This window comes from Pinus tabuliformis, chromosome X (genome assembly GCF_031772625.1).
Source record: "Pinus tabuliformis cultivar Carrire ecotype Pingquan chromosome X, CPIR1, whole genome shotgun sequence".
NCBI classification, from domain to species: domain Eukaryota; kingdom Viridiplantae; phylum Streptophyta; class Pinopsida; order Pinales; family Pinaceae; genus Pinus; species Pinus tabuliformis.
In genome coordinates, this window is record NC_142308.1 from 914,107,945 (window position 1) to 914,180,033 (window position 72,089).

Here is a 72,089-nt window from a genome sequence, read left to right on the forward strand (position 1 = left end):
AACATCGTTTAGCACCAATGATGAATATACAATACCGAAATAAATAACTCACACACCATACAAAGATATTAAGAGGAACAATAATCTAAGTCTGATATCACAAATATTAATCTCAGTTAGAAAGGATAACGATCACAATTCATAATGGAACGACAATGTCAATTTAATAGCAATCGTATGAAGTATAAACCATAGACGAATACAATAATACCAACTTAAGAATATTACAGCTCGGTTACTCTGCAATTGAACATCAATAGCTTTCTGTAAAGAACAGTAATGTTACATTAATGACTTAAAGGAACAACAATACATTATAAGGTTAGAATGTGCAATATGACTTTCCTGTTGCAGAGAATGATATTGTAAATATAATAGAGATGTGATATAAAATAAAAACACACCAGATTACCAATCAAAGCTGATAATGCAAACCACACACGAACTAAAGGTAATGGTACAGGAGCAAGTGTTCCACCAGGGCCAAGCCCTTAGCCTCCAGGGACACACCGCTTGAGATTATTCCAGAATCACAGATGGAACAACAACCAGATTTATATTAAAGCATTAAAACAGAGTTACAGTGGATCACCTCTCAATGAGAGTTGATGATCAAAGTTTCAAATATAGAGCAAAGTTACGTAAAAATTAACAGTCTCCCCCCGGCTAGCAGTGCTACCCCTACTTATAACAGCTAAAGCAGAGATATCAAAGATGCGAAAATAGTTAAAGCAGCGATCCCTCAGGATCAAAGGATCCTGAGGGATTCGCCAAGCTGTTAATCCTCAGTTATCCGGTCGTTTTCTTGCACCGAGTCGATATCTCCTTTTCCTTTCCTTGGCTGAGATGTTTTAATTTAGATCGTCTTGTTTGCATATGGTTCCCCGCCAAAGGGACAGTGGTTAGCTTGGCCTTGTCTTTTTCTTTGGAGCGACAATATTTAGTTTTTCCCTTTTTCTGCATAAGAAATGACAATTATTAGTGTTTTCATGTTGCATATAAATATTATAGATTTGTCATGATTTCCCATTATCTACCTAGTTCATGATGCGAAGATGTTACGAGTTCTAAAGAAAAGATGACAAAATAATCAATAAAAACATACCTTCTTCAGTACTCCACAGCATGAAACCTAGCTTTCGAAATCGGTCAAAATTGTAGCCTTGTTAATTTGCCCAATATCCCTTATTTTCTAAAGTTTTGAAAATCTCCTCCTATTTTAAATAACAATTAAAAAAATATATGAATGAGGTGGCGGGCCACCACCACTGCCACCCCCAAAAACCATACTATACAAAAAAAATTATTTAAGATTAGGCTGACAAGGCATGACCCTTGTAAGCCCACCCAACCATAAACTAAACAATGTTTAATTATGTGTCGATGGCCATGACCCCGCTGGACCCTCCTCCCGACCTCCATTAAACATAATGTATTGATGGGGTGGGCACGGACCACCTCCGATGGACCCAACCCACACCTCGAAACCCCATACAATGCACCATATAACATTTAGTTTGCGACCGGCAGGGGTTGAACCCTTCCAACCCACATGGCTGGCCCCCAAATGGGCAGCCCCATATAATACGCAACCACCAAATAAAAACAAACATTCCCCATTAATGCAATAGTCCAAAGCTTAATGCGCCCAAAAATAAATCCGTTGGTGCGGGGAGCATGGGGAGGGCCACCCAATGCTGACCCGACCCAATTTAAAAATAGAATTTGTTTACAGCCAAAACCATAATATGTGAAGAAAAAGGGAGGGGCGGGGTTTGACAACCCGACCCCTCCTCAACCAATTCCTAATTCTGCCATTGTGCCACAACCAATTTATTGAATAATCCACCCAATCTTTTTTATAAAAACCTCATTTTTCAATGCACCAGGGGGCATGGAGGAACCAGGAGTGGGCAAAAATTTCAAGACAGAGGAGGCAGTGCATGTGGTTCAAGGCAGAATTTTGCAGGAGGGGCGAAATTTCACTTTGTCAGAATTTGACAAAATTTATATGGTTTCAGCACTTCTCGATGCCACAAACGCAATGGCATTGTTTGTTTCTTGACTAGAGTTATGCATTTTTTGGCAATTTTTCAGTATGTAGGTGGAACCATGATCGCTGCAAAAATAGGGAGCGGAACCATGATCCTTGAAATTTTCCCGAGGAGGTAATTTTTCTCCATGTCGGAATATAGCCAAGTTTATAATTGTTTTTCATGGTTTTCTGCAAGGATCGCAATGGCGAGGGAAAATTCACCTTTCAAGTTGCATATTTCTAATCCACCCATGGAGCAGAATCTTTGAGGAATCTAAGGGGAATCTAAAAGATTCCTTGAGCTCCAGATTCTCAATTTCTCAGAATTGAAAAATTGGATAGTCGATTTTGCACTATTTGATGCCACAAATTTGATTGTGCATTTAGATTTCTAATTTTCTCAATCTATTCTTTAGCCACTTTTATAAGTGGAATGCAGGTGTCAACATTCATGTGCGAACAACCATTTCCATGTTATTGATGCTGTGAGATTGATGGTACGAGTAGCTTTAGCAGTTTGACATCCTCTTCTTTAGATGGCCCCTGGTTGTGAGGTATATGCAGTGTGTTCATGTACTTCTTTTTATATGCATTGTGCTGCATGGATCCCTATTGATGCTTGATGTGGGATCTTGTTTATTACTTGTTTTCATGATTCCTGCTTGATGTGAAGCGGAATCATCTTTGTGATGTACTTGTTGCCATGATTTTTCATGTTGTGTTTTGAGATCCTTTATTGTATGTTGATGGGATACTCATGTTTTCATCATGTATGTTTGCATTGAGATCCCTTTTATGCCATGTTGGCGGGATGTTCATCATGCATGAGTCTGTGTCATATTAATAGGAGTCTTTTGAATGAGAGTTCCTATAATGGAACATATCTTGGAGCCACTCCTATGTGAGGGCATTTTCCTTGTATGATAATGACATCACCTCTATGTACATCATCACTATTGAAAACACTTAATGCAGCGGCCTATGCCATATTGACACCAGGGCTTGGAGAGGTAGTCCTTCCCTGATGAACTCCGTTGTCAACGGCTTATGTTTTTATGTTGCTGATGATTGTCATGTTCCTATTCTTTACAGCATGCAGATGTATTCATTTATGTTCTTTAAAAAAAAATGCAATTGAACACCTCACGAAAGTAAAAGGTCTTGGAAGGGTCCTTCGTCACACCCAGATCTGGATCAAAGACACACCTATTTATAACTCTTTTCATACAATCCCATGGTCTACAGACCATGGGTGGGTCTCAAATCTGACTCAAACTTTACATAAACAGGGGACTAAAACCCCTTTGACTCCTAATCATCTACACGCTTCACATCTACAAATCGCAGGGACTTTACATCATTTATAGAAAATACATCAAAACTTAGGTTTTTAACCCCAAAACTAACCTAAGGGACCCCATCCCAATAGGCCCCCAACACAAATATCATGAATCACCCTTGAGTCACTCAGATGGCACTACGATCTTGTTGTGAAGATCCCCCATCTCCACTTGAACTACTGCAACCTTGGCAACACTCTTCGTGGCTTCCTGCTTGACCTCTTCGACTAATTTCTCTGTAGATGGTCCTTGTGCAGCCAACTTCATTGTCTGTTACATCTGCTGCAACCCAATTAGCTTCTCTTGAATGTTAGTCGTGACCTAGTAAGCCTCGTCTAACTAGGACTATAGTCTAGCCGTCAGCAAGGCATCCTTTTTCTGTGCTTCCTCTACCCATGTGAGGAGTTGCTTCCCCTCCTACAATTTGGTTAGGTGTTGCACTGGTGCAATGGAGTGCTCCGTTGCCCTGACTTCATCATATTGCTTCTGTAGCTCCTAGACCTCTGTATTCAGTATCTACAAGTTTGGGTCTTCTTGCGAAGTTGTCACCAAATCCATTGCCTACTCAAATAATGTTGAGCAGTCAGCGACTACGACATCCAAGGTGTCCATCCCTTCTTTTATGGCAGCTCTGTGCTGCTTCCTGACTTTGGGCATAGTTGCGGACTGAAACTTTAATTGCAGCTCAGTTATTTTCGTGTTGAGTTCGAATTGAACTCGGCCAACCTCTACCTTTGCCTCATGCACACCAACGACTAACTTCCTAATCTTCGCTTCTGGTTGTGTGTCCTTGGGAATGCGAAGCTTAGGCGCTATTCTGTATGCCTATGCAACTGTGGACTCCAGTTGCGAACTCTATGTCTGCAGCGTCTCTTTTTATTTTAAAGCTGACATCTTCTCGGCAAACATCTATTTATTGTTCACCCTGTATTTGCTGATGAGGGTGAGAGTGTGTTGCTCCTGATGTCTCAATTCCCCCATCAATTCTGCATGCAGTGTGTAAAGAATCTCATTGGGGAGCACTGCGATTTTCAGGCCAGTGTTCTTAAGTGTGCTTAGGATGATGTGAACATCGGCTAACTCCGAGCGAAGAGACCCTTCTGGTAATGCAATAGTCCTGAGATCTAGGATCCTTACCAATTTTGCTGCTTAACTCATCCCCAAGGCCAGGCTCACTTGTATTGTGCTCGCTTGACCAGCGCCCACCTATATCATGTTGGCTTGGATCTGTTGCTCTCGCAGATCCTTTTGGATGCTCCCAAGTGTCTGCATATATTGCTACTAAAGCTATTGTAGCACTTCAGTCGTAGTGTCCCTTATTTTATCCCCAATCTCATCAATATCGCCCTCTGTCAATACCATGGGATCACCTTGTGACTTGTCCGATTTTTATTTTTTTTATTTTTTATTTATTTTTTTATTTTTTTTCCAAGGACATTCCTACTGCCCCTTTCCGTTCTTCTTTAGACAAAATGGGGTGCTCTACCCCTCATCTCCTCCGCCGCCTTGTTCAAATAGTTCTTCCTCCTTAGTCTCTCGTGAAGGGGTTTTTCCACTTATTTCTTACTGACGCTGCTCCTATTCATCCTTCTCCTTAGCAGCATGCTCTTTCTCCATTTGAGCCCCCTCTGCAGCTTGCTTATTCCTCTGCGCGGCCTGACTGGATGCTTCCTTTCTTTTCTATGTTGTCGAACTTCCCACGCCCTTACTAGTTCCATCATCTAAGTCTAAGGAAGTGCAACAATCTACTAGCCATCGTGCGATCACCTCCTGCACATCTGTCTCTATTACCAAATATGGAAAGTCATGCCATTTTTGTAATGGATCCTTCCACACCTGAATGTATACACGGTGGAAGTTAGCCTTGAATGTTGCATAGGCTGAAAACTACATGTACAAGGTTGGGGACAACCTTGGCCGTTGGTTAATGGCCATGCAGAGGCTTACTTCCATTAGGACCGAAAATATTTTTGTTTCGGTTATTTGCGCGGGGTCCTTTGTAGCCCAGAGGGAGGGAACTGTGCTACCTCCAATAAACCTTCTTCTAACAGAGGAAACTAGCTATTCTTCAGTAGCTCCCACACAACCAAAACAATAGAGAGCAACAACCAAGCGTAATGGAATGACTTGGTCTCATCCTGTGCATTGTAGGAATTCATGAGGAATTTCTGGCACAAGTACCTAGACCAGTTGAACTACATGCCCTTCGTGCATTATGCAGCTAGGGAGACCACAGGCACCAGAACTTCGTCTGCGTGACACTTTCCCATTACCTTCCTCGCTAAGATCTGCATGGAAATTTGCATTGCAGGGTCATTTATGGAGGTGATTGAATATCCTCGTGCCTCCTTCACAGGGTCAAATTCCTTCTTCATTCTTTCTGCTAGATCCTTTTCTCCTTTCTTTTCATAAAATTCCTTGGCCGGATTCAAACCCTCATATGGAAAATGCATGATTCTATGGATAAGCATGTCAGTGATGGGGATAGGCCCTCCTAGCCATAAGAACCCATTATGCACCAGAGTGATAAGTTGGTTCACACAAATTGTGTTGATAGGGGTGCGGTGATAATGGGGCACCCATAACAGATTCAGTGATCCAAAATTCTCCACACCATGGATCCATTCCACCGTCATTAGCACGGTCACACCTAACTCTGTGTAGTATACATGCTTCATATAGTTATTTGTTGCTATGTGAGGAAACCTAGCATGATCTTTGAGGTCCCAATCTTCCATCTTCAGTAGTGGGATCTGCACAAGCCACAGACCTTCAATGGGAACCTGCTTAGGTAGCAGGGGCGTAGAAATGGAAAATTTGTCTGAGTCTAGGTCCTTTGTGACCTTCGCCTTCCCCTTTCATGGAGGGTTATAGTTAGGCAAGTTCTTTATGGGCTCAACTCCCTCAACATCTATGTATTCTATGCCCTAGCCTTCCTCCGCCTCCTGGTCAACTACCTTCTCAAGCTATTTGTATTTATTTTGCTTCTACGTTGCATAATGCTTTCAGGGAGACTCGCACACTCGTAGTAGATTTTTCTACTTATCCTTCTTTGGTTTAACTGTTTGGGTTTCTCTTGCAGGGGTAGGCTTCGACTTAGACAACCTTGGTGTCATAGGCACAGGAGCCAGAGCTTCCATAGTCACCACTTATGGGGCGGCTCCCTTAGAGGCAACATCTCCACCAGTGCTCATGGTTTCTATAAGGCTTGGTCCAAGCATTTTCTCAAGAATGAATTTATGATTCAACTTCGATAGCTTAGAAAATGTGGGGCTTGCAACTAAACCCTCCCAATACGATTGTTTCATGGACGAAAAACAACAAAGTTCAAAAAGAACTCTAAGGGCACAAAGTGTTCTCTATTGGACCGACATGCATAATTTATAGGGAATTTTGAATTTGAATCTGACCGTTCCCCCCAAATTCTAAAAATTAATGTTATTTTGGTGGTATATCATCCAAGATTTTTGCCTTAAATGCCACCGGCCTACTCCCCTTAAATGTCTTCTGGATGTCAAATCATGAATAGTGACTCCAATAGTCACTTTTCTGATATGCTAAGTGACACCTCCCCGCATAGTGCAACTTCCTGCACGCAGCTCGCTTGCTACTTAGTCCTCCTCCTTTGGTAGTGTAGTTTATAACCCCACTCTCCCTTACAACTACCTGGAGCACTAAGACTATCCTTCTGTCATATAATCATTGTGCAAGATCCCCTCTATATAGCTTCAATTGGATTCCATTCACTCTTCCGCGAAAAGGTTCTCCATTCATCTTCACAAGATGAACTACACCTCCGTCTGTAGTTTCTTTGATAATATATGGCCCCAGCCAATACATCTGAAATTTCCCTAGAAACTTAGTGAATTTACTATCGTATAATAAAACTAGATCATTTACCTTGAACATGCGAAGCTTGATGTGTCGATTGTGCCATGATTTTTCACGTTCCTTCTGTACTTGTTGATGAAATCCAGCCCAAAATCTATCCTCTTTGAGCTTCATCAGATACACGAGGCATTTCTCCAAGGCCTCGCGATCTACCATATTCGTTAGTGTTGCTATTGCATAGGCTAGGAACAATATATTCCATCGGCATTACAACTTATACACCATATACCAATCTAAAAGGTGTCTGCCTTGTCAACTTTACAAGTAGTCCTATAAGCCCATAGAGCTGTGAGTATGCACATATCCCAGTCCTTCTGTTGCACATTGCAAATCTTCGTCAGCACATTCTCCAAAATCTTATTAAAGGCCTCAACTATTCCATTATCATCTGGATGATACAGACTGCTCTTTTGATGGTAGACTTGGAATTCTTACGTTAACGCACTAATCGTCCCGTTCAAGAAGTTCGTACCTCGATAACTCATCAACACCTTCGAGAAGTCGAATCTAGTTAAGACATACTCAAGCAAAAAATTCGCTACTTTAGCCCTTGTACAAATCCTTAACTAGCTATGCCTTTGCCCATATGGTTAGATATTTCATCATGGTGATGATGTAGCGTGCACCAATTTTCTTTCCTAGGGGCTGAATTAGCCCAACGAAATCAATTGCTCGTTTTTCAAAGTGTTGTAAGGATATTTGGGGATTTAGTGGTAACTCATCCCTTCATGATGGTCTACTGGTTCATTGACATCCATCGCATGCCCTACAATACACTTTGGAGTCTTTGTGCAACGTTTGCCACCATAGACCGATGCGTAAAATCTTCTGCACGGTCGCCTTTCCTGCATAATGTCCTCCCGCAGCCCCTCTGTGAGCCTCGATGTAAATTATATCCCTCTCAAAATTGGCACATATCTTCGAAATATCTCATCTACACCCATCCTATACAGATGTCTCGCAATCACTGAAAAGTCAACCACGCGCACTACTAATTCCTTATTTTTCTGACTCGTATACTCTTCTAGAGCCATCTCCGTAGTCAAAAAGTGAATAATATCTAAAAAATGGTTATCCGCTAGGTGCACTGTGAAGATCTGTGCATCTGGCAACCCTTCCTCCAAATTATTAGGCTCCTCTCCTATTTTGATCTGCGACAGATGGTCAGGTCCTACATTCAACCTCCCTGGCTTCACAATTACCTCAAAGTCATACTCCTGGAATAGCCGCAACCATCAACAGATCTTCCTCCCCAACACAGGCTTATTGAATAGTTATTTCAAAGTAGAATGATCTGTGTACATTTTGAAATGTCTGCCCAATAGATAGTGCTTGAACTTTTGAAGCACGTACACCATAGCCAACCCTTCGCACTCCATCGTTGAGTAATTCTTCTCAATCTTCGATAATTTCCTACTTGCGAAGGATATAGGATGGTCCATTTCCCCGTCACTAGCCTGTGTTAGCATTGCTCCCAATGCAATGCACAAGGCATCAACATGTACATGAAATTCCTTTTTCCAATCAGGGAAGACCAAGATCGATGCGATGACCATTTTCTCTTTCAATACATCCAAACTGTACTGACATTCTTCATTCCAACATAATGTAGCATCCTTCTTTAGCAGTTTATCCATGGGTGCGGTAATCTGAGCATAAGCCTTAATGAACTTCCTGTAATATCCAGTATGTCCCAGTGTCACGTGTAGCTGCTTAACGCTCCTTGGGGCCTCCAAATTTACTATCACCACAATCTTTGCAAGGTTCACCATAAATCCTTGCTTGCATACTACGTGACCCAGCAAAATCCCAAAGGGAACACAAAATAAGAATTTCTTCAGATTTAGCATGATTTGGTATCTGTGAAACATATCCAACATCAAGCACAGACTTTCTACATGGCACTTCACTAACCCAAACACTATTGAGTCATCAAAGTATACTTCCAAGAACATATGAATGAATTCCTTAAACGCTACTATAACTACATGAGAGAATATCACAAGCGTATTCTTGAGTCCAAACGGCATCAAAGTATACTGGAAACAACCCCATTCCGTTGCGAAGGTTGTTTTGCTCCTATCCTCTAGCGCGATCTTGACCTGATGGTACCCAAAAAATCCATCAATGAATCAATAGGCCTCCTTCCCTCCAACGTTGTCTAATACTTCATGTATAAATGGCATCGGGAATGGGTCATGGACACAAGCATCATTAAGCTTCCTAAAATATATGAAAATCCTTATTTCACCCTTCTATTTCTTCTCCTAAACCACCATCGGGCTCACCCAATCAGATTCTTTGACACGTTCTATGATGCCCGCCTCCAGCATCTTATCCAGCTCCTCATGAACCTTTTCCTTGTATTTGGGATTAAGATGATACAACCTTTGCTTAATAGGCTTTGTGTCCGGCTTTAGAGTAATCTTCATAACGCCGAAGTCACCTATTATGCCCTTCAGGTTCGAAAACTTGGTAGGAAAAATATCCTCACACTCGTGGAGTAACTCAACAACTTTATCCACTGTGGCATCATCCCAATAATCCCCAATTTTTGCAAACTTTGGTTCTGCTTCAATCCCAATGTTTACCTACTTTGTCTTCAATGATGTAGTGATGTCCAGGTTCTCTATTTCGCGGACCTTCGGCTTCACGATGCCCCTCTGCTTCTAGCATATTAATGTTCCTTGGATCCTCATCATCCTCTTCAGCAGTCACATTATATCATTACAACGCATGGTGCAACTGGGTGCTCCAATCTGGTTGAACCCATTCCAAAAGTTCTTGCGGTGTTCTGAAGATAACCGCCTTGATTTCCTCAGCCGTTCATTAAATTCTCACGGAGCCATCCTCAAAGCTGAAGGTCAACAAGAATCCTTCTCTCAATATATCCCACTTTGTGGTGCCATGGCAGAGCTCTGTTTCCAAATACTAGTTGTTAGGGATTGTGTCCAAAGTATGTCAGAATAAGTGTACCCACTTCGGTTGTGGATTTGTTCCATAAGCTTTAGTCCATTTCGCTAGGTGATCACGCAGATCATCCCTTCCATCATATTCCCCAGTCATTCTAGTATTAGGATGCCCAAATTGTAACCTCATCATTCTTCTATAATCCCGCCATCCATCAAAGCTATCCTTGTGTGTACCCCACCATCATGTAGGCATAGCGTGAATTGCCAAATCTAATGCTTGGAAATGGTGCTGCTCAGGGACCACGGTCAAATGCATCCAAAAATTTATCCACATCAGTTAAACCATCATAATAAGGTAAGTTCCTTACCTCCGATGAAAAGAAGTGCAGTGATTTAGTCATCATGTTACACTACAGTGTAGATACTTCATGTAGCCGATTCTACCAATGCTCCAACTCTTCATCTGAATCAGAGGTGCAGGAACTCTCCTCATCCCATGAAATCCATCCATTTTCCATTGGATTGACTAGTACTTGTCGTGCGTTGTTATTTTGTAGATCTGATATAGTTCATCCTCACTTTCTTCATAGTCACAGACTAGTTCAGTGTAGCACGGCCCTTCTATAGGGTTCAACGGTACTACAACTCGAAGTGATTTTCTCTCAAATGAAATTGTCCTCTCCTTCAAATTGATGACCCCATTCATGTCAACGACTCAACCAATTCCTAGGAGCACAAGGTATGGATTACTATCATCAATGATTTTTGTCACCTCAAAATCAACCATCATGCTCGCACCTTCGATATCAACAGTTACTTCATATAATCATCCCATAGGGATGATCTGTTACTGGTTCACCATTCTAAGATGAATCAAATACCACTGCAACATAGGTCTCCCCATTCTTTCCCATGCTTTCTTTGGCAAAATGTTTGCATCAGACCCTAGATCCAAAATGAATTGGTCCATCTCATAATCTCCTATCTGCGTAGTGAGCCTCATCTCACACCCCGTTCTTGCCTTATGTTTACGAATTTTTCTGATTACGCGGTGTCCATCAGGGGAATTTTCTTTACCGATGCATTTATTTATTAACTCTTGCATGCCTTTCACACCTTTGCTATTGCGAAGAAGTTTCATGTAGGTCTCCAAGAACATGGTAAGGACAGAGGGACCAACCTTTGCAGGAGCATTGGTTTCTTGCACTTTGTTCTAGCTTCCTGAGGTGGATGCCTCATCGAAGTTTTTCTTGGCCTCCATAAATGTTTCCTTCACATGCTTCAGATCCAAACTGACTTCCTTTTTTGGGGCCTTACAAACCCATCCATCCTCTTCAGGCTATTTTCCCTTATCATTGCCAGTCCTTATTCAGCTCCTCGGCACTATATTCACATTATGATCTTCCTCACATGGCTCAACTCTCATCATTTGTAAGTTCTCCGTAGGCTGCACCTTCTTCTCCTGCATCTTAGCTATCAACACCAGGCATTCTTCTATAGTGTGGTCAAACTGGCTGCAGTATTGACATGATAGGCGTGTCTGATTCTGACACTCCTGCACATAGTGCCCTGGTGTTCCATAGTTGTAACAAATAACCTATCCGTGGCCTCTACTAGGTCCTCCTCCTTCACGGCCTCATCCTCTTCCTTGATAGCCTCCATGCGCTCCTCCTACGTCCTAACCTAGAGGCTGAGTTTCTGCTTTCATTGCATATGTAGGTGTTCTTTCCATCATCATTTCATAGCTGCAACAATGGTGCTCATCATGGCTAATGGATTTAGAGAAGTCACAGAACAACTACTAGGGTGTTTGAACGAACTTTTGAAGCAAATGACAATTATCCGTTGAGTGTTTTCCAGCAACCTGATAAATAGTGCATAGCACAGCCCCTATACTCGGTCCTGCTGGGGCTTCTGGCTTCCTGGGAATTGGTACCCCTCCTATAATATAATTTGCGAAGATAGGGTAGTGGGCTTTATCATGTCCTTGTCTCTTGCACTTCAGACACCAGAATCCCACGTGCACCTCTGGTTTAGTCTCCTTCTCTTTCTTCAAGCTTTGCAATTCTAAACAAAGGCTCTATAACTGGGAGTGAATATATTGTACCCCCAAGGCTGGATCTTGAATGGGTGTTGCATGCAATCTCATCATGATTTCCAGGGCTCCTACCTGACTTCCTATGTTTTGTTGTGACAAATTATTTCTTAGGTGAGGCAGAAGTGAAGCTATAAACCATTCACGATGTTTTCCATCTATGAGTTGCATGTTAGCTTCTTGAATCACACATTTCAACCTTTGATCTAACTCCCAAGGCATCTCATCAACCCTCATCATGATTTCCTTAAATCCAATTACTAACTATGAGTCAAACTTAGGATTATTGAACTCTTTGTTTAAAGCAACCTTAGTATTTTCTAGCGAAACTAGAGGATTATCATAATAGTACTTAATAGACCAGGTTAGCACGCGATCCTACAAAGCGATAACCAACTGTGCCTTCTTTATATTGTCATCCATAATTTGTTGCGTTTTCCACACAACATTCACAACAAACCAAAATTGATCTATATCCTCACTCCCTATTCCTTTGAAGATCGATAGCTTCATCGTGTTTACCATGGAAAATGGTGGTGGTGGAGGTGGAGGTGTGGGCAAAGGTGTATGTGGTGGAGGTGGAGGTGGAGTGGATGGGTGATGTATTTGAGGAAACCCCTGAGTGATTAGCTGAACATTACTTTGTGGCGGGGTTTGTTCCACCCCTTCATCGTCACTCACAAGGGGGTCCAATCAAAGGACTATACTCTGGTCCTAGTCCTTCACGATTTCTAAAGATTCATCCACTTCATGTAGATCCAAACATCAAGGCAATGTCATAACCTGTTTTTCACTCAACAACATTTTAATCCAAGTATTCAAAGGTCTTAAATACTTACCTCGTGGTTGCTTGAAAAATCTCCACTCTGCTTCGCTGTAGTTGACTGAGGTATATACTGCAAATTCTATAACAAATCCTCCTACAATTCAATCGAGCCAGTGATCGATAGCCCACGCGATCTTATCTTTAGAAGCTTCCAATCTTTGCACTAGCTCTGGGGTCCACAATATTGGACCGTCAAGCTTCCACCTCCCTTAGTTGTCTGCCAACTTAGCTAACCACTCATATAATCCGATCGGGAAGGTGCAGAATAAAATTTCCTATATCTCTGTATACAAATACATGTCCAAACATTGTTCCTTTGATAGGCGTGGATTCATGTTTTCTTGCACCGTGAATTCATGAATTTTTCTATCCAACCACTTTTCAATTTCCTTCTTGGTTGGATTCTAGTGATGTGACATCACACATCTCCTTCAAGAAGATCCCAGTCCCGGCAGTGAACCATTTGTTGGCTTAGGGGGTCCTTACCTAGGTTCAGAGTTAGTTGTGCCAACCAACAAAACCCTACATTACTAGCCTTTTCGGGAGCAACCCACATAGCGCAGGATACAATTTCACCCGAAGCAGTATGGGGGGATGCTTGAACCAAGTTTCTATCTCCATAGATAATTGTGATGTCTTTTAATTCCCTAGATATACCTCCATGCAGATCTATAAGACCCTAGGGCTAGGTATTGCAACTCTATCCCAACAGCCTTTAGACCTTCGCGAAGGTCTACGATGGGTCTTTGCGGACCCTTAGTAGTCTATTCATCCACTTATGCGCACCAAAAAACAAAGCTAGACCAGAGCTCGCACATATCTACTTAAGTATTTAATAAACGTAACAGAATTCATCGCATTCTTTGCAAAAGTACTTAACATTCATTGCATACATCTATTAAGGATTATTCAAGTGAATCATGCATCATTAGATCAATATTTCATAAATACATTATTCATCCACAACATATATTGTAAGAAAAAGGTAAACATGAATAAGTAGATATACAAAATATTTCTTTGGTAATCTTCTTTATTGATATTCAATATGGTATTACAGACTGAAAACTACCATGCCCACTCAGTTGCAGGGGTTTGTGCACTTAGCTGCGGACTCTACCTAGGCTTTTGTGCACTCAGCTGCAGAGCCTTTCTCTCCTATCTGACCCACTTATCTACGATAATAATTCTCTTCTATTGACCCATTAAATTCTCTATTATCTTCTATCATGCCTTAGATTCTCCAAGACACACCTATTTATACCTCTTTTCATACAATCCCATGGTCCGAGGACCATGCGTGGGTCTCAAAGCTGACTCAAACTTTACATAAACAGGGGGCTAAAACCCCTTTGACTCCTAATCATCTACGCACTGTGCATCCACAAATCGCAGAGACTTTACATCATTTACATAAAATACATAAAAACTTGGGCTTTTAACCCCAAAACTAACCCAAGGGACCCCATCCCAACAATAGTCAATAGGACTAGTTCAACTCTTAAGGTGTTGAAATTAAAGGCATTCAAAAACCTTGGATGAAAATTTTAGTTATATTCAATAGCTTTATAATATAGTGGCTCACACTTATATTAGTAAATTCCCTTTCATAATTTTCTTTATGTATTTTCCACCTTCACTCTTGGATGTTGTATATGGACATCAAGGAGGAGTCATAGAAGATATCATAACAAATGCATTGAAAGTAGAAAAATTTGAATGTGTAGATTTTCCACAGTTGGATTTCATATTGTGACAAATTTCTTTTGGAAATACTATGAAGGGAATAGGAAGTGTTTGATGTTTCAATTGGATGGTCCTATTATCTACGTAGTATTTTTGGAAGAAATTTGTCACAATAGAATTTTTTTTTGAAAAGGTTAAGTAAATCAATTTTAGAATACAAGAGATAATGAATAAGTAATTAGAAAAGTACAAGGCTCGACATGATCACCATAGAATTGGAAAAAATTTAAGGTGGGAAATAGAGTTTGATTACATCTAAATGAAAAAGGGTTTTAGGGTTCTTGTAATTAGATTGAGGATTGAAGACATGGTTTGTAGAGTTCCATAACTATTTTGTTTTGACACCCTTTTTCCTCCATTTTTTCCTTTCCATCATCACTATCAACTCAATAAAGGCAGTAAATCATAGATTTTGATAAGGTAATGACTCTTCCATGTATTATTTTTCATATTCGTTAATGTTCCCTATTGTTATGTTAAAGATTGCATTAGCTATGGAATTAACATGATTCTGTAGCTATTTTATAAATCTACATCTACCTCCATGGTTCACGGGGTTTTGGTGCACCAATGAAGCAACTAAGCACATGGGTAGTTGAGGATTGATCCCCTCATGGATCTCCTCCTATTCACTCGAACCAATTCGTCGAAGGAATCACATAGTGGCGCGGTCAAAGACACAGTTCAAACATGCAGCATCAAAATTCCAAGTGAATCACGTTTTATCGATTTTCTTTCCAAATAGAAAATCGACGAAACAACACTTTTTTCATCTAGTTTCATATTTGAATTAGGATTGAATAACAAACCTGTAGGTGTAGAAGTCTCAAACCGTTGAGCACTCATTTTATATAAGTATGTATCCTCTGTAAACGATAGGAGGGGGGACGTAATAGTTAATTGTGGAAGAATTGTGAAACAAACCTTTGTTCATATTAATTTGAAGTTACCTTTATGTGATTCGATTCGTATCTGAGTGTGAATTATACCTACTGGATGCGGAGGGCCCCTACAGACAGTCAAGATTTTTAGTTTATTTTCATTTCATTTCTTTATGATTATTTTCACTCAATTTCTTTCTGTTATCACTGCATTCTAGTTTAGTTTCCTTATTTCGCTATTTTCATTATTTCATATAACTTAGTTATTTAGTTTACTATGTCGTATTTCGTTTATGCTTACAGTTGTTTAATAGTTTAGTCCTTTAACGTTTTTCGCTTCATTAAAGTTAGTCTTTTCATGTTTTTTATAATTAGAATTTACATCACTCTGCAATTTGTAATTAAAGATTTCTTTCATGCTCTTTAAGATTAGAATTGTATATATATATATATATATATATATATATATGTAGTTTGTTTGAATTCCACTACTTTGTTTCATAGCAGCAAGGTGTTTATATAGATTCATAATTTTAGGATGAATAAATTAAGACATTTTAGAATGATACTCAATTAGATATGATTTGGTAGATTAATATAACAATAGCTTAACTCCCATTTATTCTAACAGTAGCTTAACTTCCATGTATTAATTTGTAGAAATCTAACTCTAATAAAAATCTAGATAACAACGAAAATCTCAAAACAAACATAACCATCATCTTACTAAATGAAAGAATAGGCTTCTAGTATATATATTGCACCTGCACTTTATAAGTTTACCAACTCTGGTCGATAATTTATGCTTGCAATTTAAGAACATTAAATTGACCAAACATTTGGCATCGTTGCCAGGGAAGTGTAAATAGAATCCTTAAAAAATTCAAATAAAAACATGGCATGCACAGGGAAAGAGACTCTATAGGTAGGTTTGTAGGTCGAGGAAGTGCCACACCATCCACACAAACTCTAATTCCATTCATAGCAGGCCAATATAGACTTCCTAAAGTCTTAAGATCCAAAATCCAATCTAAAGGTTCACCAACTTCATCAACATAGGTTGTGATAGAAGTAGATCCTACATATCCAATGACTGGAATAATTTTTCTATCTTCAACTAGAGAACAACTTCTAGCTCAAGAGTTGGAATTTCCTTCTAAAGAAGAAGAGGAAGAAACTTACTACAAGCCATTCATAGAAGAACCAGAAGAAAAACTAGATAATCTTGTTGTAGAACCAAATATCTCTTCTGAGGAATCCACAATGGCTGAAGAAGGAGAAGGAGAAGTACACAATGTCAATGGTGAACAACATAGGATTGGAGGAGGAGGAGGAGGAAACAAAGGAGGTGGAAGAGGGGGTGGTAGAGGTCGAGGAAGAGGAGATCCAAAACCTTTTGGATTCCCTATCCTCGATGAAGATACAACATTAACAATGAAAAGAATCTCGCCTTTTATTCTCCCCAATTTTCATGGAATAAGAAGTCAAGACCTAGAGACATTTCTCTTCAAATTTGAAGTATTATGTAGATCATATGATTATTTGCATGATGCTCAAAAACTAAAATTGTTCCCTTCCACCTTAAAGGATGCAGCATTAAGATGGTTCATGAGTTTAGAAATGAATTCTATAAGGACATGGGCACAAATGAAAGACGAATTCTTAGAGAAATATAAGTATTATTATATGCATCATAGCATCAAAGATGTAGTCTTCAAAATGGTACAAAAAGAAGATGAGAATCTTGAATACTTTGTTGAAATATTTGTTTATAATATCAAAAGGGAAAAAATGAATAATCTGGATGAGGAAATTTGAAAGCTCTCTTACTCAAATCCATTAAAGATGAGCAGATTGATATTTTCAATCTAATGGGAAAAAGATATATTTCACAGTTACCATTTGCAGATATTTGTGATCTATGTGTACATATTTCAAGAGGTAAAGCAAGAACAGGAAAAAGTTCAAGGGATCCTCTTTTATCAAGAGTAAATAAATTTGCAGTTGGGACAGTAAGTAGGGCAGAAAAAGATAGTTTGCTTGATAACTTTAAAACATATATTTTAGGGAGTCTCAGTGAAAAAATTGACACCCTTAAAATACAAAACAAGCAGAAAGCCAAAAATTCTACATTATCCATGTTTTGTCCTAGGTGTAGAAAGAAGCATTCTCCGAGGGAATGTCCTTTAGATTTGAAAAGCATAGAAACCTGTGTTATATGTGCAGAAAATTACGATACGAAAGAATGTCCCTCTATACGAAATCTTAAGGCTATTTTTAGTGGAGAAGGAATTCTAAATCAAGTAGAACCCCTTTACTTTATTTCCAAAAGGCCATGGAAAAATCCTCAAACAAATCAAACTCAAGGTTTTAATCCTCAACAATTTGCACAATATTCACAAAATAATTGGAATCCACCTATTCCATGGAAACCTTGGGCTCAACCACCAAAATCTTGGAATCAAGGATGGAAAAATCCTTATGGAAGACATTCTCAATATCAATAATATCTACCACATTATCCAAATTTTCCACCACAATACTTCCCTCAAACCAACTAGTTGCCTCAAACTCAACCTCAAAATGCAAATCCACAACTTTCTTTGCCATTTTCACAAAGACCAAATCAGTTACCCGTTCAAGCACTTCCAAATCCAAACAATAAAACTTCACAACTTGCTAACAACTTACAAGGACAAAATCCTTAAACTTATATGATAACTCCATTCAATCTAAATAATGTTCAATTAAGGTCTGGTAGAGTATTAGAAAGGAAGAAACCATTTGTTGTTATTCAGGAAACATAAAAGAATTCTAAAAAAGATAATAATGACTCTGAAGAAGAAATTTCCCTTCCTCATAAAGAGAATATTGAAACAGAACAAAATCCCACACATTCTAATAACACTCCTATTATAGAACAACCTTAAATATCTATCTCAAGACCACCTTTTCCTGAAAGGTTGAAAATAGATAAAGGAGTAGAAAAAAAAATCATATTGCCTGATTATGATATGTTAGATGAATTGAAAAATGTCTGTATAAAAATTCCTTTATTACAAGAAATAAAAGGAATAGAGATTTTTGCAAAAACAATTAAGGAATTGAGTACTAAAGGATTAGGAAGAAAAATAAAAGAATTACAAAGAATTCAACTAGTCGGGAAATTTGCAGATATTATGATGGTGAAGACAATAATTCAGAAATATTTAGATCCAGGAAGCCCCATTTTCAAAACACACATCAATGGAACTAAAATACCAAACACTATGATTGATATAGGAGAAACCATAAACATAATGAGCAAACAAACCATGGATAAATCGAATCTTCCTAATATTTAGTACATACCAACATTGTTACAATTAGCAGACACGTTTGTAATTAATTCCGATAGTGTGTTAGAAGATATATATGTATCCTTAGATTATTGGGAATATCCTGTTTATTTCATGATTCTAACATCCAAGAATAATTTAGGACATCCATTAATTTTAGGAAGACAATGGCTAGCTACAGTTGCAGTTGTAGATCAGAAGACATGTTTATGTCAAATGGAAGATCAACAAAGAAATTTACATTGTACCCATCTACAAAAACAATGATAGAAGTAGAAAATGAAGAATGGATAGATGATGATAATGATATACAACCAGTTTTCACTATTGCACAAATAAATGAGGAGGATCAAATTTTAAATTCAATAGAAAATAATGAACCCTCTTTATATTGTGATGATAGTCAAAATTTTCAAGAAAAATGTAACATTGAATATCTATCATTTAGACAAAAGTCTTTACATTCTATGGAAAATTTTGGAAATTCTCCAATAGAAATTTTTCCAGGAAAAATCTTGAACATCAACGAAAACCTGGAAGAATTACAGAAAACAAAAATGGTAGAAATATTACAAAACAACTCTTCTACACAAACTCTTCTACACATGCATGAGAAGACATTGATATGAAGGGAATTGATCCTAAAACCTACATGCATCATATATATATTGAGGAAAAAGTTAGACCAATTCGACAACCACAAAGAAGAATGTATCCAAACTTAAAAAAAAAAATGTTAAAGAAGAATTGCAGAAACAGTTAAATGTAAATTTCATCTATCCAATATTAGACAAGTAATGGGTTTCACCCCTAGTAACCGTTCCTAAGAAAAATGGAAAATGGAGAGTATGCATTGATTACAGGGAATTGAATAAAGCAACTTTGAAAGATCACTTTCCACTTCCTTTCATAGATCAAGTTTTAGATACATTAGCAGGGAAAAAAATATTTCTCATTTTTGGATGGTTTTAGTGGGTATAATCAAATTTAGGTAAGACCTGAAGATCAAGACAAAACCACATTCACCTGTCCATGAGGAACTTATGCTTACCGAGTACTTCCTTTTGGATTATTCAATGCTCCAACAACATTCCAAAGAGCAGTAATAGGAATTTTCTTTGATCTTATTCATGATTGTGTGGAAGTGTATATGGAATATTTTACAGTATATAGAAATTCATTTGAAGAAGCACTTGAAAATTTAGAAAAGGTTCTCATAAGATGTAAAGAAGAAAATCTTTCATTAAGTCATGAAAAATGTTTTATGATGTTTAATGAAGGAATTGTTTTAGCTCACCATATTTTAGGGAATGGAATTAAGGTAGACTCATCTAAGGTAGAAGTTATTCCCAAATTATCAATACCAAGTTGTCAATGAGATGTTAGGAGTTTTCTTGGTTTTACTAGATATTATAGAAGATTCATAGAAAACTTTACAAATATTGCATCTTCACTCTTCAAATTACTCACTAATGATTGTGAATTTAGTTGGAACACTGATTGTCAAAAGGATTTTGAAACTTTTAAAAAGAAGATCTTTGAAGCACCCATCTTAAAAGGACCTAATTGGAAATTTCCTTTTCATATCAACTAATGCTTCAGATAGAGATCTAGGGGATATGTTAGGACAAAAAGAACTAACTCCTTATGCCATTTATTATACCAATAAAAATTTAACTCCTGCAAAGCTAAATTATACTGTAACTGAGAAGGCGTTTTTAGCTGTTATTCATGTCATTAATAAATTTAAACATTACATTACTGGTTATGAAAATTCGTTCATACAGACCATTCTGTGATTAGATATTTAATGAATAAACCAATTACTAATGGTAGAGTAACAAGATGGCTATTACTATTACAAGAATTCAATATCACGATTCTAGACTGACCTGGAAAACAAAACACAATCGCTGAATTTTTATGTAGAATTCAAAATGATAACAATGATACACATGTAGAGGATAATTTTCCTAATGAATACCTTTTTGCAGTATTTACTAAATCGCCTTGGTTTTCAAATATTACCAATTATTTATTTTCAGGAAAGTTATCCTTCTATTTGTTTCCTAGAGAAAAGAGAAGAATAATCCAAACAAGTGCATCTTATTCATGGATAAATGAAGAATTATACAAGACAGGACTAGATCTCATCATCTGAAGGTGTGTAAGAGAAGATGCAATACCTAAAATTCTTAAAGCATGCCACGATGAACCATGTGGAGGCCATTTTGCTAACAAAAGAATTTCTTATAAAGTCCTTCTCTTAGGATATTATTGGCCTTCCCTTTTTAAGGATGCCAGGGAATATGTTAAGAGGTGTGATAGTTGTCAAAGAATGGGGAAACATGTTCCTTCAGATGAAATGCCACTACAGCCTCAGGTACTCATTGAACCCTTTGAAAAATGGGCTTTGGATTTTGTTGGACCAATTAATCCATCTTCAAAACAAAAAACAAAAATTATTGTATACACTGATTATGTTACTAAATGGGTAGAAGCTAAAGCACTTCCTTTTTCTATTGAAAATGTTGTAGTTTCATTTATATTTGAGGATATTTTTACTTGTTTTGGTGTCCCAAGAGAAATTGTAACAGATCAAGGAAAGCAATTTACATCCAGAGAAGTGCAAAAGATAGTGGAATAATATGAAATCAAGCATCAGAAATCTACTCCATACCATCCACAAGCAAATGGACAAGTAGGGTCTACCAACAAAGTGATTGAAGAAATACTCACTAAGACAATTCACTTGCACAGAAGGGACTGGGAAGAAAAGCTTCTAGAAGCTTTATGGGAGTATGTTACCACATGGAGAAACACTATAGGACATACTCCCTATGAACTTGTTTATGGGAAGTAAGTCCTATTTCCAATTGAGTTCCAGATTCAGACCTACAAGACAACAATCAAGTTGGGACTTGACTTCTCAGAAACACAAAAGTAAAGGATGTGACAACTGAATGAGCTTGATACAGAAGGGACTGGGCAGAAAAGCTTCTAGAAGCTTTATGGGAGTATGTTACCACATGGAGAAACACTATAGGACATACTCCCTATGAACTTGTTTATGGGAAGTAAGTCCTATTTCCAATTGAGTTTCAGATTCAGACTTACAAGACAACAGTCAAGTTGGGACTTGACTTCTCAGAAGCACAAAAGCAAAGGATGTGACAACTGAATGAGCTTGATGAAATAAGGCAAGATGATATGCAAAAGACTAGTTTAGTCTAGCGACAAAGATCCAGATGGCATGATAAATACGTCAAAGAAAGAAAATTTTAGCCAAGAGACTGGGCATTACTCTTTGATTCAAAGTTCAAAAATTTCCAAGGAAAATTTCAAACTCACTCGCTTGGGCCTTATGAGATTGAAAATGTTTTTGATAATGGAGCAGTCAGAATTAGGACTATTGATGAAGAAAAAGTTCCTTTCTTAGTGAATGGACATCGAATGAGGATCTATCACAAGCTAATGACAAAAGAGGAATTTGCAAATATTTTCTAGGACAACTCTGATTTGAAGTTGGTTAAGAATCATTCTTCTTCTTCTCCACCTTAAAATTTTACTTTTCATATAAAAAAATAGAGATAAAAATAAAAAATAAAATAAAATATGTATAAACATAAAAGCCAACAATCGTTGGCATGTTTATGTAGAAAATTCAAGATGAAAACCAAGAATTCTTGGCATCTTAAATTTTCTTTGTATCCCATTTTCTAGAAATCCATATTCTTTTATCCCTTTCTTTTCAAAAAGAATAAATAGACACAAAATTATTAATTTTCTGTAGCTCTGATGACTTTCTGCAGCCAATTTGGCAGACATCTCTGATCATACGATTGAAGGAATGATTGACTTCCTCCACTGTAAAGTACCCGGAGACAGCATAAAAGGAACCAAAGGTTAGCAAGAAAATAAATCAAAGGTATGCATTCCTTTAATTTAATAATAGGTATCAAAACATTACATATATGAATGGTAAGACATAGTACTACCGAAAAATAAAAAATCGTTATTGCAAAGAGTTGATCATGTCATATCAAATATTGCATAATCCACCATTCACTTCTAGTCATCATAGCTCATATCCCGATCCATTGAATTGGCCACCCAAAACATAAGCATGAATGATCTTAACCGTTAGATTTTGCCTCATTCCATTATACCCTCATTACCTATCCCCTCATTGTTCCATCACTCACACTCTCAACCTCTCCACTCTAAAAACCCTACCAAGACGTCCTTCCCTGTCAAACAAAACAATTTTGAAACAAAGATCTTGGCCATGGGTGTAAATTTTTCTATCATATTCGGCTGCTAATGAATTTTCTTGAATAAAATGAAATAAACCTTCTGTATTTCTTACTTAATATTCTTAGAAAGAAGTCAGGAAATGTTCAGAGGAGAATTTAGTTTATAGATAATACAATGTATTATCATGGTCTAGTCAAAATAGTTGTTGAATTTCATCTCCAAAACATAGGTGATAATTGGAAAATATTTTTAGTAAGAAATCACTTTCAAGAAGAAACTCATGAGCAGCCAAATAGAAGCAAACCTAAGACGGGAAGGAAAATAAAAATTGATAAGATAAAGGAACAAGAACCACAGTAGCCATAGAAACTATCAGAAGATGACATTCCTCTTGCAGAAGTTTTAGAGAAAATAAACAAAAGAAATGTTAGAAGAAAGAAATCCAGAAAAGAAATAGAGATTTCACCACAAGCAGAGAACCCTAAAACAAAAAGGAAGAAAACTCAAGACCCTTGTCATAGGTTTTAGAAGGAGTACCAGACTCAACTCAATAAAAGGACTACCCTCAAGGAGCGCAAAGCATGTCAGTATAGAAGTAGAATAAAACTCAGAGGCAGACGAAGAAGATTTAGGAACTGCTCCAAGGGTTTCATCTCCAATGCTTTCATCACCAAGAGTTTCACCATGAGGGTTTCATCATCAACTATCACCTTGCCTCCTCAGTGTCCAAGACAAAGAACGCCAGAGATTGATCTAGTGCAACAAGAGATCTATGATTATATTGAGTCCGTAGAGAAAAGGGACACAACAAGAACATCAATTCCAATTCAAGAGGAAGAATAAATTTAGTTTAATGAGCCACAAGAACCTCCAGTAGTCAATATATTGAAATAGAAAATCTTCGAACTAGAGATATTAAATAGGTACATTAAAAATTAAAATCAAGCCTTGAAAGCACAAAACAATATTCAAATAGCTAAGAGTGACAAACCCCTCTTACATCTAAGTATGTGCTTTAATAAGAACAAGAAAATGAAGAAGAAAAACAAGGCTTTACAGAAACATGTTATAAATTTGAAATACAAGATCCTCATGAGGAAACTATGGATGGAAATTACTGGAAAGAAAGTGAAAAAGATGAAGTTAGATGTACTATCAGAAGTGTCCAAGAAAATGCAGTAATTAAAGATATCAAATTTGTGGTTTATATGAGGACATACAAAATCTTCAGTGTGGGGGAATGTAGAGTTCCATAACTATTTTGTTTTGACACCCTTTTTCATCCATTTTCCCCTTTTTCATCATCACTATCAACTCCACAAAGGCAGTAAATCATAGATTTTGATAAGGTAACAACTCTTACATGTCTTATTTTTCATATTCTTTAATGTTCATTATTGTTATGTTAAATTTTGCATTAGCTATGAAATTAACATGATTTTGGAGCTATTTTATAAATCTACAGCTACCTCCATGGTTCGTGAGGTTTTGGTGCACCAATGAAGCAACTAAGAACATGGGTAGTTGAGGATTTATCCCCTCATGGATCTCCTCCTATTCACTCGAACCAATTCACTGAAGGAGTCATACAGTGGCACGGTCAAAGACATAGGTCAAACACATAGCAACATCATGTTTTCTCGATTTGATTTCCAAATAGAAAATATATGAAATAACGCTTTTCTTATCTAATTTCATATTTGAATTAGGATTGAATAATAGACCTATAGGTGTAGAAGTCTCAAAATGTTGATCATTCATTTTATATAAGTATGTATCCTCTGTAAACAATAGGAGGGGGGACGTAATAGTTAATTATGGAAAAATTGTGAAACAAACCTTTGTTCATATTAATTTGAAGTTACCTTTCTATGATTTGATGCGTATGTGAGTGTGAATTATACCTACTGGATACAGAGGGCCCCTACAGACAGTCAAGGTTTTTAGTTTATTTTCATTTCATTTCTTTATGATTGTTTTCATTCAATTTATTTCAGTTATCACTACATTCTATTTTAGTTTCATTATTTCGCTATTTTCATTATTTCGTATAACTCATTTATTTCGTTTACCATTTCATATTTCATTTATGCTTACAATTGTTTAATAGTTTAGTCTTTCAACATTTTTCGCTTCATTACTGTTAGTCTTTTCATGCTTTTTAGAATTAGAATTTTTATCATTCTACAGTTTGTAATTAGAGATTTCTTTCATGCTCTTTAAGATTAGAATTGTATATATATTTTGTAGACAAGCTTTTGTTTGAATTCCAATACTCTGTTTCATAGCAGCAGGATGTTTATATAGATTCATAATTTTAGGATGAATAACTGAAGGCATTTCAGAATGATACTCAATTATATATGATTTGGTAGATTAATTTAATAATAGCTTAACTCCCATTTATTCTAATAGTAGCTTCACTTCCACCTATTAATTTGTAGAAATCTAACTCTAATAAAAATCTAGATAATAATGAAAATATCAAAACAAACATAACCATCATATTACTAAACGAAAGAATAGGCTTCTAGCATATATAGTGAACTTTAACTTCATAAGTGTACCAACTCCGGACGATAATTTATGCTTGCAATTTAAGAACATTAAATTGACCAAACATGGTTTTTTTGAATAATTGGAGAAGCTAGAGGAAACGTTTCCTCACCTAATTTTGTTAAAGGCATTAAATATTGACAACCCCCCTAAATAGGGAAGTAGGATATGTTGATGCCTCTAAAATCCTAGCACCAACATTGGGGATAACCACTCGGTCCGGAACCTTAGTACAACTCCTTTTCTGTTTGGTATGGTGGCTCTGACTGGATATTATGGGACCAGTTTCCCAGTAATGTATGGTTTGATGGATGATTGTTTTATACTGTATAATAAAGATGATAAGTTCTTTAACCTATAACTCGAAAATATACAAATATAATTATCTAACCCGGCTGATGTATTAACAATGAAATTTCTGATTATTCCTAACAGATAAATAATCATATAGGTGGCTTACTTATCAATAGAAAGATGCATTCATATATAATGATTACTTTGTTTAAGAAGATAAACAAAGTAATTATAAAAACATATCGCATTCATAACAATGTATATGCTGACATATATCTTTGAAGTATAACAATTCTAAATCTTTAGAAATGACATGATAAAGAATTTTTTGAAGAGAACACATATATCAACAATAGCAACTTTTAAAAGGAATGCTTCATCACATAAGGAAAAAAGACAAAAGAACAGTGATAGAAGTACTGTATGCATTTGAGTCTTTCACTCTGATTCCACTTTCTTATTTGAGAAAACTTCCAGGAGATACAAAAGTGCAGGTCTTGAAAAAGATTCTTCACAAAAATGTAGAACCTTGATCCACTACTGATAAAAATATATTTAGAAGTACAAAAGTGTAACTTCTCAAGTCAAGTTTTATAAAAATTGAGGACCCTTTCTTAAAAGACATGAAAGGGTTTAAATAATAAAATAAAAACTAACTGTCAATAAAAATCGCTTTGAGTTGTTGAAACTGCAAACATGAAAATCTGGGATTTGATTTACGAAAATAATAGTGCGATAGCCTTTGAACTGATTCATTGTAACTACTTCTTCTCTTGCACTCGCAACTGACAAATTGAGAGCATTTATTGAATTTCTGGAGGATGACTTAGCCTAGAATGTGGTTGACCTATGCATGTGGCATCTGAAAGCTCGAGAACCATGCGATTGACAATGTCGACAAGGCATTGGGTGGCCATCTGCTGGCTGCACGGCTTGACTAGGAAGAACCAAAATTCATCCCAAGTCAAGTTTTACACTTTGCTGATTTGTTCTACTCTGCTGGCCAAATCCTGTCTCCATTAATTTTCTAGTGCTTTTGCCTTCAGGAGCTTTCCTGGGGAGCAATCGAAGATAAATTTATCTCCATATAAGCTGTCACTTACCAACTCAATCACACTGTTCATTGTAGCCTTGGCTCTCGAAGTAGCTCTTTCACCCTTTATTAACTGTGATTCCCACTCCAAAAACAAGACTTCTTTGTGCGATTCTTGTATTTTTGGTAGATTAACAGCCATGCCTTTTTCTGTACTTTGCGAAGAGAGAAATCTTGTGACCTTATCATCTGCATTTTCAAATTCTAACTTGGTGTCAACTGCCTATTCAATGAGTGATGCAGTGATGATGCACAATGCGTCAACCAATGATATTTTATGGCAAAGGATATTTAGTTGTTGAGATAAGGCTTTAGTCACTTCCGAGGCTTCTTTCTTAAATTCATCAATCTTCAGATAACCTTTGAATTTCTGTTGTGCGATTTGTTCTTCTTTGGCCTTCTTTTCCTTCTGAAGTGCCACTTGAAGTTCCTGAGTTCTTGAGACAACTTTTGTTGTTTCTGGAGAGCGTGCTAATCGATCTTTTGTTTCTCCAAATTTAACTGTTATTTCAGTTGCTCACTTTGTTGTTTTTTCTCTGCTAGTTGTTGCTCAAGCTAACCAATCTTCTGTTGTTCCACTTTCATTTTCTCTTCAAGTTGGGTGATCCTTAGATCCTTTTCTTTGATCAGTTGGCTAACTTCGGAGGCCTTGTCCATTGTAGCAGCTGTATAGGCACCTGCATATTGAGATAAATTATTTAAATCCTTAGAACGATTGACTTCTAAGTCTTTCCATACCACATTCATAAGTTCAGCTTGAGGAGTTGAGAATGGTCCCTAGTCAATTTTCCTCTTTTTCCTCTGTCTTTTGACCACAACCCTATGCTTTGGACTGTAAAATACATCCAGGGGTGGTATTTCCTCAACCTTCAATACAATCTCTTCGGAAGGATTCTCTAGAATTATTTCAATATCATGCTGAGTGTTAACTATGCTGACTGCCCCTTCAATTGTAATACTAGTAACAATAGGCTCCTGTGTTGCGGGCGATTTTGGTATAATGATGTTTTGGGAGTCATTCTGGTTCTTGATCTGATGATCAAATTGATCCCATTCCTTGATTAAGTTGGCATCAATATGCACAATGGTATCTAGGAGCTCGTTGGTCTTTTCATTTGTCTGCTCCTTTTTGGGAATATTCTCAACAATGTGTTCTTCACTGTGGCCTTCTTGCTGCACCATAGGGGTAGTGTTCAATAAATCCATAGGTAGTGTTTGTAACATCTGTGTCCTGAACTGCATAAACTTATCTATCTCCCCTGCTTCCAATTTGATCCCTTCTAGATGTTCTACCTATGCAAATGACTCAGCTGAAGCAAACAAGTCATCATAGTCATCTTTCTCATGTTCAAATTTGGCAAGTTTCACCTAAGGGGTAAACTTGTAAGCCACTTCGTTTGGGTCATACTGTCTCTTAAGGATGACTGCTAACTTTAGAATTTTTATCTTCTTTGCTTCTTTCTCAACATGTTTGAAATCATGCAGTGAGTAAGTACCACAGCAGAGGGTAAATGTAGGCCACATTTGTTTCTTGGACTCTGAGATTCTTGGACATTCCTTTCTCCATTATCTAGTAAGCTATTTCTCTGGCTAATGGCTTATCAGGAATGTACAATGGGAGAACATGTGGATTTGTGGTGCTGGAAAAAAGTTTGACATAGGTGAACTTTTCTTCACCAAACTAACTTCCGATTGATGTTAGGTCAATGCTGGCCTCATCGGCTAACCAAGGAGCAGGTCTGTTGAATATGGCCCGATGGATGAGTAAAACAAAACCATGGCAAATTATATATATATGATCTTTATAATGGGCCTTCCACAAATACTTATGATAAATGTGAACAGGAGTTGGGTCTTGAGGAGTCCATTTCCAACCTAAAATGGGGAAGTCGGAATTGAAACAGATGGTATCCATAATGTAGACGCTCATATAGAATGGGGGTACTATCGGGGTAGTTACATACCTATTTCTTCTATAATAAAGGCTTTAGTTGGCCATTTTATCTAATAAAATGGTTGCTCAATCCATGATAAAAGAGTTAATTTCTGCTTCCATTAAAGGCACCATTTCTATGGAAAGTATAGCTGAATGAGAGGCTCCAAAGAGTCTACATATCATAGCACCAGCATAGCAATAGGGAGATGCTAGGCTGTAAAGAATGATCTGTCGGTTATGTTGATACTCTCTATTACCCATCTCACCAGGTCATTGTATGATAACACTTTTGCACGGGCTACTATTTTGTGGAGGAAGGAGCTGGCTAAATCCTTAAGAGTATTTTCTAATTTATTACTTGAATCAGTCGTTCCTCCTCCTTATTCAATTTTGGTTGAATCCTCGGCTTTGAGTAGATTATATATGCCCTCCCATGAAGTCTTGCTAAGGCCTAGATAGGGATTATCAACACCAACTTTGTTGGTTCATCTTTCACTATGACGGGGAACTTTACTTTCCGAGATTTCTTAGACATTTTTGTGCTGGACTAATGATTTTAGATTGGCTCTGCAAAATGAAACATAAGGATGTAACAGTAGAAAAAACTTGTTAAATGCTAATACGCAACGCACAAGACTAACAACAATTAAGCGTAATAAATGCTACAGATCTATGATATATTAAGCGACCACAGATGAAATCCTTGAAGGATTCAACCATAACTACTTCTTAATGATTTACCTATAACTTCCAACATGAAACTTTAATGTCATGATTGCATGTCGCACCGCAAATTTATAACGGTCCTTTTTAGAATGGGTATCATGACTTCCCGATCGGCGATTACCGATAATCACATATCGAATATGAGGAGTTACAAGTGCCATGCTTAAATGGTTCCTCTGCATGGTTGCTATTGTGATCAGTGGTGAGCTGGCATGAGGAGGTGGCATGCTTTAAAATTGATAAATTGTTTAAATTTTCTTTATAATTGACTTATAACTTTAAACTGCACATGTTCACAATACTTCATATTTTACCTTTATCGAAAGCGCGATATACGATAATGAAATTGCATCGGAAGATTTCAAAGGAGATTTTGGGATGTGTCTTATGATTTTAGTGATGCGCGATTGCGATCGGCTTATCGGATTAGAGGTTTTCCATGGAACATTGGGACGTTTTTTTAACGAGTAGCGATATACGATTTCCGATAGAGTTATCACATCGGCGGATCTCAATGGAACACTTTAACTCCACCGTTGAGATAAAGGATATGCGCGATGCGACAATTCACTTTTATAATTATTTCCTTTGATAAAGATTTTTACGATAAGGTTTTATTATGACTCAAATCGGATCGGATTTTCTTAAAAGGACTTCCATGATTTCAAAAGTTTTGCAAATTGTGATTGCGATCTAACCTACCCTAAAAGAAAAATTTTATATGACCTATTATAAAAATTTATTTTCAAACGTTTAATTGATTTTATTTATGTTCCAAAGGGGACCCCTTTCTTATTAAAGTCTTATATGAAAAATTTTGAAATGGGGAGGGTACATTGTATAGCACAACAATCAGCGATTCACTGGGAGAAGCAGTTATCTCTGAGAAATAATGCAATATCTAAAACTTTCTTAGTTTGGAAACAATTGAGGATAAAGAAAACCATCTAAGAATAGCTAAATAAAAATTAACTCTGAATAAAATAACAATTTTTTGCAATTTCTTTTACAATCTCTTAAAAATAAAAACATTTTTGGTTTCTTCAAGCTTTGATTGGTTGATAAAGATAAAGTAGGGGGCTCCTCCAACTTATATTTTAAATTTACTCTTTTGTCACAGGTAGTGCCTCTGCTGCCAGCAAACATCTATAGTCTCGACAGGGTTATCTTTTGACCATCAATCATTCATTGTCCCATCCATCTAAGAGTATAACTTTTGAAAGATAAATTCATAAAGATATGTTTATATATATATATATATATATATATATATATATATATATATATATATATATATATATATATATATATATATATATATATATATATTTATATATATATATATATATATATATTTATATATATATATATATATTTGATTTTATATTATTTTAACTTTTTAAGATAAAAATCCATTGTCCTGGTTTGGGAGCCAGCTTATGACAATGCCATTCACTGGTTGTAATTGAACTAAACAAGCTAGCTCGTAATGAGACCCCTTGTCTTATGATTATAAGCCATTACCCTATTTTGATATGCAGTATTGGTAATGGCAGTTTAATTAGTTCACTATGATCATGGTAAGCAGACTCATGATGAGACCTCTTATCTTTTATATCAAACATATTTTAGAATTACACTGAAAAATCATAAACTTAGTGGATGGGGTGAATGACTTTCTTCTTAAGAGTTTATGGATTACATTTTTAGAGTTATGGATGCTAGACTTGGAAAATAATTTACTTTTTATGAATAACCTTTCTCGACTTCATAAAACTTAGAATGATTTACAGTATTTTCAAGGTTTTGGAAGATTTTACAAACTTTAAAGAGGTTCTCAAAGCTTCATGTTTTATCCAACTTTCCAAAACTGTAATAATTTCCTTAAAAGTTTCGAACTATTGAAATAAAGTATTCACAATATTATCTCAAAGAGCTTTTCAATAGTAAAAAGGCCAATGGAAGACTATTTACAACATCATTTTCTAAAATAAACAAACTTGCATAAATAATATATACAGGTAAGAATGGGTTACCTCCTTAAGAAAATAATTTCTTTAAGATAAGCCCATTAACAGGAAGAAAATCTTTCTTTCCTGATAAATCTTGTAGTATGAACGTTGATGAGCCTATCTTTTCAATGATTTGAAATGGTCCAAGCCACATCTTTTGAAATTTGGTATGTTTACCTTTGTCTTCATGTGCTTTGTCCCATTTCAACACGAGATCACCAATTTGTAATATTTTTGAGCCAGTAGAACTTACATCAAAAGAAGATTTAATGACTTGTTGATGTTTATCATGAGTGATTTTGTCCTTTTCTCTTTCTTCATCTAATTTCAGGATTTGATAAAATCTTAATTGGATAGAGGAAGAAGGATTTTCTTCAATAAATTGTACTAAGGCTAGAGATCGGAGTGCTAAGTTTGAAGGTATTACAACCTCTTTCCCATACACTAAGTTAAAAGGAGAAGTACCTATTGAGGCCTTTTGAGTTATGCGATTTGCCCATAATGCCAATATTAAAGATTTATGCCAATTCGTTTGATTTTTATCAACAGTTCTTTTAATAATCTTAATGAGATTCTTATTAGTTGACTCTACCAAACCATTACCTTGAGGATAGTAATTTGAAAAATATTTTAATTTAAAGCCTCTCTTAAGAGCAAATTCCACTATACTACTCCCAAAAAAATAAGGGCATTAGGTACACCAAACCTGGTAATGATGAATTAATCAATGAATTCAATGATTGCATCAGAATTGGCTACCTTTAATGGAATTTGTTCTATCCACTTTGTGAAGTAGATTGTGGCTGTAAGGATGTATTTGTGTTGCTTGGAAGAATGTGAAACAATCTCTCCTATGATATCAAGCCCCCACTGTTCACATGGTTGCTCAATGTTTACTGGCTGTAAAGGAAAGGTTGGTTTCCTTTGTCTCCCACTAGCAGTTTGGCATATCTTGCATTTCCTGACATAATCATGGGCATATTTAAACAAAGTGGGCCAATAATATCTAGCATGTATTATCTTGTGTGTTGTAGTATCTCCTCCAAAATGTTCACCTGCTAGACCATCATATAATTCCTGCAAAACCTTCTGTGTTTCAGTTTTTTCAAGGCATCTTTATAAAATTGAATCATAATTTCTTCTAAATAACACATCATCAATGATTTCAAAGTGTGTTTCTTTTAATCTTAAAGCACATTTGTTTTTTTAACTAAAATCAGGGGTAGCATATCCATTTTTCAAGTAAAAGATCATATCAGCATACTGAGATTCAGAATTTATGATACTTATCTCGTTCACTTGAAAAGCATTATCTGAATTTTCATGTTCTGGAATATTAGAATCTCCTGCTAATAACCTGCAAAAACCTTGCCCTCTCACAATTTTCACTGGTTTAATATCAATATCATACTCTTGTAAAGTTGTTACCCAGTTAGCTCTATTTTCTCCTACTTCCCTTTGCACTAGCAATTGCCTCACTGCGGAGAATGGGACTATTACTTTTGTGTGTGTTTTTAGAAGAAATGGTCTAAAGTGTTTGATAGATTTAAACACAGCACAAGCTTGTTTTTCTACTTCAAAATAGTTGAGTTCAACACCCTGCAAATTGGAACTAAAGAAGGATATAGGTACTTCTACATGCTGATCATTGATTTGTGTTAAAACAACATCATAAGATGTTTCAGTGCCCAAATTATACAAAATAAAATGATTAGAAAAATTGGGAGTATTCAATGTAGGAGCATTAATGATTGCCTGTTTGATTGTGTCAAAGGCTTATTTTTCGTTATGTCCCCAGTTGAAAACTGAATTTTTCTTAATCATAGTTTGCAAAGGCAAGACTATATGAGAAAAATCAGGAACAAATATTTTTACAAAATTTATCTGTCCCAAAAATGATTGCATTGATTTCTTTTTATGTGGAAAAGGAATATCATAAATCTCTTTTATCCTATCAGGATAAATATGTATGCCATATTTGGATAGAATAAACCCTAAGAGTTTTCCTTCATTAGGAGCAAAGAATTATTTCTTGGGATTTAGAGAAATCCCATACCTTTTACATCGTTCAAAGATCTGTTTTAAATCATGTAGATGATTGGCCATTTTTTTGGAAAAGACAATTATGTCATCTAAGTAAACAACAACTGACCTATTGATCAAACCTTTGAAGGCTATATCCATGGCTCGTTGGAAAGTAGCTCCAGCATTTATCAAACCAAAAGGCATTTTCTGATAAGCATATGTTCCCCATTTAGCTCTGAATGTAGTTTTTTGTCTATCATCTGGATGCACCAGTATCTGATTGTATCCTTAAAAACCATCAAGAAAGGACATTAACTCTGAACCAGCTACTAATTGAGCTATTTGTTCCATTTTTTATAATGGGAAATTACCTTTTTGGCATGCCTTGTCAAGATTTCTAAAATCTATGCAAATCCTAATATCACCATCCTTTTTTCTTACAGGTACCAAGTTTGAAGCCCATTTAGAATGTCTGACCAGGAAAATTATTTTAGCATTCAAAATTTTATTCAACTTTGCTTTGATTTGAATTTCCAGATTTAGGTGAATTTTCCTTAACTTTTGTTGTAAAAGTTTCTCATCGGAAATCATTGGAATTGTGTGTTGAATGATAGAAGTATCATAACTTCTCAGATCAGCGTAATTCCAAGCAAAAAAAAAAATTTATTTGTTTAAGAATCTGATGAAAGAAAATATTTCTTTTGATGTGAGTTCAAGTCCTAGATTGACATTTTGTGGTTTGGCCTCAGTGCCAAGATTTACTAATTCAAACCTTAAAGTAGAACTTTGAAGTTTTGCATTAGTGTCCTTTTTGAATCTACCTTTGATATCATAGAGATATTCTAGCTTGACCACAGATTTAGGAATAGAATTCTCATTTAGTCTTTGTTTCAGTTGAAGATTGTGATCACTTTCATCGATAATCTAATCATCATAAGATTTTTCAGAAGTCAATAAATTTAAGATTGCTTCATCATGATTAAATACCCGCCAATTGGTGACATTGTCTGGGACAGATGACCAAAAAATTAATTCAATTGAAAAGCTATCTGGACTACAATCATTGGATGGAAGGAGCTTAGAAGCAACATTAGCCAATAAATCAGTTGCTGCATTCTAAGATCTAGGAATAGGAGAAATGTTGAATGCCAATAAATGAGTTATGAGATATTGAACAAGGGATTGATAATGTTTGAGATGACCTAAGAGACAATGAATAGTATTCCTTACTTGTTTGATGACAATTTCAGAATCACCAAATACTTTCAGATATTGAATATTTAGGCCTATTGCTTTATAGATCCCTTGAATCAATGCCTCATATTCCGCAATGTTATTGGTACAATCAAATTCTAGTCTACATGATAGCATAGTTTTTCCCCTTCTGGACTAACTAAAATACACCTTCCTCCTACGCCATCATTGGATTTTGATCCATCAAAATATAAATACCAAAATAAAGGTTTATATATAGATTTATTTACAAGTTCATCAGCAATACTAACACATCTTGAGGTATCAGTATGAGAGAAATTTCCAATTTGTGATGCGATACTATTAACAGGAAAAGGTGATTATTGTGCATTAAAATTTCCAAAGAATGACTCAGCTGAGTAATTTCTGATAATGTTGTTATTGAAAGCTACAAGTTGGTTTTCTTGTTCAAACTCCGTTACTGTATGAGTCATGTGTTTTTCCTGATCTATTTTGATTTGATTTGGTTTCCCTTTATAGGGAAGCCACATGTGAGATCACTCAGTGGAAATGTAACCATGGAGTTTCTAAGACCAATCCCTACTTAGAATTAAACCATAAAACTCAGGGATGTTAGCAATCAATATATCAATTCTTTGAACTATTCTGAGATCAACTAATAAACTAATAGTAACTGAATTAATCTCTCCTAAAACTTGCACTTTAGTCTGATCTAATTGAACAATATGAACTGCAGATTTCTGGGGCTCAATGTTTAATTTGGAGCAAACTAAGACTGGAATTATGTTTGATGAAGCCCCTGAATCTATCAGGCAGTTATGCAAATTTATATTATAGATCTCATAAGCCAAGGGAAAAGGAGGAGTATGAGAATTAGACCTATCTCCAATCAAAACAACATCAGTAGCATCTACCTTATCCGATGGTGGTTTACCTGATCCTTTAGCCACCTTGCATAATACATCGGTTGGAAGAGAAGAAGAAGGTACTGCATTTAACTCTTTAAGTAACAACTTCTATTGATGTTTGAGCTTGCTAAGTTCATGTAAAGAAATATTTGCTCGAGTCTTCTTCATGTCTTCCACAATGTTGTAATCCATAGAGTCATAGACTACTAATGTTTTAGATAATGAGGGAGGATTAGAGGATGATGGTTGATTTTGGATAGGCACAACTAGAGTTTTCTTCATAGGAGCTTTGTCTTTAGTAACAGGGCTTGAATTTTTCTTATTTGGATTTGATTGAATAGATTCTGCTATGATTTTACTTTTGGTATTTACCGGGAGAGCTTCTTGTTCCCTTTCATTATCAGAGTTGGGCAAGATAAAGTCCCACATTCCATGACATTCAACTGTTTCATCTTCTTCTGTTTTCTCTAATGATAAAACTGTGTCATCATCTTCATTGTCATCTAGATCTGATTCCGCATTAGATATAGCATTAGGTGGTTTAGGGTCAGTTGAATGATTTCTTCTAAAGTTTCTAAATGGTTGTTAAGTAGAAGTTTCAGATACCTTCTTTTTTATTTCCACCATTTCATTGGACATAGTTTTCAAAACCCTTTGTAAAACTTCCATGTCATAAGGGTCTTTAACTTCTTTCTTTTCTGAATCATCTTTTAAAGTAACCTTTTTGGATTTTCTTTCTTCAAGAGCGTTTTTCTTTTCCAAAGCAATGATATGTTTTTCAACAACGATTGCTTCCTTCATATTTTCTGCTAATGTGGGTTTAGTAGCCCTATCAACGAAGATGGTTGTGTTTGAAGGCAAGGTAGAGATATACCATTCACTTCAGACTTCTTCACTAGGCTTAGATGTTGCAGGAATTTTATTCAACAGTTTATCAAATTGGGAGTTGAAGTCTTTGATGGGTTCCTTTGATTTAGATTTAAAATTCGAGAGATCATTAATCAAATTCACTGTGGACCTATTGTCTCCAAACTTGGTTAAAAATTGCTCCTAAAAAGCATCCCAGCTATTGATGGATCTTGGTGGTAATGAAAAATACCAAGATCTAGCTACTCCTTGTAAGGTGTATGGAAATAGTCTAACAACAACATCTTCTTGTGTTACTCCATTCAAGTTTATTACTAACATAAAATTCTTTATATGTTCTTCTGCTAGTATGCCAATGTCCAGATTAAACTTTGGTAACCATTTTTCAAGATGAGCTGGTAATTGACTCAAGGGTGTAGGCATTGCGATAGCTCCTAGATTGGTCCCTGGCCTTGGTTGAGGTTGTGCCATTGTTGTGCTAACGGTAGAAGAAGGTGAGGAGCCAGTTGAAAGTGACTAGGTAGAGGATGTTGGAGTACTTGTACCCTTTTGGACGATGATTTAAAGTTGTGAAATAGATGGATGACTTTGCAATGGTTTATATGGAATGGATGATGATGAGGAAAGAGTCTCACTGTCAAACTCTAAAGGTGTCTTCCTAGCTCTTTTTCGACTTGGAAGAGGAAATTCAGTTGGTGGAATACAAAGCTTTTCAATCTATGCTATAGTAAGAGGCTAGGATGGAATATATTGTGAAGTTACACTACCTTGGGATAACTCAGACTGTTCTTGGGATATCGAAAACCATTGTAGTTTATGAATCATGTACTGTACTTTAGGGGGTTCAATAGAATAACTATCAGGTGTGTTTAAGGTTTCAACAGTGGGTGTTGTATTTTCCTTTTCAACTTCTCGCTTAAAAATAGGATATTAAGAATGCGAAGGAGAAGTTGGAGGAGGTGATGAGGGATTTTTACTCTTAGAATGTCCTATGGATTTGGATTCGCTCACCATTCACCTTTCAAGCCCTCCTTCTAGCGCAAAAAATATTGATGTCTCTAAAATCCTAGCACCAACATTGGGGATAACCACCCGGTCTAGACCTTAGTACAACTCCTTTTCTGTTTGGTATGGCAGCTCCGAGTGGATATTATGGGACCGGTTTCCTAGTAATGTATGGTTTGATGGATGATTGCTTTATAACGTATAATAAAGATGATAAGTGCTTTAACCTATAACTTGAAAATATACAAATATACTTATCTAACCCGGGTGATGTATTAACAATGCGATTTTTTATTATCCTAACAGATAAATAATCATATAGATGGCTTAATTATCAATAGAAAGATGCATTCATATATAATGATTACCTTGTTTAAGAATTTAAACAAAGTAATTATAAAAACATATCGCATTCATAACAATGTATATTGCTAACATATATCTTTGAAATATAACAATTCTAAATCTTCAAAAATTACATGATAAAGAATTGTTTGAAGAGCACACATATATCAACAATAGCAACTTTTAAAGGTAATGCTTCATCACATAAGGAAACAAGACAAAAGAATAGTGATAGAAATACCACATGCATTTGAGTCTCTCCAATGTAAATAACACTCTGATTCCACTTTATTATTTGAGAAAACTTCCAGGAGATACAAAAGTGCAGGTCTTGAAAAAGTTTCTTCACAAAAATGTAGAACCTTGATCCACTACTGATAAAAATATATTCAAAAGTACAAAAGTGTAACTTCTCAAGTCAAGTTCTATACAAATTGAGGACCCTTTCTTAAAAGACATGAAAGGGTTTAAATAATAAAATAAAAACTAACTGTTAATAAAAATCACTTTGAGTTGTTGAAACTACAAACATGAAAGTCTAGGATTTGATTTATGAAAATAATAGTGTGATAGCCTTTGAATTGATTCATTGTATCTGCTTCTTCTCTTGCACTCGCAGCTGACAAATTGAGAGCATTTCCTCAATTTCCAGAGGATGACTCAGCCTGGAATGTAGTTGACCTATGTATGTCGCATATAAAAGCTCGGGAACCATGCAATTGATAGTGTTGACAAGGCATTTGGTGGCCATCTACTGGCTGTGCAGCTTGACTAGGAAGAACCAAAATGCATCCCAAGTCAAGTTTTTCACTTTTCCTATTTGTTCCTCTCTGTTGGCCAGATCCTGTCTCCATTTATTTTCTAACACTTTTGCCTTCGGGAGCTTTCTTGGGGACAAATCAAAGATCAAGTTAGCTCCATGTAAGCTGTCATTTACCAACTCTATTACATTGTCCATTGTAGCCCTAGCTCTGGAAGTAGCTCTTTCAGCCTTTATTAATTATGATTCCCACTCCGAAAACAAGACTTCTTTGTGCGATTCTTGGATTTTCAGTAGATTAGCAGCCATGACTTCTTTTGTACTTTGCCAACAGAGAAACCTTGTGACCTTATCATTTGCGTTTTCAAATTCTAACCTAGTGTCAACTGCCTGTTCAATGAGTGATGCAGTGATGATGCACAATGGGTCAACCAATGACATTTTATGGCAAAGGATATTCAGTTGCCGAGATATGGCTTTAGTCACTTCCATAACATCTTTCTTGAATTCATCAATCTTCGGATAACCTTTGAATTTCTTTACCTGTAATTGTAGCTGTGTGATTTATTCTTCATTGGCCTTCTTTTGCTGTTGAAGTTCCACTTGAAGCTTGCTAAGTTCTTGAGACAAATTTTGTTGTTTCTGGAGAGCCGTTTGATCGATCTTTTGTTTCTCCAGATTTAAATGTTCTTTTAGTTTCTCATTCTATTATTTTTTCTCTGCTAGTTGTTGCTCAACCTGATCGATCTTCTACTGTTCCACTACCATTTGCTCTTCAAGTTGGGTGATCCTTAGATCCTTTTCTTTGATCGGTTGGCTAACTTTAGAGGCCTTGTCCATTGTAGTGGCTATATAGGCACCTGCATATTGAGATAACTTAGTTAAATCCTCAGAAGGATTGACTTCTAAGTCTTTTCATACCACATTCATAAGTTCAGGTTGAGGATTTGAGAATGATCCCTGGTCAATTTTCCTCTTTTTCCTCTGTCTTTTGACCACAGCCCTATGCTTTGTACTGTAAAATACATCCAGGGGTGGTATTTCCTCAACCTTCAATACAATCTCTTCGGAAGGATTCTCTGGAATTATTTCAATATCATGCTGAGTGTTAACTCTGCCGACTGCCCCTTCAATTGTAATACTAGTAATAATAGGCTCTTGTGTTGCGGGCGATTTTGGTATAATGATGTTTTGGGAGTCATCCTGATTCTTGATCTGCTGATCGAATTGCTCCCATTCCTTGATTAAGTTGGCATCAATATGCGCATTGGTATCTAGGAGCTCGCTGGTTTTTTCATTTGTCTACTCCTTTTCGGGAATCTTTGTAGTAGTGTGTTCTTCACTATGGCCTTCTTGTTGCACCATAAGGGTAGTGTTCAATAAATCCAGAGGTAGTGTTTATAACCTCTGTGTCCTGAACTACATAAACTTATCTATCTCCCCTACTCCCAATTTGATCCCTGCTAGATGTTTTAACTTTGCAAATGACTCAACCGAAGTGAACAAGTCATCATAGTCATCTTTCTCATGTTCAAATTTGGTAAGTTTCACCTAAGTGGTAAAGTTGTAAGCCACTTCATTTGGGTCATACTGTCTCTTAGGGATGATTGCTAACTTTAGAATTTTTAACTTCTTTGCTTCTTTCTTGGCATGTTTGAAATCATGCAGTGAGTAAGTACCACAGCGGAGGGGAAATGTAGGCCACATTTGTTTCTTGGACTCTTTGAGGTTCTTGGACATTCCTTTTTCCATTATCTGGTAAGCTATTTCTCTGGCCAATAGCTTATCAGGAATGTACAATGGGAGAACACGTGGATCTGTGGTGTTGCCAAAAATTTGACATAGGTGAAATTTTCTTCACCAAACCAACTTCCGATTGATGTTAGGTCAATGCTGGCCTGAGCGGATAACTGAGGAGTAGGTCTGTTGAATATGGCCTGATGACGGGTAAAACAAAACCATGGCGAATTCTATATATATGATCTTTATAATGGGCCTTCCACAAATAATTATGATAAATGTGAATAGGAGTTGGGCCTCGAGGAGTCCATTTCCAACCTAGAATGGGGAAGTTAGAATTGAAACAGATGGTATCCATAATGTAGGCACTCATATATAATGGGGGTACTATCCGAGTAGTTACATACCTATTTCTTCTATAATCAAGGATTTGGTTGGCCATTTTATTTGATAAAATGGTTGCCCAGTCCATGATAAAAGAGTTAATTTTTGCTTCCATTAAAGGCACCATTTCTATGGAAAATCTGGCTAAATGAGAGGCTCCAAAGAGTCTACATATCATAGCACTAGCATAGCAATAGGGAGATGCTAAGGAGTCCACGGAGTACATACCAGAGGATTCATGCTAATGCTTGTTTGTGAAATGTCTCCATTGCTTGATATGGTCCGACTCTACCTCGTTCTCCTTGGCGAAAGCTTCTAAAAATGTCTTGTTGTAATATTTCTAGGGGTCCAGCAAATGATACATCTTATTGACATCTTTTGCCCTGAATGTCCCGAACATCCTTCCATTGGCTGTAAAGAATTCTCTGTCAGTTATGTTGATACTCTTTATTACTCATCTCACCAGGTCATTGTATGGTAACAATTTCGCATGGGCTACTATTTTGTGGAGGAAGGAGCTGGCTAAATCCTTAAGAGTATTTTATGATTTATTACTTGAATTAGTCGTTCCTCCTTCTTCTTCAATATCTGTTGGATCCTCAGCTTTGATTAGATTATATATGCCCTCCCATGAAGTCTTTCCAAGGCCTAGATAGGTAGTATGAGCTATTAGCACCAACTTTGCTGGTTCATCTTTTACTATGACAAGGACCTTTACTGTCCGATATTTCTTAGACATATTTTTGCTGGACTGATCATTTCATATTAGCTCTACAAAATGAAACAGAAGGACGTAAGAGTATAAAAAACTTGTTAAATGCTAATACACAGCACACAAGAATAACAACAATTAAGCGTAATAGATGTTATGGATCTATGATATATTAAGCCACCACGGATGAAATCCTTGAAGGATTCAAACATAACTGCTTCTTAATGATTTCCTTGTAACTTCCAATGTGAAACTTTAATGCCATGATGGTATGTCACATTGCAAATTTATAACAATCCTTTTTAGAGTGGGTATTGTGACTTCTCGATTGACGATTAGTAATAATCACATATCGTAGACCAGGAGTTACAAGTGTCATGCTTAAATGGTTCCTCTACGTGGTCGTGATTGTGATCAATGGTGAGTTGGCATGGGGAGGAGGCATGCTTTAAAATTGATAAATCGTTTAAATTTTCTTTATAATTGACTTATAACTTTAAACTGCACATGTTCACAATACTTCATATTTTACCTTTATCGAAAGCATGATATACGATAATGAAATCACATCGGAAGATTTCAAAGGAACTTTTGGGATGTCTCTTATGATTTTAGCAATGCGTGATTGCGATCGGCTTATCGCATCGAAGGTTTTCCATGGAACACTTGGGACGTTTTTTAGCAAGTAGCGATATGTGATTTTCGATAGAGTTATCACATCGGCGGATCTCAATGGAACACTTCAAGTGCACCGTTGAGATAAAGGATGTGCGCGATGTGACAATTCACTTTTATAATTATTTCCTTTGATAAAGCTTTTTACGATAAGGTTTTATTATGACTCAAATTGGATCAGATTTTCTTAAAAGGACTTCCATGGGTTCAAAAATTTTGCAAATTGTGATTGTGATCTAACCTACCCTTAAAGAAAAATTTTATATGACCTACTATAAAAATTTATTTTCAAACATTTTATTGATTTTATTTATATTCCAAAGGCGACCCATTTCTTATTAAAGTCTTGTATGAAAAATTTTGAAATGGGGAGGGTTGTTGTATAGTACAACAATTGGTGATTCACTGGGAGAAACTGTTATCTCTGAAAAATAATGCAATATCTAAAACTTTCTTAGTTTGGAAACAATTTTGGATAAAGAAAACCATCTAAGAATAGCTAAATAAAAATTAACTCTGAATAAAATAAACATTTTTTGCAATTTCTTTTACAATCCCTTAAAAATAAAAACATTTTTGGTTTCTTCAAGCTTTCATTGGTTGATAAAGATAAAGTAGGGGGCTACTCCAACTTAGCTTTTAAATTTACTCTTTTGTCATAGGTAGTGCCACTACTGCCAGCAAACATCTATAGTCTTGACAGGGTTACCTTTTGACCATCAATCATTCATTGTCCCATCCATCTAAGAGTATAACTTTTGAAAAATAAATTCATAAAGATATGTTTACACACACACACACACAGCTATATATATATATATATATATATTTACTTATTTTATATTCCTTTAACTTTTTAAGATAAAAAGCCATTGTCCTGGTTTGGGAGCCAACTTATAACAATGCCATTCACTACTTGTAATTGAACTGAACAAGTTGGCTGGTAATGAGACTCCTTGTCTTATGATTATAAGCCATTAGCCTGTTTTGATATGCAGTATTGGTAATGTCAATTTAACTAGTTCCCTATGATCACGGTAAGTAGGCTCATGATGAGACCTCTTATCTTTTATATCAGACATATTTAGAATTACACTCTAAAAAATCATAAACTTAGTGGATGGGGTGAATGACTTTCTCCTTAAGAGTTTATGGATGACATTTTTAGAGTTATGGATGCTAAGCTTGGAAAATTCTTTACCTTTTATGAATAACCTTTCTAGACTTTATAAAACTTAGAATGATTTATAGTATTTTCAAGGTTTTGGAAAATTTTACAAACTTTAAAGAGATTCTCAGAGCTTCATGTTTTATTCAACTTTCCAAAACTGTAATCATTTCCTTAAAAGTTTGCACCTATGGAAAGCAAGTATTCACAATATTCTCTCAAAGAGCTTTTCAATAGTAAAAAGGCCAATGGAAGACTATTTACAACATTATTTTCTAAAATAAACAAACTTGCATAAAGAATATATACAAGTAATAAGGGGTTACCTCCTTAAGAAAAGAATTTCTTTAAGATAAGCCCATTGATAGGAAGAGAATCTCTCTTTCCTGATAAATCTTGTAGTATGAATGTTGATGAGCCTATCTTTTCAATGATTTGAAATGTTCCAAGCCACATCTTTTGAAATTTGGTATGTTTACCTTTGTCTTCATGTGATTTGTCCCATTTCAACATGAGATCACCAATTTGTAATGTTTTTGAGCCAGTAGAGCTTGCATCAAAAGAAGATTTAATGACTTGTTGATGTTTAGCATGAGTGATTTTGACTTTTTCTTTTTCTTCATCTAATTTCAGGATTTGATCAAATCTTAATTGGATAGAGGAAGAAGGATTTTCTTCAATAAATTGTACTAGGGCTAGAGATGAGAGTGTTAAGTTTGAAGGTATTACAACCTTTTTCCCATACACTAATTTAAAAGGAGAAGTACCTATTGATGCCTTCTAAGTTATTCGATCTACCCATAATACAAATATAAAAGATTTATGCCAATTCTTTTGATTTTGATCAACATTTCTTTTAATAATCGTAATGAGATTCTTATTAGTTGACTCTGCCAAACCATTACCTTGAGGATAGTAATTTGCAAAATATTTTAATTTAAAACCTCTCTTAAGAGAAAATTCAACTATACTACTCCCAGAAAAATAAGATGCATTATCAAATATAAGGGCATTAGGTACACCAAACCTAGTAATGATGAATTCATCAATGAAGTCAATGATTGCATCAAAATTGGCTACCTTTAATGGAATTGCTTCTATCCACTTTGTGAAGTAGTCTGTGGCTATAAGGATGTATCTATGTTGCTTGGAAGAGTGTGGAACAATCTCTCCTATGATATCAAGCCCCCACTGTTCAAATGGTTGCTCATTGTTTACTGGTTGTAAAGGAAAGGTTGGTTTCCTTTGTCTCCCACTAGCAGTTTGGCATATCTTGCATTTACTGACATAATCATGGGAATATTTAAACAAAGTGGGACAATAATATCCAACATGTATGATCTTCTGAGCTATATTATCTCCTCCAAAATGTCCACCTGCTGGACCATCATGTAATTCCTACAAAACCTTTTGCGCTTCAGTTTTTTCAAGACATCTTAATAAAATTGAACCATAATTTGTTCTAAATAACACATCATCAATGATTTCGAAGTGTTTTTCTTTTAATCTTAAATCATGTTTGTTTTTGTAACTAAAATCAAGGGAAGCATATCCATTTTTCAAGTAAAATATCAGATCAACATATTGAGATTCACAATTTATTATACTTATCCCGTTCACTTGAAGAGTATTATCTGAATCTTCATGTTCTAGAATATTAGAAGCTCCTGCTAATAACCTACAAAAAACTTGCCCTCTCACAATTTCGCTTGTTTAATATCAATATCATACTCTTGTAAAACTGTTACCCAGTTAGCTCTCTTTTCTCCTATTCCCTTTGCACTAGCAATTGCCTCACTACGGAGAATGGGACTATTACTTTTGTGTGTGTTTTTAGGAGAAATGGTCTAAAGTGTTTGATAGATTTAAACACAACAAAAGCTTGTTTTTCTACTTCCGAATAGTTGAGTTCAGCACCCTGCAAATTGGAACTATAGAAGGATATAGGTGCTTCTACTTGCTGATCATTGATATGTGTTAAAACAATAGCATAAAATGTTTCAGTGCCCAACGTATACAAAATAAAATGATTAGAAAAATTGCAAGTATTCAATGCAGGAACATTAATGATTGCCTGTTTGATTGTGTCAAAGGTTTCTTTTTCGTTATGTCCCCATTTGAAAATTGATTTTTTCTTAATCATAGTTTGCAAAGGCAAGACTATATGAGAAAAATCAGGAACACATCTTTTTACAAAATTTATCAGTCCCAAAAATGATTGCATTGATTTCTTGTTATGTGGCAAAGGAATATCAAAAATTTCTTTTATCCTGTCAGGATCAATATATATGTCATATTTAGATACAATAAACCCTAAGAGTTTGCCTTCATTAAGAGCAAAGAATGATTTCTTGGGATTTAGAGAAATCCCATACCTTTTACGTCGTTCAAAGATCTGTTTTAAATCATGTAGATGATTGGCCCTTTTCTTGGAAAAGATAGTTATGTCATCTAAGTAAAAAACAATTGACCTATTTATCAAACCTTCGAAGGCTATATCCATGGCTCGTTGGAAAGTGGCTCCAACATTTATCAAACCAAAAGGCATTTTCTGATAAGTATATGTTCCCCATTTAGTTCTGAATGTAGTTTTTAGTCTATCATCTAGATGCACCAGTATCTGATTGTATCCTAAAAAACCATCAAGAAAGGACATTAACTCTGAACCAACTATTGATTGAAGTATCTGTTCCATTGTTGGTAATGGAAAATTATCTTTTTGACATGCCTTATTAAGATTTCTAAAATCTATGCAAATCCTAATATCACCATTCTTTTTTCTTACAAGTACCAAGTTTGAAACCCATTTAAAATGTCCGACCGAGAAAATTATTTTAGCTTTCAGAAGTTTATTCAACTCCGCTTTGATTTGACTTTATAGATTTGGGTAAATTTTCTTTAACTTTTCTTGTATAGGTTTCTCATCAGAAATCATTGGAATTGTGTGTTGAGTGATAGAAGTATCATAAATTCCTAGATCTTCGAAATTCCAAGAAAAAAAATTTTTGTATTTGTTTAATAATCTGATGAAAGAAAATCTTTCTTCTGATGTGAGCTCAAGTCCTAGATTGACATTTTGTGGTTTGGCCTCAATGCAAGATTTACCAATTCAAACCTTAAAGTAGAACTTTGAAGTTTTGCATTAGTGACCTTTTTGAATCTATCTTTGATATCATAGAGATCTTCTAGCTTGACCATAGATTTAGGAATAGAATTCTCATTTAGTCTTTTCTTTTAGTTGAAGATCATGATTGCCTTCATTGATAGTCTGATCATCATAAGGTTTTTCAGAAGTCAAGAAATCTAAGATGTCTTCATCATGATTAAATACCTGCCAATTGGTGACATTGTTTGGAATAGATGGCCAAAAAATTAATTCAATTGAAAACCTATTTGGACTATAATCCTCAGATGGAAGGAGCTTAGAATAAACATTAGCCAATAAATCAGCTGCTGCATTGTGAGATCTAGGAATAGGAGAAATGTTGAATGCCAGAAAAATGAGTTATGAGATCTTGAACAAGGGAATGATAATGTTTGAGATGACCTGAGAGACAATGAATAGTATTCCTTACTTGTTTGATGACAACTTTGAAATCACCAAATACTTTCAGATATTGAATATTCATGCCTATTGCTTTATAGAGCCCTTGAATCAATGCCTCATATTCCGCAGTGTTATTGGTACACTCAAATTCTAGTCTACATGATAGCATAGTTTTTCCCCTTCTGGACTAACTAAAATACACCCTACTCATGCACCATCATTGGACTTTGATCCATCAAAATATAAAGACCAAAATAAGGGCTTATCTATAGGTTTGTTGACAAGTTCATCAGAAATACTAACACATATTGAGGTATCAGTATGAGAGAAATTTTCAATTTGTGATGTGATACTATCAACAGGAAAAGGTGATTGTTGCGCATTAAAATTTCCAAAGAATGACTCAACTGAGTAATTTCTGAGAATGTTGTTATTGAAAGCTACAGGTTGGTTTTCTTGTTCAAACTCTGTTACTGTATGAGTCATGTGTTTTTCCCAATCTATTTTGATTTGATTTGGTTTCCCTTTATAGGGAAGCCACATGTGAGACCAATCAGTGGAAATGTAACCATGGAGTTTCTCAGACCAATCCCTGCTTAGAATTAAACCATAAAACTCAGGGATGTCAGCAATCAATATATCAATTCTTTGAACTACTCTGGGACCAGCTGATAATCTAATAGTAACTGGATTAATCTCTCCTAAAACTTGCACTTTAGTCTGATCTAATTGAACAATATGAACTACAGATTTATGGGGCTCAATGTTTAATTTGGAGCAAATTGATGCTAGAATTATGTTTGATGAAGCCCCTGAATCTATCAGGTAGTTATGCAGATTTCTATTATAGATCTCATAAGTCTAGAAAAAAGGAGGAGTATGAGAATTAGACCTATTTCCGACCAAAACAACAACAGTAGCATCTACCTTATCTAATGGTGGTTTACCTAATACTTTAGCCGCCTTGGATAATACACCAGTTGGAAGAGAAGAAGAAGATACTGCATTTAACTCTTTAAGTAACAACTTCTATCGATGTTTGCGCTTGCTAAGTTCATGTAAAGAAATATTTTCTCAAGTCTTCTTCATGTCTTCCACAATGTTGTAATCCATAGAGTCAGAGACTACTAATATTTTAGATAATGAGGGAGGATTAGAGGATGATGGTTGATTTTGGGTAGGCACAACTAGAGTTTTCTTCATAGGAGCTTTGTCTTTAGTAACAGGGCTTGAGTTTTTCTTCTTTGTATTTGATTGAATAGGCTCTGCTATGTTTTTACTTCTGGTATTTACTGGGAGAGCTTCTTGTTCACTTTCATTATCAGATTTGGCCAAGATAAAGTCCCACATTCCATGAAATTCGATTGTTTCATCTTCTTTCGTTTCCTCCGATAATAAAACTATATCTTCATCTTCATCATCATCTAGATATAATTCCGCATTAGATATAGCATTAGGTGGTTTAGGGTCAGTTGACTGATTTCTTCTAAAGTTTCTAAATGGTTTTTTAATAGAAGTTTCAGCTACGTGCTTTTTTATTTACACCATTTCATTGGACATAGCTTTCATAACCTTTTGTAAACCTTCCATGCCATAAGGGTCTTTAACTACTTTCTTTTTTGAATCACCTTTGAAAGTAACCTTTTTGTATTTTCTTTCTTCAAGAGCACTTTTATTTTCCAAAGCAATGATACGTTTTTCAACAGTGATTGCTTCCTTCATATTTTCTTCTAATGTGGGTTTGGAAGCCTTATCAACAAAGATGGCTATGTTTGAAGGCAAAGCAGAGATATACCATTCGCTTCGGACTTCTTCACTAGGCTTGGATGTTGTAGGAATTTTATTCAACAGTTTATTAAATCGGGAGTTGAAGTCTTTGATGGGTTCCTTTGATTTAGATTTCAGATTGGAGAGATCATTGATCAAAGTTGTTATGGACCTATCATCTCCAAACTTGGTTAAAAATTGCTCCTAAAAAGCATCCCAGCTATTGATGGATCCTGGTGGTAATGAAAAATACCACGATCCAGTTGCTCCTTGTAAGGTGTATGGAAACAATCTAACAACATCTTCTTGTGTTACTCCATTCAAGTTTATTGATAACTAAAATTATTTATATGTTCTTCTACTAGTATGCCAATGTCTAGATTAAACTTTGGTAACCATTTTTCAGGATGACCTGGTAATTGACTCAAGGGTGTAGGCATTGTGATAGCTCCTGGATTGGTCCATGGCCTTGGTTGAGGTTATGCCATTGTTGCTCTAACAGTAGAAGAAGGTGAGGAGGCAGTTGAAAGTGACTGGGTACAGGATGTTGGAGTACCTGTACCCTTTTGGACTATGATTTGGAGTTGTGAAATAGATGGATGACTTTCAATGGTTTGTATGGAATGGATGATGACGAGGAAAGAGTCTTACTGTCAAACTTTAAAGGTGTCTTCCTCGCTCTTTTTCGACTTGGCAGAGGAAATTCAGTTGGTGGAATACCAAGCTTTTCACTTTGTGCTCTAGTAAGAGGTTGGGATGGAATATATTGCAAAGTCACACTGCCTTGGGATAACTCAGACTGTTCTTGGGATATCGAAAACCCTTGTAGTTTATGAATCAAGGAATGTACTTCAGTGGGTTCAAGAGAAGAATTGTCAGGTGTGTTTAAGGTTTCAATAATGGGTGTTGTATTTTCCTTTTCAACTTCTCACTTAAAAATAGGAGATTTAGAATGCGAAGGAGAAGTTGGAGGAGATGGTGAGGGAGTTTTACTCTTAGAATGGCCTATGGATTTGGATTCGCTCGCCATTCATAGTTTAGGACCTCCTTCTAGTGCCAAAAAAGTTGATGCCTCTAAAATCCTAGCACCAACATTGGGGATAACCACCTGGTCCAGACCTTAGTACAACTCCTTTTCCGTTTGGTATGGTGGCTTCGACTGGATATTATGGGACTAGTTTCCCAGTAATGTATGGTTTGATGGATGATTTTTTTATAATGTATAATAAAGATGATAAGTGCTTTAACCTATAACTCGAAAATATAAAAATATACTTATCTAACCCGGGTGATGTATTAACAATGCAATTTCTTATTATTCCTAACAAATAAATAATCATATAGATGGCTTACTTATCAATAGAAAGATGCATTCATATATAATGATTACTTTGTTTAAGAAGGTAAACAAAGTAATTATAAAAACATATCGCATTCATAACAATGTATATCGCTCACATATATCTTTGAAGTATAACAATTCTAAATCATCATAAATGACATGATAAAAAATTGTTTGAAGACCATAAATATATCAACAATAGCAACTTTTAAAAGGAACACTTCGTCACATAAGGAAACAAGAGAAAAGAACAGTGATAGAAATATCGCATGCATTTGAGTCTTTCCAATGTAAATAACACTCTGATTCCACTTTCTTATTTGAGAAAACTTCCAGGAGATACAAAAGTGCAGGTCTTGAAAAAGTTTCTTCACAAAAATGTAGAACATTGATCCACTACTGATAAAAATATATTCAAAAGTACAAAAGTGTAACTTCTCAAGTCAAGTTTTCTACAAATTGAGGACCCTTTCTTAAAAGACATGAAAGGTTTTAAATAATAAAATAAAAACTAACTATCAATAAAAATCGCTTTGAGTTGTTGAAACTGCAAACATGAAAATCTGGGATTTGATTTATGAAAATAATAGTGCTATAGCCTTTGAACTGATTCATTATATCTACTTCTTCTCTTGCACTCGTAGCTGACAAATCGAGAGCATTTCTTGAATTTTCGGAGGATGACTCAGCCTGGAATGTAGTTGACCTATATATGTGGCATCGGAAAGCTCGAGAACCATGCGATTAATAGCATTGACAAGGCATTTGGTGGCCATCTACTGGCTGTGTGGCTTGGCTAGGAAGAACCAAAATGCATCCCAAGTCAAGTTTTTCATTTTGCCGATTTGTTCTTCTTTGCTGGCCAGATCTTGTCTCCATTGATTTGCTAGCGCTTTTGCCTTCGGGAGCTTTCCTAGGGGGCAATCGGAGATCAAGTTAGGTCCATATAAGTTGTCATTTACCAACTCGATCACACTGTTCATTGTAGCCTTGGCTCTGGAAGTAGCTCTTTCGGCCTTTATTAACTATGATTCCCACTCTTAAAACAAGACTTCATTGTGCGATTCTTGGATTTTCAGTAGATTAGCAGCCATGCCTTCTTCTGTGCTTTGCCAAGAGAGAAATATTGTGACCTTATCATCGCGTTTTCAAATTCTAACCTGGTGTCAACTGCTTGTTCAATGAGTGATGTAGTGATGATGCACAATGGGTCAACCATTGATATTTTATGGCAAAGGATATTTAGTTGCCGAGATAAGGCCTTAGTCACTTCCAGGGCTTCTTTCTTGAATTCATCAATCTTCGAATAACCTTTGAATTTCTCTACTTGTAATTGTAGCTATGCGATTTGTTCTTCTTTTGACCTTCTTTTTTTGCTAAAGTGCCACTTGAAGCTTGCTGAGTTCTTGAGACAACTTTTGTTGTTTCTGGAGAGCCTTCTAATTGATCTTTTGTTTCTCCAAATTTAACTGTTCTTTTAGTTTCTCATTCTGTTGTTTTTGCTCTGCTAGTTGTTGCTGAAGCTAACCAATCTTCTGTTGTTCCACTGTTGTTTTCTCTTCAAGTTGGGTGATCCTTAGAACCTTTTCTTTGTTTAGTTGGCTAACTTCGGAGGCCTTATCCATTGTAGCGGCTCTATAGGCACCTGCATATTGAGATAACTTAGTTAAATCCTCATACTTATGAGTCTTTCCATACCACATACATAAGTTCAGCTTGAGGATTTGAGAATGGTCCCTCTTCAATTTTCCTCTTTTTCCTTTGTCTTTTGACCACAGGCCTATGCTTTGGACTGTAAAATACATCTAGGGGTAGTATTTTCTCAACCTTCAATACAATCCCTTCAGAAGGATTCTCTGGAATTATTTGAATATCATGATGAGTGTTAACTGTGCCGACTGCCCCTTAAATTGTAATACTAGTAACAATAGGCTCCTATGTTGCGGGTGATTTTGGTATAATGATGTTTTGGGAGTCATTCTGATTCTTGATCTAATGATCGAATTGCTCCCATTCATTGATTAAGTTGGAATAAATATGCACATTGGTATCTAGGAGCTCGCTGGTCTTTTCATTTGTCTGCTTCTTTTTGGGAATCTTCTGAGTAGTGTGTTCTTCACTGTGGCCTTCTTGCTGCACCATAGGGGTAGTGTTCAATAAATCCAGAGGTACTGTTTGTAACCTCTGTGTCCCGAACTACATTAACTTATGTATCTCCCCTGCTCCCAATTTGATCTCTGCTAGATGTCTTACCTGTGCAAATGACTTAGCCGAAGCGAGCAAGTCATCATAGTCATCTTTCTCATGTTCAAATTTGGCAAGTTTCACCTGAGTGGTAAAGTTGTAAGCCACTTCATTTGGGTCATACTGTCTCTTAAGGACGACTGTTAACTTCAGAATTTTTATCTTCTTTTCTTATTTCTCGACATGTTTGAAATCATGCAGTGAGTAAGTACCACAACAGAGGGGAAATGTAGGCGACATTTGTTTCTTGGACACTTTGAGGTTCTTAGACAGTCCTTTCTCCATTATCTGGTAAGTTATTTCTCTGGCCAATAGCTTATCAGGAATGTACTATGGGAGAACATATGGATCTGTGGTGCTACCAAAAAGACTAACATAGGTGAACTTTTCTTCACCGAACCAACTATCAATTGATGTTAGTTCAATGTTGGCCTCATCGGATAACCGAGGAGTAGGTCTATTGAACATGGTCTGATGGATGGGTAAAACAAAACCATGGTAAATTATATTTATCTATATATATATATGATCTTTATAATGGGCCTTCCACAAATACTTATGATAAATGTGAATAGGAGTTGGGTCTTGAGGAGTCAATTTCCAACCTAGAATGGGGAAGTCAGAATTGAAACAAATGGTATCCATAATGTATGTGCTCATATAGAATGGGGCTACTATCCGAGTAGTTACATACCTATTTCTTCTATAATCAAGGATTTGATTGGCCATTTTATCTGATAAAATGGTTGCCCAATCCATGATAAAAGAGTTAATTGCTACTTCCATTAAAGGCACCATTTCTATGGAAAATCTAGTTGAATCAGAGGATCCAAAGAGTCTAAATAGCATAGCACCAGCATAGCAATAGGGAGATGCTAAGGACTCCATGGAGTACATACCAGAGGATTCATGCTTATGCTTGTTTGGAAAATGTCTCCATTGCTTGATAGGGTCTGACTCTACCACGTTCTCCTTGGCGAAAACTTCTAAAAATGCCTTTTTGTAATGTTTCTGGGGTCCGGTAAATGATACATCTTCTACCTTGAATGTCATGAACATCCTTCCATCGACTGTAAAGAATGCTCTATCGGTTATGTTGATACTCTCTATTACCCATCTCAGCAATTCATTATATGGTAACACTTTCGCACGAGCTGCTATTTTATGGAGGATGGAGCTGGCTAAATCCTTAAGAGTATTTTCTGATTTATCACTTGAATCAATTGTTCCTCCTTCTTCTTCAATTTCAATTGGATCCTCGACTTCGAGTAGATTATATATGCCCTCCCATGAAGTCTTGCCAAGGCCTAGACAATTAGTATCAGCTATCAACACCAACTTTGCTGGTTCATCTTTCGCTATGACGGGGACCTTTACTTTCCGATATTTCTTAGACATTTTTTTGCTGGATTGATGATTTCAAATTAGCTCTGCAAAATTAAACAGAAGGACATAATAGTAGAAAAGCTTGTTAAATGCTAATACACAGTGCACAAGACTAACAACAATTAAACGTAATAGATGCTACGGATCTATGATATATTAATCCACCATGGATGAAATCCTTAAAGGATTCAACCATAACTGCTTCTTAATGATTTCCCCGTAACTTCCAACATGAAACTTTAATGCCGTGATGGTATGTCACATCGCAAATTTATAACGGTGCTTTTTGGAATGGGTATTGTGACTTCCCGATCAGCGATTAGCGATAATCACATATCACAGATCGGGAATTACAAGTGCCATGGTTAAATGGTTCCTCTGCATGGTTGCAATTGCAATCAGTGGTGAGTTGGCATGGGGAGGAGGCATGGTTTAAAATTGATAAATCGTTTAAATTTTCTTTACAATTGACTTATTACTTTAAACCGCACATGTTCACAATACTTCATATTTTACCTTTATCGAAAGCGTGATATACAATAATGAAATCACATCAGAATATTTCAAAGGATCTTTTGGGAGGTGTCTTATGATTTTAGCGATGTGCGATTGTGATCGGCTTATCGCATCTGAGGTTTTCCATGGAACACTTGGGATATTTTTTTAACGAGTAGCGATATGCGATTTCCGATATAGTTGTCGCATCGGTGGATCTCAATGGAACACTTTAAGTCCACCGTTGAGATAAAGGATGTGCGCGATGCGACAATTCGCTTTTATAATTATTTCATTTGATAAAGCTTTTTACGATAAGGTTTTATTATGACTCAAATCGGATCGGATTTTCTTAAAAAGACTTCCATGGGTTCAAAAGTTTTGCAAATTGCGATTGTGATCTAACCTACCCTAAAAGCAAATTTTTATATGACCTATGATAAAAATTTATTTTCAAACGTTTTATTGATTTTATTTATATTCCAAAGGGGACCCATTTCTTATTAAAGTCTTACATGAAAAGTTTTGAAATGGGGAGGGTTGTTGTATAGCAAAACAAGATCCAAAATGGATCATTATATAATTTTTCATCTCTCAGTACATTTTTGGTAGGTACTAATTTGATGATTTGGGGTGAAAATTTCTAGAGAGAGTTTGAGGCATCAAATGACACTTTTTTGGGTCAAAATTTGGGAGATTAACTCACAACCCCTTAACATTATTCTACACGTTGAAATATTTCTCATGGTGTGAAAATCACCTCGATCGGAGTTCATATGTGGAAGTTATGATTTTTCCAAGATGACCTACTCTGTTGACCAGCATGGTATCAAGTGGATGAAATATCAATTCCCCTTATTCACACATGTGGGGACAATTATGTGCGTACTTTCAAGACGATTCTATAGATTATAAATATTAACACTAGTTGAGGGTTGAGCATGCAAAATCGCTAACAATAATCTTAGATGACTATTAGTCCATGTTAAATGTTGGGGCACTAGGAAGAGAAGGGATTCATTATTTTATCATTTTTATCATTCCATAGTTAAGTAGAGCAACTAGGAGTGGGATATTAAAACATACTAGAGGAAGTTATAAAGTTTTGTAGCACTCATTCAGGCCACAATGTTCATGGAAACTTGATGGTGAGTGCCCCTTTGTACTTGCATTTTATAATTGAGACAAACTTTAGGGATTTTTGAGATAAAAAATGGGCCTAAAAAAAATGTGATATTAAAATCAAATTTAAACGAACCAATAGGATTCAAGATGATGATGTTAGCCATAAGGGTAAATATTTTTTAATGGAAAGGAAGAAAACTATTTTTTAATCATATTTTCGACCTATATCATTCTATATTGTCTCAAATTTCAAATGGATGCATCAAGTCAAATTTCACATCTAGCAAGTGCCTACTCTTGAAATTTGATTCAACTTGTAAGGAAACATGTCAAATATATGATTAAATAAAGGTAGTGTTCTTTTTTTCCCTTTGATAATTCAAATTATTATTCTTATTATTTTAACTATTAATTTTCTTTGGAGGCCCATTTAGACATCAAATTTCCCCTAGTGAATATAAAATGATAGGATTCACCTTCTACTTTGGATTTATCTCATATTAGGCTTCCAAAGTCACATCTTGTATTTGTGTGGATGGTGTGTTCATTTTTATTTTTTCTTTCATTTTGGTTTCAATTGTTTTCACATTTGAGCACTACACTAGCAACATTAAATATGAAATGTAAGGTAATAATTTCATAATATTTTAAGAAATATTGTGATAAATTGTCCATTAGAATGTCCAAGGCAATACAATACATCACAACTCCAAACAATTCTTAAATTCTTCCATGGTCATATTTCCCAAAATTGAGTTTAAAGAATTCCAACATCTTCTTATCATATTAGTGCTAAAAAAGATAACAAAAATACTTCTTGAGATGCTTCCAAGAAATCATCCTCTAATTGATGTGCTTAACTTTCTTTAGTTGTTCCCACCAAATAGAAGATTTTACCTCTAGGTTGTATATGAAGATTTTTGCTTCTAGATTATAGGGATAATTATGTAGCTAAAAATACTTTCTTATTCCTAGAAACCAATATTCATCATCCTTTTACATATTTTCTCCACTACCAATGTTTTGTGGATTGATCTTTCTAATTTCTCCTTGCAAATATTTTTTCTCATTTTCTCTCCTTTGATGACACTTATGGGTTGCTCTATGATTATTTAGATGAATATTTCTTCCCTGTTAAATGTGTTGGTGAGTATCAATGCCTTTGTGTTTTCATAGCACTTCTTGAATGCCTAGATATTCCATGGTTTTCTCTTATTGATTGGACTCTATCTCCTTCCTCATACCTTGATTTAATCCATTCTTCATTAATTTTGCAAATGATTTGAGATCTATAGTAGTTGAGTGTTCAACCAATTTTTCTTATCTTAAGATTTCAACATCCCCTTATTATCAGTTCTACATCTTTGTGCCTCCATATTCAATCTCCCTTGTAGTTTTACTAGCTGTATTAGGTTCATTTTGTCTCTCTATTTCCATTAGACTCTGTCTCTTCTATGTTAATATTGATGCCTCTAACTTCTTCTTCATGGATGTAAGGTCCTTATCCATATTCGATCCCTTCTCTTAAATAATATTCTTTACTTATCCTTGTTGTAGCTATGACACAAAAGGAAGTGTTCATACCAATAAATTTGTTAGATACATCCCAATTATAGGCCATAGCATTTTCTTTCAGATGTTGGTAAATATGCACTTTGTTAGTTTTATCAAATCAAGGGTAATTCCTATTCTAAAAATTTGAAGAATGCTAAAGATATTTTCTAGAACATGAGGCATCAAAATTATTCCCTTGGAATTAACTTTCCAATGACTACACCAATACCCAATATGGAATTTTGAGCAGAAGTTATGGTTCCTTGAAGTTGTTGTTGTTTTTTTCTTCCTCTCTACTCAATGGACACTTGACCACCATGAAGTTTATAAGAATGGATTATATAATTTGACCCTCAACCACATTATTTTTCTCATGAGGCAACTTGACCCATTTTTTAGCCAATTTGATGCCATTATGGTCAATGTAACTCTAGTCCTTCTTTGGAATTGGGTAATTTTTCCAATTTTACAATATTGCCCCAATTTTAACACATAGTTGAACTCTATATTTTTATAAGTTTCCTCAATAGCTACTTTACCTCAAGTTCATGTTGTATCAAAAGACATCATTCGAGCATTTGAAAGTGAGGAATTTTCAATGATGACTCTATACAATTCTTATTCCTTCTAGACATTTAATCAAATTAGTAGCCTATAAATTGCATTTTTACTCAATTTCGATGGAGTTGAACTTTAAAATGCATGAATAACACAATTACACTTCTTTAACCTATCCATGTACTCTAATAATATTCCAATTTGAGAATTAGAGCTAATTGTATGCTTCCACACATTTTTTGAAGTTTTTCACATGAAGACATTTTGTCAAACACTTTATATACCACTATATTTGGTGCGTTGTTTAGGATATGGGATAATTCTTGAAATCAGGAAATTTAACTCTAATTTTTTCATCTAATACATTGTTTCTAATTTTCTTAATTTGTTATCCTTTCTCACTATCATATTATCAATTAATTGACATACGTAGGCATTATAATGCAAACTTATGCAATCATAATTACCATTTAATGGATAATGACACTGCAATTTATAGATGAAAAATTAAATGTGTAAACAAAATTGAACAAAAAAAATTGATTCCATTTACAACATAAATTATAATAACTCAACATATGCACAAGTATATCAAGAGCACTTACCTTTTGTGGAAATTATCCATCAACTAGTTGTACAAGAAGAGCATTCTACCCAACTATGTGATCTCTACAACACTTAATATCTTTGTAACAAAACTCATTCCTGATATGGATTAGATAATTATATTGGTTATCATCCATCTCAATGCTTTCAAGGTGGGTAAATCAAATAAAGTAGCTTATAGAAGCAATTTTAGCCATGGGGCCTAATTTAGCGAGTTGGGCTTGGAAACATTTTGGGGCTCATTTGAGGCATTAAATGACATTTTTAATAGTAATTTTTTTTCTTAAGAATGAAATCCCCTAACACTATTCTATACTAAAAGGCCTTTCCAACATTATAGGAATCATATCAACTGGAGTTTGAATGAAAATTTTATGCCTCCCGAAAGTTGACCTATCATGATTGACCACAATAATTTAATAAGATGCCATGTTATCCTCTGTTCATGGAAAAGAGGTTATTCACATGGGGACTATGAACACAACTCTACTATAGTCGAATTCTAACTCATGTTGAGGGCTAAATGTGTCAAATTTAACTCCTAGTTGACTATCAGGATGTTTTATATCTAGGCCACTATGAGGAAAGAGGGTTCCATTCTATTCTTCCATAGTAGAGCTAAGTAATTGAGAGAACATAGAGAGAGAGAGAGAATAATAGAGGGGGTTTTTTCTTTATAGCATCTCACAGGCTACAAGTCTCAGGAAACTCCATAGATAATGTCTTCACCTTTGTATTTCAATCATTTCCATTCTCAACAAAAGAGAGCAGAATAGCCTCACATTTTAGTTGAGTTTTCTTTCAAAAGGGTTTCCCAAATCATATCTTGTGTTCATGGTGTTTTGTGTATGTTTTCATTTCACTAATCTATATTTTCCACATTTTCTCTATTGCATGCATAAGCATAAAAACAATAATTAATAAATTGATAATTCTAAGGAAAATCAACCCTCATAGTATAGATTTCAAATATTCATTCTATATTTATTACTTCTATTGTGACGAGCGGTCAAGTGGAATATCCACAAAAATTTACATATTGATTATTATGTTAAGATTATGAACCCACAAGGTTGAATTTACTTATGGATGGCTCCATCTCTCTTCACATTTTCCAATTCCAAGGTCCATCGTTATTAAATTATAGCAGTCTAAGTCCACAACCCTCTTCCTTATCATCCTACACAAGCCAAGAAATCATAGCCCCTTCTTTTCTAAGTAGTCCCTCATGCTATCCCACTACCCTCATTGTCTCTAGCACAAAATGGCTAAGAAATATCACCACTAGGAGTTGAAATATTTTCAATTATTCAATTCTTCTCAAGAACAACACATACTCTAAGAGACAGTCATAATTCATTTTCAATTCACGCTTGTGGCTTGGCATAATTCAATCACAATTAGTGAATTCCATTACCCTTATTGAACGATAGTTAAAAATCTCCCTTGCATTCTATATATCATATTTTCATGCCATGCACTCTCCACATGTTTCACGAGAAGCCTATTATTCACCCTTTTATTTCTAATGTCCATGTACCTCCTTTATGTAACTAATCCAAAATCAGAGCATAAAATAACCTAGAATACTAATTATAAAGGTAAATCATCAAAGGTTATAAGGTTTTTGTTTGCTAGCTAAAGTCTTTCCCCTTTAGCCCCTTAAGGCTTAAACCTCTCGTAAGCCCCTTCCATTTCCCTAATTGCCAGATAATAACCTCCCATTCTTTATTCTTCCTCCTCTATAATATATAATATTAAAATTAAATTTTAATTATAAATAACATTTATTTAACTTATAGTCATTCACCATATACATATATTGTTAATAGAATTAAGATTGAAATACTACATGATACGATTTTAGAAGAAAATATAATTAAAAAGAAATTAAATCTTCTCTACTTCTACGATATCTAAGATATTAGATGATTAGAACTTAGATAACTTACTCTAGATAAAGATTAACATTTTTCTAATTATATTTCGTTGATAGGTGTCCTATATTGGAATTGACCTTCTAGAAATTTATTTTCCTTTTAAAAGCAATTAGGTGGATGGTGGAGATTTAACTTCCACAAATACTCTTCGTCGTCGTGCAATATGGAAGGTTGATATTTATCACAAACCTTGATCTTGTACGTTTCTACTCTTGAAAAATATACTGGCAATTTGAAAAATATAAAATACCTATCTATTCATTTCATTCCTTTGTCCCTGTGATTCATTCTATGTCACTTTGATTCATCATTTCTATTTGTTATCTTGTACATAATCATCGGAAATTGGAGCTCAGGAGTTCCAATTGCATCAATCTTATGTGATTCACTCAGGAAGATATAGAATCTACATTTAGTGACGATAGCTACAAATTGGAAGACAGAACAACCAACTTTAGGGCATGAAGTTCCTGGTTTGCTTGAAATGCACAAAGGCATTAATGGTGAAATTTGGCATGAGAACAATCAGAGGCTCTTTGTCAAAGAGATTTTTGTTCGACCAATTTAGATGAATTACATAAACAATGACTTCAAATCTCATAAAGTCAAACATCAAATAGGAGATAAGCTGAGGGATGTCAACTTTCTCCCTTAGCTCCAATAGTCTGTTGTGTAATTAAAACTTGATCGTAATATTAGTATACCAATATTATTAATATCTACCAATTGTCATTATTATGTTGAATCATATTCAAAATATATAAACAGGATAGGTTCTTCATTTCAAAATGATAACCTAGGTTGGGTTTGGTCCAACCCATCATAAAGAAAGTAAAAGAGCACCATAAATTGAAAAATCTTGTTCTCAAATTCCAGGAATTGTACATACATTACAAGCAACCATACTATGCTCAGAGGACAAGAAGGGTGCAGGGAAGAAATCTAGTTCCACTCTAGTTGATATGTCTAGGAACAAGGACTAGCATGCCCTTACGTTTTATCATTCATACCTTTCGAATAGTTATTTCTTAAAAGTGAAAAACTGATATCCCTGCCCGTGAGTTAGTTTCCACTGTTTTAAATCACATTTTCTTTTAAAATGATGGTTAGGAATTAGAATTCCACTTTTGTGTTGTTTGATGAATTTTAAAATAATCCATATCATTACATTTTTTAAACATATATAAAAAAAATTCCGAAATTTTTAAATTGTTTTTTGCTTTAAATTGAAACATTAATTACTGTTTTAAATAATATACTAACACTATATTTGGAATATTAATTAATACATTAATTTATTAGTAGATTATTAGAGATACTAATATTCATTTTATACATAATTAATACTTAGTATTAATAATATTTCATTATAACATTAGTATAACAATAAAATATTTATATGACATTATTAACACATTAATATAATATTACTATAACACTTGAATAACGTTAATAACAATTTAATATAACATTAATGACACATTAATACTATATTAATCTGCATATTGATAACATATTAACTATGCATTGTGTTATGCAACTAGCTCACAAAAAAATAGAAAATATAGATGAACACCTTATAAATCAGTGTCTTCGAGGGGGAAACCTCCTTTACATTACACAAATGAACAATTATTGGATGATACAAATGACAAGACCTCCTCTATATATAGGAGTCTAAGGGGTCATAATATAATTAGAGTCAGCATAACAATAATAATGTAAGGGCACAATAATAACAATAGTGGCCTTCTATGGGGCACAATAATAACAATATGGGGACTACATGGGTACAATAATATAATAAGGGGGTTGTACTAATAACAATAAGGGGTTACACTAGTAGTATAGGGACCTAACATGACCCTCTCCTTCAAAAAGTGTCGTCCTCAACGCTTGAGTAGTTCTTGATGCTTCTGTATAAAATTCTTGTCCTCCCATGTCGAATCTTCAGCGGGTAAGTTCTTCCACTTGATGAGATACTCTGAAATTGATCGATTTCGTAGCTGTCGGGTTCTTGTTTCTATGACTGATCCAGGCTCCAATATGAATTTTCCTTCCTTATTAATTTTTGGAAATATTGTTTGAACTGGGATCTTCTGCAACTTTTGAATGAGTGGCCACACTTCTTCATCCTTCGTCCATTCATCCCTTGCTTCGTTTATCCAATCTGGTTGGATAATAGAAATAGCACAAAACAATTCTTCCACATCCTCATCCTTTCTTGAGAGTGCATCTACGACAACATTTTGCTTCCCTTTTTTGTAGATGATTTCAAAGTCATAACCCAACATCTTCGTGACCCATTTTTTTTGCTCTTCAGAGGATAATCTTTGTTCTAAAAAGTATTTAAGACTATAATGATCCGTTTTTACCTTGAAGTGTCTTCCCATTAGGTAGGGTCGCCATTTCTTAAGTGTATGTAGTATTGCCAACATTTCCTTCTCATAAATAGCTTTGTGCAAATACTTTCCTTTGATTGGATGACTTTCGAAAGCAGTGGTTCTTTCATATTGCATTAAAATAGCACTAATTCCATTTCCTGAAGCATCACATTCCACAATAAAGGTTTTTGTGAATTCCAGCGTACCTAAGACCGGTGCTTGGCACATTGCCTATTTAAGATGTTCGAAGGCCTTTGTTGCTTCTGAAGTCCATGAAAATGCATCTTTCTTCAATAATATTGTTAGAGGTGCTGCTATTCTCCCATAATTCTTAACAAACTTGTGATAATACCCTGTCAACCCGAGAAATCATCGCAGATGCTTTATGGATGTGGGGATTTTCCATTCCTTAATGGCTTTAATTTTGCTAGGGTCTACCTTAACACCTTCATGAGATACAATATGACCTAGATATTCCACCTCTTGTACTCCAAAGAAACATTTGGAGCTTTTTGCATATTATTGTTTCTCCTCCAATAGTATGAGCACCCTGTCAACATGTTGAACATGATCCTTCCTAGACTTGTTGTAGATTAGTATATCATCAAAAAATACTAGCACAAATTTTCTAAGGAAGGGTTTGAAAATGGAATTCATCAAACCTTCAAATGTAGAAGGTGCATTTATAAGGCCAAAGGCATGACCAAAAATTCATAATGACCCTCATGAGTTCTAAATGTTGTTTTCAGAATGTCTTTAGTCTTCATTCTGATTTGATGATATCCTGAACGAAGATGCAACTTGGTGAAGTAAATTGATCCATGCAATTCATCCAATAATTCATCAATGATAGGAATGGGAAATTTATATTTAATAATGAGCTTGTTGAGCTCCCTATAATCCCAACACATGTGCCATGACCCATCCTTCTTGTGCATCAATACTACTGGAGCAGATAAAGAACTTTGATTAGGTTTAATTATACTAGCCTCTAGCATTTATGCAACCATATGTTCAATTTCACTCTTTTGGGCATAGGGATATCTGTAAGGCTTGATGTTTGGAAGAACACTTCCTGGAATGAAATAAATAGAATGATCATGATCACGAATAGGTGGGAGGCCTTTGGGAGTATCCAATACCTTGGAATGATTGTCCAAAATTTTTTGAAGATCTAGAGAAATAGATGATTTCGATGTGGGAACCTCTAGCAAACATAATTGTGCAATTATGCCTTGCTTTTATTTTTTTAGAAGATTTGTCAGACCATTAGATTTGACTATCTTTCCAGGTTTCCCTGTGATACCCCTTAATTCAACTTCCTTTCCTTTCGAAGAAAATTTCATGAAAATTAAAAGCTATTGTACCTAGGGATTGTAGCCATTGGACTCCTAATACAACATCAATCCACCCATTGGAATGGAAAGAATTGTGCTATTCAATACATATTCTCCCATGGATAACTTGATATTATGGCACTTTCGAGAGCAATTTATGGTTCCTCCACTTGCAACCATAACTTGATACTCTGGTGTTGGATATAGGAAGCAATTCAATTCCTTGGATATCTTACAATGAATAAAATTATGCGTACTACCTGAATCAATCAACACTATTACCTTTTTCTTCTTGATATGTCCTTCTATTTCGATAGTTTGAGGAGTGGTAATTCTAGCCAATGCATTACAAGATATGGTCAGATTCATTTCTTCTTTCTCGATGTGATCTTTCACTTCTTGAACCTTTTTCTTCTTGATATGTCCTTCTATCTTGAGAGTTTGAGGAGTGGTAATTCATTCCAATGCTTTACAAGATATGTTCAGATTCATTTCTTCTTTCTCTGGGGTTGGTTCCTAGTGTATATCCTCTTCTTTTGATGTTTCTTGATCCTTTTCTTCCTCCTCTTCACAATGTATGTAAAATAATTTCTTCTTAGCACACTTATGACCTTTAGTGTATTTGCTATCACAAATGTAACAAAGTCCTTTTTCTCTTTTTTTCTTCCAATTGTTGTCATGTAAACCTTGTAGGTTGTGGACGATTTACTAAGTCGATATATGATAGTTATAGTTAAAGCATGGTTACTATCAAACCATAGTGATTGTTAAATGACAGTTAACCATCAGCATCCATAATGAACCATAGTGACATATAAGATTTACAAAGTTGATATAAAAGTAATGATCAAATCATAGTCAATCAAAGCCACCCATATTCAAACCATGGTTAATCATCAGAAAACACCATCATAATGGTAACCTTAGTCAAATTATGGCCAACCATAGAAAAACCATAGTAAAAAAATGGTCAACCATAGTCAAACCATATTCAAACCATGGTTATTTTTAATCAACCATGGTTGAACATAGTCAAACCATGGTAAACTATCATCAGCCATAGTTAATCCATGGTTAACTATAGTTAAACAATGGTCAACCATAGTCAAATCATAATCAAACCATGGTCTACCATAGTCAAAGCATGGTTAATCATAGTCAAACAAAGGTAAACCATGGACAACCATTTACTCACCCATAATAAACCATAATTAACCATGGACAACATAATCAAACCATATTCAACGATAGTCAATGATGGACATCCATGTTCAACATGGATTATCATGGTCATTTATGGTCACTGAAGGTCAAACATGGTGAACATGGAGAACCATAGTCAAACAATAATTAACCATAGGCATTCATAGTTAAACCATAGATAGTGATATTTAACCATTGTCACCCTTGGTCAAACATAGTCTAACCATGGTCAATCATAGTCAACCATGGTAAAACATGGTAAGACTGGTCAACCATAGTCGAACCATGGTCAACCATATCTAAACCATGATCAGGAACAATTAATCATAAGTAGTCATGGCCAACCACAATCAACTGTGGCCTACCATGGTCAGCCATAGTCAAACATGGTCAACTATCATCATCATGTTCAACCATGATGAATAGTGCAACCCATTGTTAATGATTGTCAACCATGGTAAACATGGCCAACTATAGTTAATTATGGGTAGCCATAGTCAAACCATTATCAAACCTTTTCAAGGTTGCATGTTAGGAACAATAAATTTAGCATCACTATGTGATGAACGAAAATCAACATTGTGACATGATAAATAAAAATCAATATTGCAAGTTAACGAACCAAAATAAATGTCACAACATGACAAAAAAATGATGTTGTGATGTGACAAACAAATAACAATGTCACAACATAATGAACAAAATATAACATCAAATATGGTGAACATATTTTACTAGGTTTGATCATGGTTGACCATGATGTCTATAGATGAATATGCTTGACAAGAGATGGCCATGGTTGATCATGGTTTACCATGTAGGCCATGGTTAATCATGGTTTACCAAAATTGGACATGCTTGACCAAAGTTATTCATGGTTTACTAAGATTTATAATAGCTAACCATGGTCAATCATAGTCACCATAGTCAACCATGGTCAACTGTCGTCACTATGGTTCACTATAGTTGCCCATAGTTAACTACGGTCACCATGATCAACCATTGTCAATCATAATTGACTCTAGTCAACATGATTGTATATACTCAAGACTTAAAAATATTTAAAAATATTAATATGGTTTAAAACACATTTACTAATATTAATAGGGTTCAATAAGATTTATTTATAAGGGTTAAAATTGTTTAATAATATTAATATTAATAAGGCTTACAAAAGTATAAAAATAAAGTTTATTAATAACATTAATATTAATATTAAATTTTAATAATAAAACTTATTAATAGCATATTGATATTAAGGTTTATTAACAAGATTTAAAGTTTATTTGATATTTAATTTTCAATTAGTCCTAAGGGTCAGCTTAACTGCTCGAGTTCGCGTTGCTAAGTACCTCGCCGATTGGGAGGTCATAGGGTCAATTCTCCTCGACACCCTTGGGGTTAAGCCCTGCTAGCTTGGCCAATGAGGTTTAATTCCCTTCGGGGTTGATCTACCCATATTTTCCCATGGATGTAGTAGCCACCTAGTGTCCGTGAACCATTTATATATATATATATATATATATATATATATATATATATATATATATATATATATATATATATATATATATATATATATATTCAATAACATTAATAAAAATATTAATATTACTATTATTCATATTTATAGTAATAAGGTTTCGTAATAATATTAGTATTAAGGTTTTTTTTATAAGATTTAACATTTCTTTATATTTAGTTGACATCGCAATGTAAAAAAGAAATTGGCATCCTTTGTGTTTAGCAAAAAATTCATGTCGTATTATGATGAACAAAACTCAATATCACAATATGACAAAAGAAATATCTACATTGCACTATGACAAAATAAAATCTTTCACAATGTGAAAAACAAAAATCCAACTTCATATTATTACAAATTGAAATCAAAATCAAAATGTGATGAATAAAAAATGACGTCACACTCTCACAAACAAATAATAATGTTACAACATGAGGACGTAGTCAAACATAGGCAACCTTTATGGTCAATGTTTAAATGGTCAACCATGGTTAAACTTAGTCAAACATATGTTTACCATAGTCAATGATAGTCAATCTTGCTCACCCATAGTCAACCATATCCAACTATACTCAACCTGGTCAACCTTACTCAGTAATGATCAAGGTTTAAAATTGTTTAATAATATAAATATTAATGTTAATAAGGTTGACTAATAATAATATTAATCTTACTATTAAGGTCAATTATACTAATATTAATATGGTTTATTAATAATATTAATATTAAGGTTTATGAATAAGGTTTAATATTTATATTTAATAATGTTTAACATTTATTTAATATTTAAGTTTTTTTCAATATTTAATATCGAATATAACTTTTATAACTTTCTCAATATGAATCATATTCATTTATGGTTAAACTAGTGAAACTGCCATCATCCAAATCAACTATGGTCAATCATTGTTAATCATAGTTGACTCTATTCACCATGGTTGATAATAATCTACCATGGTCAACCATAAACTTTCATTAACTATAGTCAATAATAATCAAGCATGACCAACCATGGTCATCTATGTTTAACCATAGTCAACCTTGGAAAATCCTGGCCAACCAATGTTGAAGATGGCAAACCATGGTCAACCATGGTTAGAATGGTTAAGCATGCCCAACCAAGGTTTCCATGGTAAAAAATGGTTAACCATGTCGATCCATTGTCAACATGGACGATCATAATCTATGATAGAAAATTATGGTCAACCATGGTCAAATTGACCAAAACATGCTCACCCATGGTTAACATCGTCAACAATGGTTAACATATCGAACCATAGTCAACCAAGGGAAACAATGATCAAATATGAACAACCTATCATAGTAAACTACAATTAGTTATGGAGAACCATGGTCATCCATGTTCAATTCTATATTGACCACAGAAATTCACTATTAATAATATTATTAATTGATGAGCCTCCTAAACAGGTAAATCATAAGGCCCATCTATCCACTCCTAAGCACATAAAAACTATATTAAGCATACCTTTTGCACTTAATGCCACACTTTACTAGCTTAATGGTTTCTTAGGAGAGTCAATCAAGTTTTCATATTTTATGTGCCTTAACATGTGTATTGTTCAGGAGATTTCAAGAATATCCAACACTAGAGAGATTTGTGGGACTTGTTTCTTGTTGTAGGAGAGTCCCAACTCCACTGGATGAGGGCATTTAATGTCCCTTCCTAATGCTGCAAGGAGGACATGGAGCAAGATCCCCTTTTCTAGCGATTTTTAGAGGAAAATGTAGTCCTCCCCTCAAGGAGGCTACATCCCACTCATTGTATAAATAAGAGGTTCGAGTAGCCCAGTAGACATGTAGAGAAGAGTGTGAAGAATAGAAAGAAAGTCTAAATTTGTGTTCATGGGCATGTTTTGTAATTATGTAATGTACAAAAAATTTCTCAGTTAATGGAAGTGGTATTATATTTCATCTTCTAGTTTGGCTTTCCTCTAAGGGACTCTAAACATCCTTGGGTTGGGCCCATCCCAAGAGCTCTAGATACCTCTTGCATTATTTTATATTAGTATTATGCATCTATTTACATTGGCAAGCATTTTTCAAAATTACATGTTTATAGCACGTATGCATGTTTAATCAAAACTTTTCATGAAAAATTCTCTCTTACAAGTTATCTGAGCATTAGTTAGTTAGTTAATGTAATTTCCACTTTGCATTTACTGTTGGAAATAATACTGAGAGGGGGGGGGGGGGGGTGAATTAGTATTATCAAGTCAATTATTTTTCATTTCATAATCAGATTTGTATACACTACTTCAGTTAGTGGAAATGGCATATATACACAACTGCAGTTAAGGAAACTCGCGTATAACTTGCAGACTTACAATTTAATTTAATTTATTCTTTAAATAATTTATTCTTGTGTGTGTCAGAACCATATAAACAGTAACCAGGAACAGTAAAACAGAACAAACAGTCACACACAAGAACACAAGATATAAGGTGGAAACCCAATGTGGGTGAAAACCACCTGCTGCAATTCGTCTCTATCTTCTTTCAACTAGAAACTTCTTTTTACAATGGATCTATACTGGTGCAGTCTTATACTAGTACACAGGCTTCCACCTGTAGAAGGCTACAACCTTCTCTCATTTTCCAGCTTCTCCTGGAAGGGAGCTACAACCCCTTTAGCTCTTGTACTAGCTGATGTACTAGTACGTAGGTGCTGACCTACAGAAGGCTACAACCTTCTCTTTTCTTCCAGGGACCACGTTTCATAATTTTTCAGACTGGATCCATCAATAACAATAATCAAACATCAAATACATCTGCATCAACTTAATTAAACAATTGCTTCTCTGAATGCTATAACCAGAATACATTAACAGTAACCAGAAACCAATCCTGAACCCAGAACACTACAGCAATAAACAGAAGTAGCTAAAACATATTTCATGAGATGTACGCTACTTCAATATATAGAACCTGCGTGCATACACTTCTGTATTAAGGCCAACCAGCGTATACGCTGTTTTGACTTACTAAACCAGCGTGTATACATGCCTTTGCTGTGTCGAACCTGCGTACAGATCTATAAAATATAATTTACCCTTTTCACTTATTCAGACATTAGTTATACCCAGATTATCAGATTTATAGATCAAGTCATGCACCAAATATAACAGATCAAAATCACACAAAGATACTACTATTCAAGCCTTAATATCTTGACCCATCAATAGTACTTATCCTTATTCTAGTGCTCAGGTTCCTCCTTAGTTCAGATCCAGCTATGCACCATAACCCAATGACCAGTATTTTAGATCTTGCTCCTCATAAGATATTCCATGCTCGAGTCAATGCCTCTGCCAAAAGATCTCCTTCCCCTTTTATAGTCTTAGGCCTTACTCAATACCATGGTCCAAAACCATAGAGAATCAATACCATGGACCCAATACATGGGTTCAACACTTCGGACGAGATACCATGGTCCAAAACCAAGGACTAAATACCATGGACCAAAAATAAGTTTTCCCACATGTACGCGCTTTTCCTTGCATGAAAGTACGTGCATAAGTATACGCGCCTTTTGATCAGCGATCCCGCGTGTATACGCGACTTGGCTAAGAGGAAACTGTGTATCTCTCTTTTTCTTTCATTCTGAGAACCTGAACTGTGATCTTCCATCTGAGTGAGTTTCCATCAAGGAAAACACCTATGCCATAGTGCCAAACTTGTGTCATAATGCCAACATTTACTTCATTTCTCTTGTTGCCACACATTTATTTTTCAATGTTTACTATTCATTGTTTTATTTTGTTATGTAACCAGTTTTTCAACTACAGGGAACACACAAAGCTTAGATTTGTTAGGTTAAACTTGCAACAGGTTGTCTTGAAGCTTTAAACACATTGATTTGATCATTATCTAAATTTTCCGCAACTTCCTTTCTTCTTAGACTCACATTTTTCTTGGTTACATGTTCATTGAATTGTTTCCTGTAGTGAAACAAGGACTGTTGTAGCAACCTATAACTAGCCTTTCAATCTCACTTGACTTTGCAATAAATTCATGATTCAACATCTTTGGTATATTACAACACTCTTAGAACCCCGGTAATGGAACTTGGAGGTATAAAGACCTTATAGCTGTTTTTGATCGATTTGCTTTAGAAATTAAGGTTTTTTATTGTCTTTCATTTCAACATTGTGCTTTTCCTTCGCTCGCAAATAACATAGAAGCATGCAAGTGTGCTTCCATTTCATGCAGATAGTATAGAAGTGTGCTTTCTTCCATTGCAAGTAGTTTAGGACTGCTTGCCATTTTTTTCCTTCAACGAGTCATTTCTTGTAATTGCATTTTCCCTGTAGCATAGATTAGTTAACTTGGTATTTGTATATCTAGCTTTCATTTTAGTATTTCTGCCTACATCAAAATCAACAAGAGAAAAAGAGAGTGTTTGTTACACATAAAGTGCAAACCCCTTTTAAGTTTGTACGAACCTTGAGTTGATAACTAAAGCTCAAACCCTTAATAGTTGCAACATTGTTGTTGCAATATTGAGGGTAAGTGTTAATATTAATATTAAGGTTGACTATATTATTATTATTATACGATTGAATTATTATTATTATTATGATTATTAGTAAGCTTGACTATAGTAATATTAATATTATTATTAATAAGGTTTATTAATAATATTAATATTAGGTTTGTGAATAATGTTTAATATTTATATTTAATAAGGTTTAAAGTTTTTTTAATATTCAACATAAATAAAAATCAAAGCATGGTTGATCATGGTTGACTAAGGTTTTCCATAATTAGCCATAGTCATCTATGTCAATTTTAATGAACCATAGTCAACCATGGCTAACCATAGTCGATAATTGTTAGTCATAGTCAATGTGGTCAACCATAGTTATTTGTGGTCACCATGGTTTACTATGGTTAATTATGGTTGACCATAGTCAACTATGGTAGCCTGTAAATAAGTATGGTCAACATGGTTAACCATCATCAACCATAGTTGACTTTGTTGATGATGCTTGACCATATTCAACCATGATCAACCAACAACTTTAGTTGGCTATCATCAACACCGTCAACAATGGTCAACGATGACCAACCATGGTTATTCTAATTGACCATAGTCAACTTTGGAAAACTATAGTCAACCCCTTCTCAACATGGCAAACCATAGTCAACTATGGTTAGAATGGTCAAACGTGCTCAACCAAAGTCACCATGGTGGAACATGGTCAACCATGGCCAATATGGATGAACATAATCTATGATAGAAAACTATGGTCAAACCATGTTCATTGTTGGTCAACATTGTCAACTATGGTGAACATACCCAATCATAGT